The sequence below is a fragment of the Patagioenas fasciata genome, chromosome 7, assembly GCF_037038585.1.
Source record: "Patagioenas fasciata isolate bPatFas1 chromosome 7, bPatFas1.hap1, whole genome shotgun sequence".
NCBI classification, from domain to species: Eukaryota; Metazoa; Chordata; class Aves; order Columbiformes; family Columbidae; genus Patagioenas; species Patagioenas fasciata.
The window spans coordinates 47,153,132-47,224,086 of record NC_092526.1 but is presented as its reverse complement, the minus strand read 5'-3'; positions in this window follow the sequence as shown (position 1 = coordinate 47,224,086).

The following is a 70,955-nucleotide window of genomic DNA, read 5'->3' as shown; positions in this document are numbered from 1 at the left end:
TTGGTTGGTCAACACCAGGGGATCAACCAATCGAGCCGGGCCTGCCCAATCAGAAATTCTATGGACTGTAGAAGGAGATAAAATCCCTGTAGTACACATGGAAAATATGTTAGGATAGGCAGTCTGGGTTCCTCCTGCATCGGGCACAGGCAAAGCCCATTCGTGGGATTGTTTTTGCCCAGGGACCTGGCAGCACCTGGTGGGTGATGCTTAAGGATGGAGAAGTTCGGTGTGTACCTCAAGGGGATTTGATTTTAGGTGAAAATACTCAATACTGAACTGCATGATGTGAATTGCCGCACTAACAATGTTTAATAAGTGTCTTTCAGATCAAGACAATGGTGATGAAACCAGCGCTGGCTTCTTCGAGTGGCGCCCGACACCTTCTTGGAAGTTGGTGTCCTTAACCACAAACAGGGGTCATGAGATGCACTTGGACCATTTTCCCTGCCCTGGGAGACTGTGGTGACAAAATGAACTTAATGAACTTTTCAAAGGATGGTCCACTGATTAATTACTCCCGTGTATATATGTACATATGTGTATATATATATATATATATAGTAGTAGTGATTAATTAGATTGTATTGATAGATTGTATTGATAAGGTTTAAGTATTCAGTGAATGTCATATTATAAGGGGTGGAATGTCCTGGTTTTGTTAAAAACAAGTTTCTCTTTTAGTGAATTTGCCTGTCAGCTCAAGCTTCATATTAGCTGCATTTTCCTGGAGAACCCAACACATGTTTTGGTTAAACCCAGCAAGGGAATGCAAACTTATTGATAAGCACGGATGGACATCTCGCGAGAGGGGCAACGAGAAACTGGTGATCGAGAGACTGACCAACGGTGTATAACATTCCATTCACGTGAATACTTCATATAAAAGTGGGAGATCACGAGGATCTCAGCCCTTTGCACTTTTTCCCTTTTTTCCTCATGGCTGACATTAGGAGAGGACCTTGCTGGTCGTCCCTGCGAACTGAGGCCAGTGACAGACTGAATCCAGCTCCGGTTGGCTACAGAGCCTAATCCAGGACTTTGGGTGCTGGCTCTGCAGTTGCTGAGACTTACAAGATTGGTTTTGTATATTTTGTATTATTTCCTCTATTCTTATTAGTAGCATTAGTAAAACATCTTTAACTTTTCCAACTCTCTTCTCTCTGTCCTTCTTTCCCTCCCGATCGCCTGTCCTGAGTGGGAAGGGGGGAGAGGGAGGGGCAAAAGGGGGAAGTGGGGGGGAGAGAAGGTTAACAATACATCTGCCAGGGTTTGATTGTCACCCCGCAATCTTAACCCTCGACAGATAATTGGCGCCCAACGTGGGGCAAGAGAAGGGGGTAAATTTGGAGATTTTTGGCTTTTCTACTGCTCTGACGTACCTTTCAATTTTCTTGGCACGGTGCCAACTCATAGAGTTGTGATACTCGCGTGTGGGTTTGCTTTGGATATTATTTAGTGGTATTAAGGCAAAGTGAATTACATTGATTTAAAGATGTTATGGCAAAAGTTGTATCACAGTATCACAGTATGTTTGGGATTGGAAGGGACCTCAAAAGATCATCCAGTCCAATCTCCCTGCTGGAGCAGGAACGCCTAGGTGAGGTCGCACAGGAATGTGTCCAGGCGGGTTTGAATGTCTCCAGGGAAGGAGACTCCACAACCCCCCTGGGCAGCCTGTTCCAGTGCTCTGTTACCCTCACTGAGAAGAAGTTCTTTCTCAAATTTAAGTGGAACCTCTTGTGTTCCAGCTTGATCCCCTTGCCCCTTGCCCTATCATTGTTTGCCACTGAGAAGAGCCTGACTCCATCCTCGTGGCACTCACCCTCTATATATTTATAAACATTAATAAGGTCACCCCTCAGTCTCCTCTTCTCCAAACTAAAGAGCCCCAGCTCCCTCAGCCTTTCTTCATAAGGGAGATGCTCCACTCCCTTAATCATCTTTGTTGCCCTACGCTGGACCCTCTCCAGCAGTTCCCTGTCTTTCTGGAACTGAGGGGCCCAGAACTGGACACAATATTCCAGATGGGGTCTCACCAGGGCGGAGTAGAGGGGAAGGAGGACCTCTCTCGATCTACTGACCACCCCCCTTGTAATACACCCAAGGATGCCATTGGCCTTCCTGGCCACAAGGGCCCAGTGCTGGCTCACGGTCATCCTGTTGTCCATCAGGACCCCCAGGTCCCTTTCCCCTACACTGCTCTCTAATAGGTCATGCCCCAACCTATACTGGAACTTGGGATTGTTCCTGCACAGATGCAGGACTCTACACTTTCCCGTGTTAAATTCCATCAGGTTATCCCCCGCCCAACTCTCCAGCCTGTCCAGGTCCCGCTGGATGGCGGCACAGCCTTCTGGTGTGTCAGCCACTCCTCCCAGCTTAGTGTCATCAGCAAACTTGCTGATAGTACACTCAATTCCCTCCTCTAAATCGTTAATGGATATATTGAATAACATTGGCCCCAGTACTGACCCCTGAGGCACTCCACTAGATACTGGCCTCCAACTGGACTCCGCACCATTGACCACCACTCTCTGGCTTCTCTCTTTAAGCCAATTTGCAACCCACCTCACTACTCTATTGTCGAGACCACACCTCCTCAATTTAGCTGTGAGGATGCTGTGAGGGACTGTGTCAAAGGCTTTACTGAAGTCAAGGTAGACCACATCCACCGCTCTGCCATCATCCATCCACCTTGTTACATTCTCATAAAAGGCTATGAGATTGGTCAAGCATGACTTACCCTTGGTAAAGCCATGCTGACTGCCCCTAATAACCCTCTTATCCCTGGTGTGGCTTGAGATGACACCAAGGATAAGCTGTTCCATTACTTTCCCAGGGATGGAGGTGAGGCTGACCGGTCTATAATTACCCGGGTCCTCCTTCTTGCCCTTTTTAAAGACTGGAGTGACATTTGCTTTCCTCCAATCCTTGGGCACCTCTCCCGTTTCTCAAGACTTGGCAAAAATGATGGATAGCGGTCTAGCAATGACTTCAGCCAGCTCCCTCAGCACCCGCGGATGCATCCCATCTGGACCCATGGATTTATGGATGTCCAGACTACTTAATTGTTCCCTAACCCAGTCCTCATCGACTAAAGCAAACTCCGCCATTAACCTGGCTTCATCTGGAGCCTCAGGGGTACAGGGTTCCCCAGGACAGCCTCCAGCGGAGTAGACAGAGACAAAGGCGGCATTCAGCAATTCTGCCTTCTCTGTGTCTTCTGCCACCAGGGCACCCACCTCATTCATCAGTGGGCCTACATTGCCTCTGGTATTAGTTTTATCTGCTATGTATTTGAAAAAGTTCTTCTTGCTGTCCTTGACCCCTCTCGCCAGCTGTAATTCTAAGGAGGCCTTGGCTATCCTAGCTGCCTTCCTGCATCCTCTATCAGCAGCCTTATATTCCTCCCAAGTGGCCAGTCCCTGCTTCCATGACCTGTAAACTCTCCTCTTCTGCTTGAGCATACCCAACAGATCCCTATTCAACCACGCAGGCCTCCTGGCTCCCTTCCTCGACTTCCTGCGTGTGGGGATGCTCTGATCCTGAGCATGGAAGAAGCAATCTCTGAATGCAATCCAGCTCTCTTGGGCCCCTTTTCCTTCAAGCAGTCTTGCCCATGGGATTTCCCCCAGCAATTGCTTGAAAAGGCCGAAATTAGCCCTGCCAAAGTCCAGGGTTGCAATTCTACTTGCTATTCTGTTCCTGCCACACGAGATGCTGAACTCCACCATCTCGTGGTCACTGCAACCCAGGCAGCCCTCGACCTTTACTGCTTCGACCAGACCCTCTTTGTTAGTGAGGATGAGATCCAGCAGTGCACCTCTCCTGGTCGGCTCCTCCACCATCTGCATGAGGAAGTTATCATCAAGGCACTGGAGGAACCTCCTGGACTGTGGCTGGCTGGCTGAATAGTCCTTCCAGCAAACATCAGGGAAGTTAAAATCCCCCACAACAACCAGGGCCTGTGACTGTGAGGCCACTCTCAGCTGCGCATAGAAGGCCTCATCAACTTCCTCAGCCTGATCTGGTGGCCTGTAATAGACACCTACAACAGTATCACCCCTGCCAGCCTGTCCCTTGATCCTGACCCATACACTCTCAACTCGTTCCTCATCCGCTCCTGGGCACAATTTAGTACATTACAGTTGCTCTCTCACATAGAGAACAACTCCACCACCACGCCTGGCTGGCCTGTCTTTCCTGAAAAGGACGTAGCCATCCATGACCACATTCCAGTCATGTGAACTGTCCCACCACGTTTCTGTAATTGCCACCAGATCATAATCTCCCGACCGAACATAGGATTCTAACTCCTCCTGCTTATTCCCCATGCTGCGCGCATTGGCGTACAGGCATTTCAGGGAGGGAGCAGAGCACACCAATTTCTCCCTAGGGGCACAGGAGGCCACCCGGTCCTCATCTGTTTTAGAATGCTGCCCCACTGGGGCAAGCCCAACTACAACCCCATCCCCCTACGAGCCTAGTTTAAAGCTCTCCAAATGAGCCCAGCTAATTCCTGCCCCAGCATCCTTTTGCCTCTGCGAGATAAGCCTTTCCTGCGTAACACTGTCCGGACCGGAGTCTTATAAAACCACCCACCTGATGATGTCATTTCAAGACCAACAGCAGCAATTTGCAGAATTCAGCTTCTTTGGGGAACTGAGAAATTGCTGAGCTGACACCAAGTCCTGCTGTGTCCCTGTCACCCGCAGAGTGCCCTCATCCTCACCACGGTAGCGGGCATTGTGACAAAGGTTCTATGTCAGCTGGGTGTGGCAGCCAAGCGCCCCCTAGGGGAGGGGGAGCCTGTCAGCCCCGGGCCTGTCACTGCCTGCTGTCTCCCCCCTCAGCAGCGAGGCCTCTGAAAAGTTTCCAAAACATCCCTACACTAGGGTCCAGCGTGGCCAAAAGTCTCCAAGAGACAAGTCGGAAAGAAGGATATGGAAGAAAGGGAGAAAGCGAAGGGAGCAAGCCAAAGGGAGAGAAGAGGAAAATCTAGTGCTGGGCTGCAGGACTGAAATGGAGGAATGGAAAGACAAAAGCCAGGAAGCAGGAGAGTTTGAGAAAAGGAGAGAGGAAAGAGGAGACATGCAGCCAGACGAGGGGTTAGTGAGAGAGGCTGGCACAGAGAACAGGATGAGAAGGAAATAAGGCAAGGCAAAATACGCCAAAGGACGTTTCCTTGCTTTATATTTTCTACCACATTCATCTGGAGACGAGGAGGAAAGCCATCAGACCTGATGCATTAGGCCCAATCAAAAACCCCGGCTACTTGAGACACTTAAACTAAGCCTAAAATGCAAAGATCTCTGCATAAGGATGGTTTTTATACTCCCACAATCTGCTGGCAGTACAAAAGAATAAGTGGCAGATCTCCTTAGGCTGAGTTACGGTGCTTTGCTCCTAAGACCATGCATACCATGGGAATATTTCAGCATTTCTGCTCTGGTTTTCAGTGTATTACACCAAAACACCCACCTGATGACATCATTTCAAGACCAACAGCAGCAATTTGCAGAATTCAGCTTCTTTGGGGAACTGAGAACTTGCTGAGCTGACACCAAGTCCTGCTGTGTCCCTGTCACCCGCAGAGTGCCCGCATCCTCACCACGGTAGCGGGCATTGTGACAAAGGTTCTATGTCAGCTGGGTGTGGCAGCCGAGCACCCCCTAGGGGAGGGGGAGCCTGTCAGCCCCGGGCCTGTCACTGCCTGCTGTCTCCCACCTCAGCAGCGAGGCCTCGGAAAAGTTTCCAAAACATCCGCAGACTTGGGTCCAGCATGGCCAAAAGTCTCCAAGAGACAAGTCGGAAAGAAGGATATGGAACAAAGGGAGAAAGCGAAGGGAGCAAGCCAAAGGGAGGGAAGAGGAAAATCTAGTGCCGGGCTGCAGGACTGAAATGGAGGAATGGAAAGACAAAAGCCAGGAAGCAGGAGAGTTTGAGAAAAGGAGAGAAGAAAGAAGAGACATGCAGCCAGACGAGGGCTTAGTGAGAGAGGCTGGCACAGAGAACAGGATGAGAAGTAAATAAGGCAAGGCAAGGCTGGGCCAAAGGACGTTTCCTTGCTTTATATTTTCTACCACATTCATCTGGAGACGAGGAGGAAAGCCATCAGACCTGATGGAATAGGCCCCATCAAAAACCCCGGCTACTTGAGACACTTAGACTAAGCCTAAAATGCAAAGATCTCTCCATAAGGATGGTTTTTATACTCTACTTCCACAATCTGCTGGCAGTACAAAAGAATAAGCAGCAGATCTACGTAGGCTGAGTCACAGTGCTTTGCTCCTAAGACCATCCATACCATGGGAATACTTCAGCATTTCTGCTCTGGTTTTCAGTGTATTACACCAAAACACCCACCTGATGACATCATTTCAAGAGCAACAGCAGCCATTTGCAGAATTCAGCTTCTTTGGGGAACTGAGAAATTGCTGAGCTGACACCAAGTCCTGCTGTGTCCCTGTCACCCGCAGAGTGCCCTCATCCTCACCACGGTAGCGGGCATTGTGACAAAGGTTCTATGTCAGCTGGGTGTGGCAGCCGAGCGCCCCCTAGGGGAGGGGGAGCCTGTCAGCCCCGGGCCTGTCACTGCCTGCTGTCTCCCACCTCAGCAGCGAGGCCTCTGAAAAGTTTTCAAAACATCCCCAGACATAGGTCCAGCGTGGCCAAAAGTCTCCAAGAGACAAGTCGGAAAGAAGGATATGGAACAAAGGGAGAAAGCGAAGGGAGCAAGCCAAAGGGAGGGAAGAGGAAAATCTAGTGCCGGGCTGCAGGACTGAAATGGAGGAATGGAAAGACAAAAGCCAGGAAGCAGGAGAGTTTGAGAAAAGGAGAGAGGAAAGAAGAGACATGCAGCCAGACGAGGGGTTAGTGAGAGAGGCTGGCACAGAGAACAGGATGAGTAGGAAATAAGGCAAGGCAAGGCTGGGCCAAAGGACGTTTCCTTGATTTATATTTTCTACCAAAGTCATCTGGAGATGAGGAGGAAAACCATGAGACCTGATGGATTAGGCCCAATCAAAAACCCCGGCTACTTGAGACACTTAGACTAAGCCTAAAATGGAAAGATCTCTCCATAAGGATGGTTTTTATACTCTACTTCCACAATCTGCTGGCAGTACAAAAGAATAAGCGGCAGATCTACTTAGGCTGAGTCACGGTGCTTTGCTCCTAAGACCATGCATACCATGGGAATATTTCAGCATTTCTGCCCTGGTTTTCAGTGTATTACACCAAAACACCCACCTGATGACGTCATTTCAATAACAACAGCAGCCATTTGCAGAATTCAGCTTCTTTGGGGAACTGAGAAATTGCTGAGCTGACACCAAGTCCTGCTGTGTCCCTGTCACCCGCAGAGTGCCCTCATCCTCACCACGGTAGCGGGCATTGTGACAAAGGTTCTATGTCAGCTGGGTGTGGCAGCCAAGCGCCCCCTAGGGGAGGGGGAGCCTGTCAGCCCCGGGCCTGTCACTGCCTGCTGTCCCCCCTGTCACCAGCGAGGCCTCGGAAAAGTTTCCAAAACATCCCCAGACTTGGGTCCAGCGTGGCCAAAAGTCTCCAAGAGACAAGTCGGAAAGAAGGATATGGAAGAAAGGGAGAAAGCGAAGGGAGCAAGCCAAAGGGAGGGAAGAGGAAAATCTAGTGCTGGGCTGCAGGACTGAAATGGAGGAATGGAAAGACAAAAGCCAGGAAGCAGGAGAGTTTGAGAAAAGGAGAGAGGAAAGAGGAGACATGCAGCCAGACGAGGGGTTAGTGAGAGAGGCTGGGACAGAGAACAGGATGAGAAGGAAATAAGGCAAGGCAAAATACGCCAAAGGACGTTTCCTTGCTTTATATTTTCTACCACATTCATCTGGAGACGAGGAGGAAAGCCATCAGACCTGATGCATTAGGCCCAATCAGAAACCCCGGCTACTTGAGACACTTAAACTAAGCCTAAAATGCAAAGATCTCTGCATAAGGATGGTTTTTATACTCCCACAATCTGCTGGCAGTACAAAAGAATAAGTGGCAGATCTCCTTAGGCTGAGTTAGGGTGCTTTGCTCCTAAGACCATGCATACCATGGGAATATTTCAGCATTTCTGCTCTGGTTTTCAGTGTATTACACCAAAACACCCACCTGATGACATCATTTCAAGACCAACAGCAGCAATTTGCAGAATTCAGCTTCTTTGGGGAACTGAGAACTTGCTGAGCTGAAACCAAGTCCTGCTGTGTCCCTGTCACCCGCAGAGTGCCCGCATCCTCACCACGGTAGCGGGCATTGTGACAAAGGTTCTATGTCAGCTGGGTGTGGCAGCCGAGCGACCCCTAGGGGAGGGGGAGCCTGTCAGCCCCGGGCCTGTCACTGCCTGCTGTCTCCCACCTCAGCAGCGAGGCCTCGGAAAAGTTTCCAAAACATCCGCAGACTTGGGTCCAGCATGGCCAAAAGTCTCCAAGAGACAAGTCGGAAAGAAGGATATGGAACAAAGGGAGAAAGCGAAGGGAGCAAGCCAAAGGGAGGGAAGAGGAAAATCTAGTGCCGGGCTGCAGGACTGAAATGGAGGAATGGAAAGACAAAAGCCAGGAAGCAGGAGAGTTTGAGAAAAGGAGAGAAGAAAGAAGAGACATGCAGCCAGACGAGGGCTTAGTGAGAGAGGCTGGCACAGAGAACAGGATGAGAAGGAAATAAGGCAAGGCAAGGCTGGGCCAAAGGACGTTTCCTTGCTTTATATTTTCTACCACATTCATCTGGAGACGAGGAGGAAAGCCATCAGACCTGATGGACTAGGCCCAATCAAAAACCCCGGCTACTTGAGACACTTAGACTAAGCCTAAAATGCAAAGATCTCTCCATAAGGATGGTTTTTATACTCTACTTCCACAATCTGCTGGCAGTACAAAAGAATAAGCAGCAGATCTACGTAGGCTGAGTCACAGTGCTTTGCTCCTAAGACCATCCATACCATGGGAATACTTCAGCATTTCTGCTCTGGTTTTCAGTGTATTACACCAAAACACCCACCTGATGACATCATTTCAAGAGCAACAGCAGCCATTTGCAGAATTCAGCTTCTTTGGGGAACTGAGAAATTGCTGAGCTGACACCAAGTCCTGCTGTGTCCCTGTGACCCGCAGACTGCCCGCATCCTCACCACGGTAGCGGGCATTGTGACAAAGGTTCTATGTCAGCTGGGTGTGGCAGCCGAGCGCCCCCTAGGGGAGGGGGAGCCTGTCAGCCCCGGGCCTGTCACTGCCTGCTGTCTCCCACCTCAGCAGCAAGGCCTCTGGAAAGTTTCCAAAACATTCCAAGACTTGGGTCCAGCGTGGCCAAAAGTCTCCAAGAGACAAGTCGGAAAGAAGGATATGGAAGAAAGGGAGAAAGCGAAGGGAGCAAGCCAAAGGGAGGGAAGAGGAAAATCTAGTGCCGGGCTGCAGGACTGAAATGGAGGAATGGAAAGACAAAAGCCAGGAAGCAGGAGAGTTTGAGAAAAGGAGAGAGGAAAGAAGAGACATGCAGCCAGACGAGGGCTTAGTGAGAGAGGCTGGGACAGAGAACAGGATGAGAAGGAAATAAGGCAAGGCAAGGCTGGGCCAAAGGACGTTTCCTTGCTTTATATTTTCTACCACATTCATCTGGAGACGAGGAGGAAAGCCATCAGACCTGATGGATTAGGGCCAATCAAAAACCCCGTCTACTTGAGAGACTAAGCCTAAAATGCAAAGATCTCTCTATAAGGATGGTTTTTATACACTACTTCCACAATCTGCTGGCAGTACAAAAGAATAAGCGGCAGATCTACTTAGGCTGAGTCACGTTGGTTTTGTGCAGAGACCATGCATACCATGGGAATATTTCAGCATTTCTGCCCTGCTTTTTAGTGTATTACACCAAAACACCCACCTGATGACATCATTTCAAGAGCAACAGCAGCAATTTGCAGAATTCAGCTTCTTTGGGGAACTGAGAAATTGCTGAGCTGACACCAAGTCCTGCTGTGTCCCTGTGACCCGCAGACTGCCCGCATCCTCACCACGGTAGCGAGCATTGTGACAAAGGTTCTATGTCAGCTGGGTGTGGCAGCCAAGCGCCCCCTAGGGGAGGGGGAGCCTGTCAGCCCCGGGCCTGTCACTGCCTGCTGTCCCCCCTGTCACCAGCGAGGCCTCGGAAAAGTTTCCAAAACATCCCCAGACTTGGGTCCAGCGTGGCCAAAAGTCTCCAAGAGACAAGTCGGAAAGAAGGATATGGAACAAAGGGAGAAAGCGAAGGGAGCAAGCCAAAGGGAGGGAAGAGGAAAATCTAGTGCTGGGCTGCAGGACTGAAATGGAGGAATGGAAAGACAAAAGCCAGGAAGCAGGAGAGTTTGAGAAAAGGAGAGAGGAAAGAAGAGACACGCAGCCAGACGAGGGGTTAGTGAGAGAGGCTGGCACAGAGAACAGGATGAGAAGGAAATAAGGCAATGCAAGGCTGGGCCAAAGGACGTTTCCTTGCTTTATATTTTCTACCACATTCATCTGGAGACGAGGAGGAAAGCAATGAGACCTGATGGACTAGGCCCAATCAAAAACCCCGGCTACTTGAGAGACTAAGCCTAAAATGCAAAGATCTCTCTATAAGGATGGTTTTTATACACTACTTCCACAATCTGCTGGCAGTACAAAAGAATAAGCGGCAGATCTACTTAGGCTGAGTCACATTGGTTTTGTGCAGAGACCATGCATTCTATGGGAATATTTCAGCATTTCTGCCCTGCTTTTTAGTGTATTACACCAAAACACCCACCTGATGACATCATTTCAAGAGCAACAGCAGCAATTTGCAGAATTCAGCTTCTTTGGGGAACTGAGAAATTGCTGAGCTGACACCAAGTCCTGCTGGGTCCCTGTCACGTGCAGAGTGCCCGCATCCTCACCACGGTAGCGAGCATTGTGACAAAGGTTCTATGTCAGCTGGGTGTGGCAGCCAAGCGCCCCCTAGGGGAGGGGGAGCCTGTCAGTCCCGGGCCTGTCACTGCCTGCTGTCCCACCTGTCACCAGCGAGGCCTCGGAAAAGTTTCCAAAACATCCCCAGACTTGGGTCCAGCGTGGCCAAAAGTCTCCAAGAGACAAGTCGGAAAGAAGGATATGGAACAAAGGGAGAAAGCGAAGGGAGCAAGCCAAAGGGAGGGAAGAGGAAAATCTAGTGCTGGGCTGCAGGACTGAAATGGAGGAATGGAAAGACAAAAGCCAGGAAGCAGGAGAGTTTGAGAAAAGGAGAGAGGAAAGAGGAGACATGCAGCCAGACGAGGGCTTAGTGAGAGAGGCTGGGACAGAGAACAGGATGAGAAGGAAATAAGGCAAGGCAAGGCTGGGCCAAAGGACGTTTCCTTGCTTTATATTTTCTACCACGTTCATCTGGAGACGAGGAGGAAAGCCATCAGACCTGATGCATTAGGCCCAATCAAAAACCCCGGCTACTTGAGACACTTAAACTAAGCCTAAAATGCAAAGATCTCTGCATAAGGATGGTTTTTATACTCTACTTCCACAATCTGCTGGCAGTACAAAAGAATAAGTGGCAGATCTCCTTAGGCTGAGTTAGGGTGCTTTGCTCCTAAGACCATGCATACCATGGGAATATTTCAGCATTTCTGCTCTGGTTTTCAGTGTATTACACCAAAACACCCACCTGATGACATCATTTCAAGAGCAACAGCAGCAATTTGCAGAATTCAGCTTCTTTGGGGAACTGAGCAATTGCTGAGCTGACACCAAGTCCTGCTGTGTCCCTGTCACCCGCAGAGTGCCCGCATCCTCACCACGGTAGCGGGCATTGTGACAAAGGTTCTATGTCAGCTGGGTGTGGCAGCCGAGCGCCCCGTAGGGGAGGGAGAGCCTGTCAGCCCCGGGCCTGTCACTGCCTGCTGTCTCCCACCTCAGCAGCGAGGCCTCGGAAAAGTTTCCAAAACATCCGCAGACTTGGGTCCAGCGTGGCCAAAAGTCTCCAAGAGACAAGTCGGAAAGAAGGATATGGAAGAAAGGGAGAAAGCGAAGGGAGCAAGCCAAAGGGAGGGAAGAGGAAAATCTAGTGCCGGGCTGCAGGACTGAAATGGAGGAATGGAAAGACAAAAGCCAGGAAGCAGGAGAGTTTGAGAAAAGGAGAGAGGAAAGAAGAGACATGCAGCCAGACGAGGGCTTAGTGAGAGAGGCTGGCACAGAGAACAGGATGAGAAGGAAATAAGGCAAGACAAAATACGCCAAAGGACGTTTCCTTGCTTTATATTTTCTACCACATTCATCTGGAGACGAGGAGGAAAGCCATCAGACCTGATGGATGAGGCCCAATCAAAAACCCCGGCTACTTGAGACACTTAGACTAAGCCTAAAAAGCAAAGATCTCTCCATAAGGATGGTTTTTATACTCTACTTCCACAATCTGCTGCCAGTACAAAAGAATAAGCAGCAGATCTCCTTAGGCTGAGTCACAGTGCTTTGCTCCTAAGACCATGCATACCATGGGAATATTTCAGCTTTTCTGCTCTGGTTTTCTGTGTATTACACCAAAACACCCACCTGATGACGTCATTTCAAGAACAACAGCAGCAATTTGCAGAATTCAGCTTCTCTGGGGAACTGAGAAATTGCTGAGCTGACACCAAGTCCTGCTGTGTCCCTGTCACCCGCAGAGTGCCCGCATCCTCACCACGGTAGCGGGCATTGTGACAAAGGTTCTATGTCAGCTGGGTGTGGCAGCCGAGCGACCCCTAGGGGAGGGGGAGCCTGTCAGCCCCGGGCCTGTCACTGCCTGCTGTCCCCCCTGTCACCAGCGAGGCCTCGGAAAAGTTTCCAAAACATGCCCAGACTTGGGTCCAGCGTGGCCAAAAGTCTCCAAGAGACAAGTCGGAAAGAAGGATATGGAACAGAGGGAGAAAGCGAAGAGAGCAAGTCAAAGGGATGGAAGAGGAAAATCTAGTGCCGGGTTGCAGGTCTGAAATGGAGGAATGGAAAGCCAAAGCCAGGAAGCAGGAAAGTTTGAGAAAAGGAGAGAGGAAAGAAGAGACATGCAGCCAGACGAGGGGTTAGTGAGAGAGGCTGGGACAGAGAACAGGATGAGAAGGAAATAAGGCAAGGCAAAATACGCCAAAGGACGTTTCCTTGCTTTATATTTTCTACCACATTAATCTGGAGACGAGGAGGAAAGCCATCAGACCTGATGGATTAGGCCCAATCAAAAACCCCGGCTACTTGAGACACTTAGACTAAGCCTAAAATACAAAGATCTCTCCATAAGGATGGGTTTTATACTCTATTTCCACAATCTGCTGCCAGTACAAAAGAATAAGCGGCAGATCTCCTTAGGCTGAGTCACAGTGCTTTGCTCCTAAGACCATGCATACCATGGGAATATTTCAGCATTTCTGCTCTGGTTTTCAGTGTATTACACCAAAACACCCACCTGATGACGTCATTTCAAGAACAACACCAGCAATTTGCAGAATTCAGCTTCTTTGGGGAACTGAGAACTTGCTGAGCTGACACCAAGTCCTGCTGTGTCCCTGTCACCCGCAGAGTGCCCTCATCCTCACCACGGTAGCGGGCATTGTGACAAAGGTTCTATGTCAGCTGGGTGTGGCAGCCGAGCGCCCCCTAGGGGAGGGGGAGCCTGTCAGCCCCGGGCCTGTCACTGCCTGCTGTCTCCCCCCTCAGCAGCGAGGCCTCTGAAAAGTTTCCAAAACATCCCTACACTAGGGTCCAGCGTGGCCAAATGTCTCCAAGAGACAAGTCGGAAAGAAGGATATGGAACAAAGGGAGAAAGCGAAGGGAGCAAGCCAAAGGGAGGGAAGAGGAAAATCTAGTGCTGGGCTGCAGGACTGAAATGGAGGAATGGAAAGACAAAAGCCAGGAAGCAGGAGAGTTTGAGAAAAGGAGAGAGGAAAGAGGAGACATGCAGCCAGACGAGGGGTTAGTGAGAGAGGCTGGGACAGAGAACAGGATGAGAAGGAAATAAGGCAAGGCAAAATACGCCAAAGGACGTTTCCTTGCTTTATATTTTCTACCACATTCATCTGGAGACGAGGAGGAAAGCCATCAGACCTGATGGACTAGGCCCAATCAAAAACCCCGGCTACTTGAGACACTTAAACTAAGCCTAAAATGCAAAGATCTCTGCATAAGGATGGTTTTTATACTCCCACAATCTGCTGGCAGTACAAAAGAATAAGTGGCAGATCTCCTTAGGCTGAGTTACGGTGCTTTGCTCCTAAGACCATGCATACCATGGGAATATTTCAGCATTTCTGCTCTGGTTTTCAGTGTATTACACCAAAACACCCACCTGATGACATCATTTCAAGAGCAACAGCAGCAATTTGCAGAATTCAGCTTCTTTGGGGAACTGAGCAATTGCTGAGCTGACACCAAGTCCTGCTGTGTCCCTGTCACCCGCAGAGTGCCCGCATCCTCACCACGGTAGCGGGCATTGTGACAAAGGTTCTATGTCAGCTGGGTGTGGCAGCCGAGCGCCCCCTAGGGGAGGGGGAGCCTGTCAGCCCCGGGCCTGTCACTGCCTGCTGTCTCCCACCTCAGCAGCGAGGCCTCGGAAAAGTTTCCAAAACATCCGCAGACTTGGGTCCAGCGTGGCCAAAAGTCTCCAAGAGACAAGTCGGAAAGAAGGATATGGAAGAAAGGGAGAAAGCGAAGGGAGCAAGCCAAAGGGAGGGAAGAGGAAAATCTAGTGCCGGGCTGCAGGACTGAAATGGAGGAATGGAAAGACAAAAGCCAGGAAGCAGGAGAGTTTGAGAAAAGGAGAGAGGAAAGAAGAGACATGCAGCCAGACGAGGGCTTAGTGAGAGAGGCTGGCACAGAGAACAGGATGAGAAGGAAATAAGGCAAGACAAAATACGCCAAAGGACGTTTCCTTGCTTTATATTTTCTACCACATTCATCTGGAGACGAGGAGGAAAGCAATCAGACCTGATGGACTAGGCCCAATCAAAAACCCCGGCTACTTGAGAGACTAAGCCTAAAATGCAAAGATCTCTCTATAAGGATGGTTTTTATACACTACTTCCACAATCTGCTGGCAGTACAAAAGAATAAGCGGCAGATCTACTTAGGCTGAGTCACATTGGTTTTGTGCAGAGACCATGCATTCTATGGGAATATTTCAGCATTTCTGCCCTGCTTTTTAGTGTATTACACCAAAACACCCACCTGATGACATCATTTCAAGAGCAACAGCAGCAATTTGCAGAATTCAGCTTCTTTGGGGAACTGAGAAATTGCTGAGCTGACACCAAGTCCTGCTGTGTCCCTGTGACCCGCAGACTGCCCGCATCCTCACCACGGTAGCGAGCATTGTGACAAAGGTTCTATGTCAGCTGGGTGAGGCAGCCAAGCGCCCCCTAGGGGAGGGGGAGCCTGTCAGTCCCGGGCCTGTCACTGCCTGCTGTCCCACCTGTCACCAGCGAGGCCTCGGAAAAGTTTCCAAAACATCCCCAGACTTGGGTCCAGCGTGGCCAAAAGTCTCCAAGAGACAAGTCGGAAAGAAGGATATGGAACAAAGGGAGAAAGCGAAGGGAGCAAGCCAAAGGGAGGGAAGAGGAAAATCTAGTGCTGGGCTGCAGGACTGAAATGGAGGAATGGAAAGACAAAAGCCAGGAAGCAGGAGAGTTTGAGAAAAGGAGAGAGGAAAGAGGAGACATGCAGCCAGACGAGGGCTTAGTGAGAGAGGCTGGGACAGAGAACAGGATGAGAAGGAAATAAGGCAAGGCAAGGCTGGGCCAAAGGACGTTTCCTTGCTTTATATTTTCTACCACGTTCATCTGGAGACGAGGAGGAAAGCAATCAGACCTGATGGACTAGGCCCAATCAAAAACCCCGGCTACTTGAGACACTTAGACTAAGCCTAAAATGCAAAGATCTCTCCATAAGGATGGGTTTTATACTCTACTCCCACAATCTGCTGCCAGTACAAAAGAATAAGCGGCAGATCTACTTAGGCTGAGTCACGGTGCTTTGCTCCTAAGACCATCCATACCATGGGAATATTTCAGCATTTCTGCTCTGGTTTTCAGTGTATTACACCAAAACACCCACCTGATGACGTCATTTCAATAACAACAGCAGCCATTTGCAGAATTCAGCTTCTTTGGTGAACTGAGAAATTGCTGAGCTGACACCAAGTCCTGCTGTGTCCCTGTCACCCGCAGAGTGCCCTCATCCTCACCACGGTAGCGGGCATTGTGACAAAGGTTCTATGTCAGCTGGGTGTGGCAGCCGAGCGCCCCCTAGGGGAGGGGGAGCCTTTCAGCCCCGGGCCTGTCACTGCCTGCTGTCTCCCCCCTCAGCAGCGAGGCCTCTGAAAAGTTTCCAAAACATCCCTACACTAGGGTCCAGCGTGGCCAAATGTCTCCAAGAGACAAGTCGGAAAGAAGGATATGGAACAAAGGGAGAAAGCGAAGGGAGCAAGCCAAAGGGAGGGAAGAGGAAAATCTAGTGCTGGGCTGCAGGACTGAAATGGAGGAATGGAAAGACAAAAGCCAGGAAGCAGGAGAGTTTGAGAAAAGGAGAGAGGAAAGAGGAGACATGCAGCCAGACGAGGGGTTAGTGAGAGAGGCTGGGACAGAGAACAGGATGAGAAGGAAATAAGGCAAGGCAAAATACGCCAAAGGACGTTTCCTTGCTTTATATTTTCTACCACATTCATCTGGAGACGAGGAGGAAAGCCATCAGACCTGATGGATTAGGCCCAATCAAAAACCCCAGCTACTTGAGACACTTAAACTAAGCCTAAAATGCAAAGATCTCTGCATAAGGATGGTTTTTATACTCCCACAATCTGCTGGCAGTACAAAAGAATAAGTGGCAGATCTCCTTAGGCTGAGTTAGGGTGCTTTGCTCCTAAGACCATGCATACCATGGGAATATTTCAGCATTTCTGCTCTGGTTTTCAGTGTATTACACCAAAACACCCACCTGATGACATCATTTCAAGAGCAACAGCAGCAATTTGCAGAATTCAGCTTCTTTGGGGAACTGAGCAATTGCTGAGCTGACACCAAGTCCTGCTGTGTCCCTGTCACCCGCAGAGTGCCCGCATCCTCACCACGGTAGCGGGCATTGTGACAAAGGTTCTATGTCAGCTGGGTGTGGCAGCCGAGCACCCCCTAGGGGAGGGGGAGCCTGTCAGCCCCGGGCCTGTCACTGCCTGCTGTCTCCCACCTCAGCAGCGAGGCCTCGGAAAAGTTTCCAAAACATCCGCAGACTTGGGTCCAGCGTGGCCAAAAGTCTCCAAGAGACAAGTCGGAAAGAAGGATATGGAACAAAGGGAGAAAGCGAAGGGAGCAAGCCAAAGGGAGGGAAGAGGAAAATCTAGTGCTGGGCTGCAGGACTGAAATGGAGGAATGGAAAGACAAAAGCCAGGAAGCAGGAGAGTTTGAGAAAAGGAGAGAGGAAAGAAGAGACATGCAGCCAGACGAGGGCTTAGTGAGAGAGGCTGGCACAGAGAACAGGATGAGAAGGAAATAAGGCAAGACAAAATACGCCAAAGGACGTTTCCTTGCTTTATATTTTCTACCACATTCATCTGGAGACGAGGAGGAAAGCCATCAGACCTGATGGATGAGGCCCAATCAAAAACCCCGGCTACTTGAGACACTTAGACTAAGCCTAAAATGCAAGATCTCTCCATAAGGATGGTTTTTAAACCCTACTTCCACAATCTGCTGGCAGTAGAAAAGAATAAGCGGCAGATCTACTTAGGCAGAGTCACGGTGCTTTGCTCCTAAGACCATGCATACCATGGGAATATTTCAGCATTTCTGCTCTGGTTTTCAGTGTATTTCACCAAAACACCCACCTGATGACGTCATTGCAAGAACAACAGCAGCAATTTGCAGAATTCAGCTTCTTTGGGGAACTGAGAACTTGCTGAGCTGACACCAAGTCCTGCTGTGTCCCTGTCACCCGCAGAGTGCCCGCATCCTCACCACGGTAGCGGGCATTGTGACAAAGGTTCTATGTCAGCTGGGTGTGGCAGCCGAGCGCCCCCTAGGGGAGGGGGAGCCTGTCAGCCCCGGGCCTGTCACTGCCTGCTGTCTCCCCCCTCAGCAGCGAGGCCTCTGAAAAGTTTCCAAAACATCCCTACACTAGGGTCCAGCGTGGCCAAATGTCTCCAAGAGACAAGTCGGAAAGAAGGATATGGAACAAAGGGAGAAAGCGAAGGGAGCAAGCCAAAGGGAGGGAAGAGGAAAATCTAGTGCTGGGCTGCAGGACTGAAATGGAGGAATGGAAAGACAAAAGCCAGGAAGCAGGAGAGTTTGAGAAAAGGAGAGAGGAAAGAGGAGACATGCAGCCAGACGAGGGGTTAGTGAGAGAGGCTGGGACAGAGAACAGGATGAGAAGGAAATAAGGCAATGCAAAATACGCCAAAGGACGTTTCCTTGCTTTATATTTTCTACCACATTCATCTGGAGACGAGGAGGAAAGCCATCAGACCTGATGGATTAGGCCCAATCAAAAACCCCGGCTACTTGAGACACTTAAACTAAGCCTAAAATGCAAAGATCTCTGCATAAGGATGGTTTTTATACTCCCACAATCTGCTGGCAGTACAAAAGAATAAGTGGCAGATCTCCTTAGGCTGAGTTAGGGTGCTTTGCTCCTAAGACCATGCATACCATGGGAATATTTCAGCATTTCTGCTCTGGTTTTCAGTGTATTACACCAAAACACCCACCTGATGACATCATTTCAAGAGCAACAGCAGCAATTTGCAGAATTCAGCTTCTTTGGGGAACTGAGCAATTGCTGAGCTGACACCAAGTCCTGCTATGTCCCTGTCACCCGCAGAGTGCCCGCATCCTCACCACGGTAGCGGGCATTGTGACAAAGGTTCTATGTCAGCTGGGTGTGGCAGCCGAGCGCCCCCTAGGGGAGGGGGAGCCTGTCAGCCCCGGGCCTGTCACTGCCTGCTGTCTCCCACCTCAGCAGCGAGGCCTCGGAAAAGTTTCCAAAACATCCGCAGACTTGGGTCCAGCGTGGCCAAAAGTCTCCAAGAGACAAGTCGGAAAGAAGGATATGGAACAAAGGGAGAAAGCGAAGGGAGCAAGCCAAAGGGAGGTAAGAGGAAAATCTAGTGCCGGGCTGCAGGACTGAAATGGAGGAATGGAAAGACAAAAGCCAGGAAGCAGGAGAGTTTGAGAAAAGGAGAGAGGAAAGAAGAGACATGCAGCCAGACGAGGGCTTAGTGAGAGAGGCTGGCACAGAGAACAGGATGAGAAGGAAATAAGGCAAGACAAAATACGCCAAAGGACGTTTCCTTGCTTTATATTTTCTACCACATTCATCTGGAGACGAGGAGGAAAGCCATCAGACCTGATGGATGAGGCCCAATCAAAAACCCCGGCTACTTGAGACACTTAGACTAAGCCTAAAATGCAAGATCTCTCCATAAGGATGGTTTTTAAACCCTACTTCCACAATCTGCTGGCAGTAGAAAAGAATAAGCGGCAGATCTACTTAGGCTGAGTCACGTTGGTTTTGTGCAGAGACCATGCATACCATGGGAATATTTCAGCATTTCTGCCCTGCTTTTTAGTGTATTACACCAAAACACCCACCTGATGACATCATTTCAAGAGCAACAGCAGCAATTTGCAGAATTCAGCTTCTTTGGGGAACTCAGAAATTGCTGAGCTGACACCAAGTCCTGCTGTGTCCCTGTGACCCGCAGACTGCCCGCATACTCACCACGGTAGCGGGCATTGTGACAAAGGTTCTATGTCAGCTGGGTGTGGCAGCCAAGCGCCCCCTAGGGGAGGGGGAGCCTGTCAGCCCCGGGCCTGTTACTGCCTGCTGTCCCCCCTGTCACCAGCGAGGCCTCGGAAAAGTTTCCAAAACATCCCCAGACTTGGCTCCAAAGTGGCCAAAAGTCTCCAAGAGACAAGTCGGAAAGAAGGATATGGAACAAAGGGAGAAAGCGAAGGGAGCAAGCCAAAGGGAGGGAAGAGGAAAATCTAGTGCTGGGCTGCAGGACTGAAATGGAGGAATGGAAAGACAAAAGCCAGGAAGCAGGAGAGTTTGAGAAAAGGAGAGAGGAAAGAAGAGACATGCAGCCAGACAAGGGCTTAGTGAGAGAGGCTGGCACAGAGAACAGGATGAGAAGGAAATAAGGCAAGACAAAATACGCCAAAGGACGTTTCCTTGCTTTATATTTTCTACCACATTCATCTGGAGACGAGGAGGAAAGCCATCAGACCTGATGGATGAGGCCCAATCAAAAACCCCGGCTACTTGAGACACTTAGACTAAGCCTAAAATGCAAGATCTCTCCATAAGGATGGTTTTTAAACCCTACTTCCACAATCTGCTGGCAGTAGAAAAGAATAAGCGGCAGATCTACTTAGGCTGAGTCACGTTGGTTTTGTGCAGAGACCATGCATACCATGGGAATATTTCAGCATTTCTGCCCTGCTTTTTAGTGTATTACACCAAAACACCCACCTGATGACATCATTTCAAGAGCAACAGCAGCAATTTGCAGAATTCAGCTTCTTTGGGGAACTCAGAAATTGCTGAGCTGACACCAAGTCCTGCTGTGTCCCTGTGACCCGCAGACTGCCCGCATACTCACCACGGTAGCGGGCATTGTGACAAAGGTTCTATGTCAGCTGGGTGTGGCAGCCAAGCGCCCCCTAGGGGAGGGGGAGCCTGTCAGCCCCGGGCCTGTTACTGCCTGCTGTCCCCCCTGTCACCAGCGAGGCCTCTGAAAAGTTTCCAAAACATCCCCAGACTTGGCTCCAAAGTGGCCAAAAGTCTCCAAGAGACAAGTCGGAAAGAAGGATATGGAACAAAGGGAGAAAGCGAAGGGAGCAAGCCAAAGGGAGGGAAGAGGAAAATCTAGTGCTGGGCTGCAGGACTGAAATGGAGGAATGGAAAGACAAAAGCCAGGAAGCAGGAGAGTTTGAGAAAAGGAGAGAGGAAAGAAGAGACATGCAGCCAGACGGGGGCTTAGTGAGAGAGGCTGGCACAGAGAACAGGATGAGAAGGAAATAAGGCAAGACAAAATACGCCAAAGGACGTTTCCTTGCTTTATATTTTCTACCACATTCATCTGGAGACGAGGAGGAAAGCCATCAGACCTGATGGATGAGGCCCAATCAAAAACCCCGGCTACTTGAGACACTTAGACTAAGCCTAAAATGCAAGATCTCTCCATAAGGATGGTTTTTAAACCCTACTTCCACAATCTGCTGGCAGTAGAAAAGAATAAGCGGCAGATCTACTTAGGCTGAGTCACGTTGGTTTTGTGCAGAGACCATGCATACCATGGGAATATTTCAGCATTTCTGCCCTGCTTTTTAGTGTATTACACCAAAACACCCACCTGATGACATCATTTCAAGAGCAACAGCAGCAATTTGCAGAATTCAGCTTCTTTGGGGAACTCAGAAATTGCTGAGCTGACACCAAGTCCTGCTGTGTCCCTGTGACCCGCAGACTGCCCGCATACTCACCACGGTAGCGGGCATTGTGACAAAGGTTCTATGTCAGCTGGGTGTGGCAGCCAAGCGCCCCCTAGGGGAGGGGGAGCCTGTCAGCCCCGGGCCTGTTATTGCCTGCTGTCCCCCCTGTCACCAGCGAGGCCTCTGAAAAGTTTCCAAAACATCCCCAGACTTGGCTCCAAAGTGGCCAAAAGTCTCCAAGAGACAAGTCGGAAAGAAGGATATGGAACAAAGGGAGAAAGCGAAGGGAGCAAGCCAAAGGGAGGGAAGAGGAAAATCTAGTGCTGGGCTGCAGGACTGAAATGGAGGAAGAGAAAGACAAAAGCCAGGAAGCAGGAGAGTTTGAGAAAAGGAGAGAGGAAAGAAGAGACATGCAGCCAGACGAGGGCTTAGTGAGAGAGGCTGGCACAGAGAACAGGATGAGAAGGAAATAAGGCAAGACAAAATACGCCAAAGGACGTTTCCTTGCTTTATATTTTCTACCACATTAATCTGGAGACGAGGAGGAAAGCCATCAGACCTGATGGATGAGGCCCAATCAAAAACCCCGGCTACTTGAGACAGTTAGACTAAGCCTAAAATGCAAGATCTCTCCATAAGGATGGTTTTTAAAACCTACTTCCACAATCTGCTGGCAGTACAAAAGAATAAGCGGCAGATCTACTTAGGCTGAGTCACGGTGCTTTGCTCCTAAGACCATGCATACCATGGGAATATTTCAGCATTTCTGCTCTGGTTTTCAGTGTATTTCACCAAAACACCCACCTGATGACGTCATTGCAAGAACAACAGCAGCAATTTGCAGAATTCAGCTTCCTTGGGGAACTCAGAAATTGCTGAGCTGACAACAAGTCCTGCTGTGTCCCTGTCACCCGCAGAGCGCCCGCATCCTCACCACGGTAGCGGGCATTGTGACAAAGGTTCTATGTCAGCTGGGTGTGGCAGCCGAGCGCCCCCTAGGGGAGGGGGAGCCTGTCAGCCCCGGGCCTGTCACTGCCTGCTGTCCCCCCTGTCAGCAGCGAGGCCTCTGAAAGCTTTCCAAAACATCCCCAGACTTGGGTCCAGCGTGGCCAAAAGTCTCCAAGAGACAAGTCGGAAAGAAGGATATGGAACAAAGGGAGAAAGCGAAGGGAGCAAGCCAAAGGGAGGGAAGAGGAAAATCTAGTGCCGGGCTGCAGGACTGAAATGGAGGAATGGAAAGACAAAAGCCAGGAAGCAGGAGAGTTTGAGAAAAGGAGAGAGGAAAGAAGAGACATGCAGCCAGACGAGGGGTCAGTGAGAGAGGGTGGGACAGAGAACAGGATGAGAAGGAAATAAGGCAAGGCAAAATACGCCAAAGGACGTTTCCTTGCTTTATATTTTCTACCACATTCATCTGGAGACGAGGAGGAAAGCCATCAGACCTGATGGATTAGGCCCAATCAAAAACCCCGGCTACTTGAGACACTTAGATAAGCCTAAAATGCAAAGATCTCTCCATAAGGATGGTTTTTATACTCTACTTCCACAATCTGCTGGCAGTAGAAAAGAATAAGCGGCAGATCTACTTAGGCTGAGTCACGGTGCTTTGCTCCTAAGACCGTGCAGACCATGGGAATACTTCAGCATTTCTGCTCTGGTTTTCAGTGTATTACACCAAAACACCCACCTGATGACGTCATTTCAAGAGCAACAGCAGCAATTTGCAGAATTCAGCTTCTTTGGGGAACTCAGAAATTGCTGAGCTGACACCAAGTTCTGCTGTGTCCCTGTCACCCGCAGAGTGCCCGCATCCTCACCACGGTAGCGGGCATTGTGACAAAGGTTCTATGTCAGCTGGGTGTGGCAGCCGAGCGCCCCCTAGGGGAGGGGGAGCCTGTCAGCCCCGGGCCTGTCACTGCCTGCTGTCCCCCCTGTCACCAGCGAGGCCTCTGAAAAGTTTCCAAAACATCCCCAGACTCGGGTCCAGCGTGGCCAAAAGTCTCCAAGAGACAAGTCGGAAAGAAGGATATGGAAGAAAGGGAGAAAGCGAAGGGAGCAAGCCAAAGGGAGGGAAGAGGAAAATCTAGTGCCGGGCTGCAGGACTGAAATGGAGGAATGGAAAGACAAAAGCCAGGAAGCAGGAGAGTTTGAGAAAAGGAGAAAGGAAAGAAGAGACATGCAGCCAGACGAGGGGTTAGTGAGAGAGGCTGGGACAGAGAACAGGATGAGAAGGAAATACGGCAAGGCAAAATACGCCAAAGGACGTTTCCTTGCTTTATATTTTCTACCACATTCATCTGGAGATGAGGAGGAAAGCCATCAGACCTGATGGATTAGGCCCAATCAAAAACCCCGGCTACTTGAGACACTTAGACTAAGCCTAAAATGCAAAGTTCTCTCCATAAGGATGGTTTTTATACTCTACTTCCACAATCTGCTGGCAGCACAAAAGAATAAGCGGCAGATCTACTTAGGCTGAGTCATGGTGCTTTGCTCCTAAGACCATGCATACCATGGGAATATTTCAGCATTTCTGCTCTGGTTTTCAGTGTATTACACCAAAACACCCACCTGATGACGTCATTTCAAGAGCAACAGCAGCAATTTGCAGAATTCAGCTTCTTTGGGGAACTGAGAAATTGCTGAGCTGACACCAAGTCCTGCTGTGTCCCTGTCACCCGCAGAGTGCCCGCATCCTCACCACGGTAGTGGGCATTGTGACAAAGGTTCTATGTCAGCTGGGTGTGGCAGTCGAGCGCCCCCTAGGGGAGGGGGAGCCTGTCAGCCCCGGGCCTGTCACTGCCTGCTGTCCCCCCTGTCACCAGCGAGGCCTCGGAAAAGTTTCCAAAACATGCCCAGACTTAGGTCCAGCGTGGCCAAAAGTCTCCAAGAGACAAATCGGAAAGAAGGATATGGAACAGAGGGAGAAAGCGAAGAGAGCAAGTCAAAGGGATGGAAGAGGAAAATCTAGTGCCGGGTTGCAGGTCTGAAATGGAGGAATGGAAAGACCAAAGCCAGGAAGCAGGAAAGTTTGAGAAAAGGAGAGAGGAAAGAAGAGACATGCAGCCAGACGAGGGCTTAGTGAGAGAGGCTGGGACAGAGAACAGGATGAGAAGGAAATAAGGCAAGGCAAAATACGCCAAAGGACGTTTCCTTGCTTTATATTTTCTACCACATTCATCTGGAGACGAGGAGGAAAGCCATCAGACCTGATGGATTAGGCCCAATCAAAAACCCCGGCTACTTGAGACACTTAGACTAAGCCTAAAATGCAAAGATCTCTCCATAAGGGTGGGTTTTCTACTCTACTTCCACAATCTGCTGCCAGTACACAGGAATAAGCGGCAGATCTACTTAGGCTGAGTCACGGTGCTTTGCTCCTAAGACCGTGCAGACCATGGGAATACTTCAGCATTTCTGCTCTGGTTTTCAGTGTATTACACCAAAACACCCACCTGATGACGTCATTTCAAGAGCAACAGCAGCAATTTGCAGAATTCAGCTTCTTTGGGGAACTCAGAAATTGCTGAGCTGACACCAAGTTCTGCTGTGTCCCTGTCACCCGCAGAGTGCCCGCATCCTCACCACGGTAGCGGGCATTGTGACAAAGGTTCTATGTCAGCTGGGTGTGGCAGCCGAGCGCCCCCTAGGGGAGGGGGAGCCTGTCAGCCCCGGGCCTGTCACTGCCTGCTGTCCCCCCTGTCACCAGCGAGGCCTCTGAAAAGTTTCCAAAACATCCCCAGACTCGGGTCCAGCGTGGCCAAAAGTCTCCAAGAGACAAGTCGGAAAGAAGGATATGGAAGAAAGGGAGAAAGCGAAGGGAGCAAGCCAAAGGGAGGGAAGAGGAAAATCTAGTGCTGGGCTGCAGGACTGAAATGGAGGAATGGAAAGACAAAAGCCAGGAAGCAGGAGAGTTTGAGAAAAGGAGAGAGGAAAGAAGAGACATGCAGCCAGACGAGGGCTTAGTGAGAGAGGCTGGGACAGAGAACAGGATGAGAAGGAAATACGGCAAGGCAAAATACGCCAAAGGACGTTTCCTTGCTTTATATTTTCTACCACATTCATCTGGAGACGAGGAAGAAAGCCATCAGATCTGATGGATTAGGCCCAATCAAAAACCCCGGCTACATGAGATACTTATACTAAGCCTAAAATGCAAAGATCTCTCCATAAGGATGGGTTTTATACTCTACTTCCACAATCTGCTGGCAGTACAAAAGAATAAGCGGCAGATCTACTTAGGCTGAGTCACGGTGCTTTGCTCCTAAGACCATGCATACCACGGGAATATTTCAGCATTTCTGCTCTGGTTTTCAGTGTATTACACCAAAACACCCACCTGATGACGTCATTTCAAGAGCAACAGCAGCAATTTGCAGAATTCAGCTTCTCTGGGGAACTGAGAAATTGCTGAGCTGACACCAAGTCCTGCTGTGTCCCTCTCACCCGCAGAGTGCCCGCATCCTCACCACGGTAGCGGGCATTGTGACAAAGGTTCTATGTCAGCTGGGTGTGGCAGCCGAGCGCCCCCTAGGGGAGAGGGAGCCTGTCAGCCCCAGGCCGGTCACTGCCTGCTGTCCCCCCTGTCACCAGCGAGGGTTCGGAAAAGTTTCCAAAACATCCCCAGACTTGGGTCCAGCGTGGCCAAACGTCTCCAAAAGACAAGTCGGAAAGAAGGATATGGAACAAAGGGAGAAAGCGAAGGGAGCAAGCCAAAGGGAGGGAAGAGGAAAATCTAGTGCTGGGCTGCAGGACTGAAATGGAGGAATGGAAAGACAAAAGCCAGGAAGCAGGAGAGTTTGAGAAAAGGAGAGAGGAAAGAAGGGACATGCAGCCAGACGAGGGGTTAGTGAGGGAGGCTGGCACAGAGAACAGGATGAGAAGGAAATAAGGCAAGGAAAGGCTGGGCTAAAGGACGTTTCCTTGCTTTATATTTTCTACCACATTCATCTGGAGACGAGGAGGAAAGCCATCAGACCTGATGGATTAGGCCCAATCAAAAACCCCGGCTACTTGAGACACTTAGATAAGCCTAAAATGCAAAGATCTCTCCATAAGGATGGTTTTTATACTCTACTTCCACAATCTGCTGGCAGTAGAAAAGAATAAGCGGCAGATCTACTTAGGCTGAGTCACGGTGCTTTGCTCCTAAGACCATGCATACCATGGGAATATTTCAGCATTTCTGCTCTGGTTTTCAGTGTATTACACCAAAACACCCACCTGATGACGTCATTTCAAGAACAACAGCAGCAATTTGCAGAATTCAGCTTCTTTGGGGAACTGAGAAATTGCTGAGCTGACACCAAGTCCTGCTGTGTCCCTGTCACCCGCAGAGTGCCCGCATCCTCACCACGGTAGTGGGCATTGTGACAAAGGTTCTATGTCAGCTGGGTGTGGCAGTCGAGCGCCCCCTAGGGGAGGGGGAGCCTGTCAGCCCCGGGCCTGTCACTGCCTGCTGTCCCCCCTGTCACCAGCGAGGCCTCGGAAAAGTTTCCAAAACATGCCCAGACTTAGGTCCAGCGTGGCCAAAAGTCTCCAAGAGACAAATCGGAAAGAAGGATATGGAACAGAGGGAGAAAGCGAAGAGAGCAAGTCAAAGGGATGGAAGAGGAAAATCTAGTGCCGGGTTGCAGGTCTGAAATGGAGGAATGGAAAGACCAAAGCCAGGAAGCAGGAAAGTTTGAGAAAAGGAGAGAGGAAAGAAGAGACATGCAGCCAGACGAGGGCTTAGTGAGAGAGGCTGGGACAGAGAACAGGATGAGAAGGAAATAAGGCAAGGCAAAATACGCCAAAGGACGTTTCCTTGCTTTATATTTTCTACCACATTCATCTGGAGACGAGGAGGAAAGCCATCAGACCTGATGGATTAGGCCCAATCAAAAACCCCGGCTACTTGAGACACTTAGACTAAGCCTAAAATGCAAAGATCTCTCCATAAGGGTGGGTTTTCTACTCTACTTCCACAATCTGCTGCCAGTACACAGGAATAAGCGGCAGATCTACTTAGGCTGAGTCACGGTGCTTTGCTCCTAAGACCGTGCAGACCATGGGAATACTTCAGCATTTCTGCTCTGGTTTTCAGTGTATTACACCAAAACACCCACCTGATGACGTCATTTCAAGAGCAACAGCAGCAATTTGCAGAATTCAGCTTCTTTGGGGAACTCAGAAATTGCTGAGCTGACACCAAGTTCTGCTGTGTCCCTGTCACCCGCAGAGTGCCCGCATCCTCACCACGGTAGCGGGCATTGTGACAAAGGTTCTATGTCAGCTGGGTGTGGCAGCCGAGCGCCCCCTAGGGGAGGGGGAGCCTGTCAGCCCCGGGCCTGTCACTGCCTGCTGTCCCCCCTGTCACCAGCGAGGCCTCTGAAAAGTTTCCAAAACATCCCCAGACTCGGGTCCAGCGTGGCCAAAAGTCTCCAAGAGACAAGTCGGAAAGAAGGATATGGAAGAAAGGGAGAAAGCGAAGGGAGCAAGCCAAAGGGAGGGAAGAGGAAAATCTAGTGCTGGGCTGCAGGACTGAAATGGAGGAATGGAAAGACAAAAGCCAGGAAGCAGGAGAGTTTGAGAAAAGGAGAGAGGAAAGAAGAGACATGCAGCCAGACGAGGGCTTAGTGAGAGAGGCTGGGACAGAGAACAGGATGAGAAGGAAATACGGCAAGGCAAAATACGCCAAAGGACGTTTCCTTGCTTTATATTTTCTACCACATTCATCTGGAGACGAGGAAGAAAGCCATCAGATCTGATGGATTAGGCCCAATCAAAAACCCCGGCTACATGAGATACTTATACTAAGCCTAAAATGCAAAGATCTCTCCATAAGGATGGGTTTTATACTCTACTTCCACAATCTGCTGGCAGTACAAAAGAATAAGCGGCAGATCTACTTAGGCTGAGTCACGGTGCTTTGCTCCTAAGACCATGCATACCACGGGAATATTTCAGCATTTCTGCTCTGGTTTTCAGTGTATTACACCAAAACACCCACCTGATGACGTCATTTCAAGAGCAACAGCAGCAATTTGCAGAATTCAGCTTCTCTGGGGAACTGAGAAATTGCTGAGCTGACACCAAGTCCTGCTGTGTCCCTCTCACCCGCAGAGTGCCCGCATCCTCACCACGGTAGCGGGCATTGTGACAAAGGTTCTATGTCAGCTGGGTGTGGCAGCCGAGCGCCCCCTAGGGGAGAGGGAGCCTGTCAGCCCCAGGCCGGTCACTGCCTGCTGTCCCCCCTGTCACCAGCGAGGGTTCGGAAAAGTTTCCAAAACATCCCCAGACTTGGGTCCAGCGTGGCCAAACGTCTCCAAAAGACAAGTCGGAAAGAAGGATATGGAACAAAGGGAGAAAGCGAAGGGAGCAAGCCAAAGGGAGGGAAGAGGAAAATCTAGTGCTGGGCTGCAGGACTGAAATGGAGGAATGGAAAGACAAAAGCCAGGAAGCAGGAGAGTTTGAGAAAAGGAGAGAGGAAAGAAGGGACATGCAGCCAGACGAGGGGTTAGTGAGGGAGGCTGGCACAGAGAACAGGATGAGAAGGAAATAAGGCAAGGAAAGGCTGGGCTAAAGGACGTTTCCTTGCTTTATATTTTCTACCACATTCATCTGGAGACGAGGAGGAAAGCCATCAGACCTGATGGATTAGGCCCAATCAAAAACCCCGGCTACTTGAGACACTTAGATAAGCCTAAAATGCAAAGATCTCTCCATAAGGATGGTTTTTATACTCTACTTCCACAATCTGCTGGCAGTAGAAAAGAATAAGCGGCAGATCTACTTAGGCTGAGTCACGGTGCTTTGCTCCTAAGACCATGCATACCATGGGAATATTTCAGCATTTCTGCTCTGGTTTTCAGTGTATTACACCAAAACACCCACCTGATGACGTCATTTCAAGAACAACAGCAGCAATTTGCAGAATTCAGCTTCTTTGGGGAACTGAGAAATTGCTGAGCTGACACCAAGTCCTGCTGTGTCCCTGTCACCTGCAGAGTGCCCACATCCTCACCACTGTAGCGGGCATTGTGACAAAGGTTCTATGTCAGCTGGGTGTGGCAGCCGAGCGCCCCCTAGGGGAGGGAGAGCCTGTCAGCCCCAGGCCTGTCACTGCCTGCTGTCTCCCCCCTCAGCAGCGAGGCCTCTGAAAAGTTTCCAAAACATCCCCAGACTTGGGTCCAGCGTGGCCAAAAGTCTCCAAGAGACAAGTCGGAAAGAAGGATATGGAACAAAGGGAGAAAGCGAAGGGAGCAAGCCAAAGGGAGGGAAGAGGAAAATCTAGTGCTGGGCAGCAGGACTGAAATGGAGGAATGGAAAGACAAAAGCCAGGAAGCAGGAGAGTTTGAGAAAAGGAGAGAGGAAAGAAGAGACATGCAGCCAGACGAGGGCTTAGTGAGAGAGGCTGGCACAGAGAACAGGATGAGAAGGAAATAAGGCAAGGCAAAATACACCAAAGGACGTTTCCTTGCTTTATATTTTCTACCACATTCATCTGGAGACGAGGAGGAAAGCCATCAGACCTGATGGATTAGGCCCAATCAAAAACCCCGGCTACTTGAGACACTTAGACTAAGCCTAAAATGCAAAGATCTCTCCATAAGGATGGGTTTTATACTCTACTTCCACAATCTGCTGGCAGTACAAAAGAATAAGCGGCAGATCTCCTTAGGCTGAGTCACGGTGCTTTGCTCCTAAGACCATGCATACCATGGGAATATTTCAGCATTTCTGCTCTGGTTTTCAGTGTATTACACCAAAACACCCACCTGATGACGTCATTTCAAGAGCAACAGCAGCAATTTGCAGAATTCAGCTTCTTTGGGGAACTCAGAAATTGCTGAGCTGACACCAAGTCCTGCTGTGTCCCTGTCATCCGCAGAGTGCCCGCATCCTCACCACGGTAGCGGGCATTGTGACAAAGGTTCTATGTCAGATGGGTGTGGCAGCCGAGCGCCCCCTAGGGGAGGGGGAGCCTGTCAGCCCCAGGCCTGTCACTGCCTGCTGTCCCCCCTGTTCACCAGTGAGGCCTACAAAAAGTTTCCAAAACATCCCCAGACTTGGGTCGAGCGTGGCCAAAAGTCTCCAAGAGACAAGTCGGAAAGAAGGATATGGAACAAAGGGAGAAAGCGAAGGGAGCAAGCCAAAGGGAAGGAAGAGGAAAAGCTAGTGCCGGGCTGCAGGACTGAAATGGAGGAATGGAAAGACAAAAGCCAGGAAGCAGGAGAGTTTGAGAAAAGGAGAGAGGAAAGAAGAGACATGCAGCCAGACGAGGGCTTAGTGAGAGAGGGTTGGACAGAGAACAGGATGAGAAGGAAATAAGGCAAGGCAAAATACGCCAAAGGACGTTTCCTTGCTTTATATTTTCTACCACATTCATCTGGAGACGAGGAGGAAAGCCATCAGACCTGATGGATTAGGCCCAAACAAAGACCCCGGCTACTTGAGACACTTAGACTAAGCCTAAAATGCAAAGATCTCTCCATAAGGATGTTTTTTATACTCTACTTCCACAATCTGCTGGCAGTACAAAAGAATAAGCGGCAGATCTACTTAGGCTGAGTCACGGTGCTTTGCTCCTAAGACCGTGCATACCATGGGAATTTTTCAGCATTTCTGCTCTGGTTTTCAGTGTATTACACCAAAACACCCACCTGATGACATCATTTCAAGAGCAACAGGAGGAATTTGCAGAATTCAGCTTCTTTGGGGAACTGAGAAATTGCTGAGCTGACACCAAATCCTGCTGTGTCCCTGTCACCCGCAGAGTGCCCGCATCCTCACCACGGTAGCGGGCATTGTGACAAAGGTTCTATGTCAGCTGTTGCTCTTGCATCCGTCAAGAGAGCTACAACGAAGCATGCCGAACGGAGAAAATAGCAGCAGCTCATCTGTTCACACCTTGTTTCTGCCGTGTGCTCGAATGCCAAGACGTTCGTGCTGCTGTGAGATGAAAGACGTCCTTCTGAAGATGTGGTTGCTCACACCGGTCCACTTGTTAGTGTATCCATTCAGTGCTGGGCTGCGGGGCATTCAGAAGTGGCTCTGTTGAGACGTCTGCATAGAGGCAGCTGTCAGAACACGCACACTCGATTGTTCACCAAAACATATGCAGACGCGTCCTTAGGCTGTAGATTTCGATGCACAGAGTTCCCTGTGTTCGCAAGAGACAAGGGAATCAAATCTGTACGCACAGAAGCAATACGGGACCGTTTCCCTCGGAGTGAACACGAAAGAGCCGTCTATACACTCGCAGACACGGGAACGTGCCTCAATGCGGTCACAGAGGCAGCAGCTTTTGCACAGATGCTCTGGTGATTCTGGCACTTTCCAGGCACACTCCTGAAAGCCGCGCACACTGCTGTTCACTCGCTAAACGACCTCTTTGGAAACACGTCTCCGGTCCATGTACCGCTCAGATTTCTTCTCGTGTAACTGTGAACTGTGTCAGCGCGGGGATTCCGTCTCTGTTGAGCAGATGTCAATCCTGCCTCGCTTTTGCTTTGTTGCCTCTACCAAGATGATTTCCCATTTCTCTCTTCACTGGAGCAGGCAGACACAGCCAACACACAGCAAGTGTCAAGAGACACACTCCGTCCGCTGAGCTCAATGCTTGTGCAGGTGCACGTGTGCGACAAAGTCAACACACGTGCTTGTGGAGAGAAAGAAAGGGACTCACAGGCGTGTGGAGTGACGGATAGAAAGAGCGGGCGCTAAGGAACACAGAGTTTCAGGCAGACTGTCTCCACACAAACAGGCACCTGTCTGCAGGTATCCTAGATCTTGATTCTTGAACTTGAGGAAACATGCGTCTGAGCAAAACTCCCAAACGCTTCCAGGAAAGACACAGGCTCTCCCACAAGCACACAAGTGTTTGCCCTCAGCTATAGATCAGGGACAAGCTTGTGAAGAGATGCCCTGCTATTCTTTCGCCTTATGGCATCATGTGTTTCGTTTCTCTTGGACATCGATTGCTAAGCGTCTTTCCTCGGGCGACTGTGAAGCATTTGCCACCGGAGGAGAAGTAGCACGGAGCAGCATTTAGTACTGTCTACGTCACGGCCCCTTATAAGACAGCGGCACTGGTGCACACACACACAGGAGACGGCAGCACTGGCGCGCACACACACACACACAGGAGACGGCAGCACTACTTAAAACCTTCAAGACGCTGGGAAGAAGTGCCAGTCCCTTAGACTGGAGGGGTACAGAGCACAGCTGCCGATGCAGCCCAGAACTACACCATAAAACACAACTGCGCAGAAACATCCAAAATGCAAAAACCATCCACGCTTTCAGCTGCTGATACAAGAAAACCAGGACCCGATTGGTGCTACGCCAACTGGCACCGGCGTTCCGGATCCCGGGATGGTGCCCGGGATGCCTGTCGGGTCCCTCAAGCGCGACGAGACCCCGGGACCGTCTGACAGGCACAATGCAAGCCTCCCCACCTGCAATACAACACTGACACTAGGCTGGAGCTGCCCTGCCCGGGACACGCTGGCATCGCACTGTGAAGTTCCCTGGACCCTTCGCCTGCCCAAAAGGGACTGTTCCTGGATCACCCTTGCCCCAAAGAGAACTTTACCCCCCTCCCTGCAGTTCCCAACCCCTTCCCAGCCCCCAAGCCTCCACTTCTCTTTCAGAGGGCCAAGAGACTGAATCCATCTTCAACAGAGGAAAACACCACATGTGCTGATAGAGATCGTCCTGCATCACCAAGTTCCTCCTTGTCCTGGTTTTGTTAAAAAACAAGTTTCTCTTTTAGTGATTTTTTGCCTGTCAGCTAAAGCCTTCATATTAGCTGCATTTTCCTGGAGAACCCAACACATGTTTTGGTTAAACCTAGCAATGGAATGCAAACTTATTGATAAGCACGGACGGACATCTCGCGAGAGGGGCAACGAGAAACTGATGACTGAGAGACTGACCAACCGTGTATAACATTCCATTCACGTGAATACTTCATATAAAAGTGGGAGATCACGAGGATCTCGGCCCCTTTTTTCCCTTTTTGCCCTTTTTCCCTTTTTCCTCATGGCTGCCATTAGGAGAGGACCTTGCTGGTCGTCCCTGCGAACTGAGGCCTAGTGAGAGACTGAATCCAGCTCCGGTTGGCTACAGAGTCTAATCCAGGACTTTGGGTGCTGGCTCTGCAGTTGCTGAGACTTACAAGATTGGTTTTGTATATTTTGTATTATTTTCTCTATTCTTATTAGTAGCATTAGTAAAAGATCTTTAACTTTTCCAACTCTCTTCTCTCTGTCCTTCTTTCCCTCCCGATCGCCTGTCCTGAGTGGGAAGGGGGGAGAGGGAGGGGCAAAAGGGGGAAGTGGGGGGGAGAGGAGGTTAACAATACATCTGCCAGGGTTTGATTGTCACCCCGCAATATTAATCCTTGACAGATAATTGGCACCCAACGTGGGGCAAGAGAAAGGGGTAAATTTGGAGATTTTTGGCTTTTCTACTGCTCTGACGTACCTTTCAATTTTCTTGGCACGGTGCCAACTCAGAGTTGTGATACTCGCGCGTGGGTTTGCTTTGGATATTATTTAGTGGTATTAAGGCAAAGTGAATTACATCGATTTAAAGATGTTATGGCAAAAGTTGTATCAGTTATTTTCTACATTGTGCTCACTGATCCCATATCTGTGTTGGTGTTTCTTTCTGAATCGAAGTATTCATTATATAACAACAAGAAACTGGACAGCGGTCATGATGATACTGTGTGGTATGGCACTGGTTTATTTCACTATACTGCAGCCGCTAATGAATTTCTACTCGCTTCTGCTTTACCTTGAAAAACCTCCAGGAGAGATAAAAGAGCAGAATGGCTCTATATTTGCTAATTGGTCAAGCGAATCTTTAGAAAGGCTGACTAACAATACTTTTGTGTTTTCGCTAGGACAGTTTGCAACTGTTTTAGAGAACTTTGAATATCCTTGGAGCTTTGTAGAACTGTGATGGTGTTATCTGGTTTGCTGAATGTGTGTCAGTTTGTGTTACTGTTAAGAGAAATGAGGTTCAATAGGAGGTTTGCGTCTCTTTTTAGTCCTGAGATTTGCAGTGCGTCTTCGGAAGCTTTAGCAAAAAGCACTCCTAGCCGCTCGAGAAAAGGCAAAACAGCCAAAGCTGCTGCTGCAGCCACTGCCCCCCAACCGCGGCTTCAGAGGCTGAAGCTACAGCTCCTCCGCAGAGCTCCTCTGCCAAGGTCGCTGCAGATAACGTTACTTCTCCAGCCTCAAAGGCTAACAAGGCAGCCCCCCCGCCTTCACACACTGGGCACTGTTGCTGCTGTAACCACAGCAATCACTGTGACAGTCATTCAGACTCTGAAAGTGAATCAAATGATGGTGAACCCATATCAGCATCAGTTGCTGGTTGTAAGAAAGTCACTAGAAAGACTACCTGTGCAGCAGGTGATGGCACAGGGCCAACATCAACCCAAGACGCATCATCATCAGGACAGGGTGGAGATGAAGTGACCACCACTCGGTCCTTTTCTCCAGGTGAGCTGAGAGATCTGCGAAAAGACTTCAGTCGTCGTGAAGGCGAGAATATTTTAACCTGGCTGCTGCGATGCTGGGACAATGAGGCAGAAACAATTGAATTGGAAGGTGGTGAAGCCAGGCAACTGGGATTTCTGTCAAAAGATTCCACCATTGATAGGGCAATTTCAAGAGAGTCTAATGCCTCTACTCTCTGGACCCGACTCCTGGCAGCTATGAAAGTCAGATTTCCCTACAAGGAAGATTGTATATCCAAGTTAGGGAAATGGAATACTATGGAGAGAGGTATCCAATTCCTGAGAGAATTAGCTGTGCGAGAGATCATCTATCTAGGACCAAACAGCCAAGAGGGGACAGACCCAGATAGAATCAATTGTACAAAATCTATGTGGTGCAGATTTGTACAAAGTGCACCACCTGCATATGCTAAGTCATTGGCAGGAATGGTCTGGTCAGCTAGAGGTATACAAGAAATTAATGAAGTGATTGAGCAGCTCCGGTACTTTGAGGACAGCCTTGCTGGTTCTCTACGGGCTTGTATATCCGCTGTGGAGAAACTGTGTGAAAAATCTGATGACCGGTTTGAAAAGCTGTTGCAAGAAATCAAAGAGCTCAGAGAAGACTCGTACCGTTCACGACCTGCACAAACCTATGTTTCAGCTGTTAGGAGAAGGCGTTTCCAAACTCGAGAGAGAGGGCAGAGGCAGCCCACAAAAAGAGGTTCACTGTGGTTCTTCCTACATGAGCAGGGAGAAAACATCAATAAGTGGCATGGAAGGCCTACCTCAGAACTTCAAGAACGAGTACGTGAGATAAAAGGAAAAACTCCTAGGAAGGTGGCTGCTCCAGTTTACAAAAGGAGCAGAAGAGATTCTGATGCTCTTGAAGGAACCTCTAATTCACACCCAGAGACTGTGCAAAAGAGGAATTAGAGGTCCCCTGCCTCCAACCAGGTGGAGGAAAGGGATAACAGAGTTTATTGGACTGTAGAAATACTATGGCCTGGTACAACACAACCCCAGGAGTACAAAACTTTAGTGGACACTGGTGCTCAGTGCACAATAATTCCTTCTAATTATAAAGGAACGCAATCCATCAATATTGTTGGAGTGACTGGGGGATCCCAGGAACTGACTGTTGCAGAGGCTGAAATGAGCCTAACTGGAAAAAACTGGCAAAAGCATCCCATTGTGACTGGTCCAGATGCTCCGTGCATCCTTGGCATAGACCACCTCAGGAGAGGGTATTTTAAGGACCCAAAAGGGTATAGGTGGGCATTTGGTATAGCAGCTGTGGACACTGAGAAAATTGAACAGCTGTCTGATTTGCCTGGTCTTTCAGATGACCCTTCTGTTGTAGGACTGCTGATGGTTGACGATCAGCAGGTGCCAATTGCTACCACAACGGTGCATCGCTGGCAATATCACACCAATCGAGACTCTTGGATTCCTATCCAGAAGCTGATTCGTCAATTGGAAAGCCAGGGTGTGATCAGTAAGACTCGCTCACCTTTTAACAGCCCAATCTGGCCAGTGCGTAAGTCTAATGACGAGTGGAGACTAACTGTAGACTATCGTTGCCTGAATTAAGTTACACCACCACTGAGTGCTGCTGTGCCTGACATGCTAGAACTGCAATTTGAACTGGAGTCAAAGGCAGCCAAGTGGTACGCTACAATTGACATTGCTAATGCATTTTTCTCTATTCCTGTAGCAGCAGAGTGCAGGCCGCAGTTTGCTTTCACCTGGAGGGGCATCCAGTATACATGGAATCGCTTGCCCCAGGGGTGGAAACACAGTCCTACCATCTGCCATGGACTGATCCAGACCACGCTGGAGCAAGGTGAAGCTCCAGAACACTTGCAATATATTGATGACATCATCGTATGGGGCGACACAGCGAAAGAAGTCTTCGAGAAAGGTGAGAGAATAATTCATATTCTTTTGGATGCTGGTTTTGCCATAAAACGGAGCAAGGTCAAGGGACCTGCACGAGAGATCCAGTTTTTAGGAATAAAATGGCAAGATGGCCGTCGTCAGATCCCAATGGATGTGATCAACAAAATTGCAGCAATGTCTCCACCTACTAATAAAAAGGAGACACAGACTTTCTTGGGCATTGTAGGTTTTTAGAGAATGCACATTCCTGACTACAGCCACATTGTGAGCCTCTCTATCGAGTGACTCGTAAAAAGAACCAATTTGAGTGGGGCCCTGAACAACGACAAGCCTTTGAACAAATTAAGCATGAGATAACTCATGCGGTGGCCCTTGGACCAGTCCAAACTGGACTAGATGTTAAAAATGTGCTCTACACCGCAGCCGGAGATAATGGACTTACCTGGAGCCTCTGGCAAAAAACACCAGGAGAAACCCGAGGTCAACCCTTAGGTTTTTGGAGTCGAGGATACAAAGGATCTGAGGCCAACTATACTCCAACTGAAAAGGAAATACTAGCAGCATATGAAGGAGTTCGAGCTGCTTCAGAAGTGATCGGCACCGAAAACGCTCCGCAACGACAGCGACGCCAAAACCAGAGATGGCATCAATCGAAACACCCTGCAGGGAGGCAGTGATGAGGCAAGGAGCCTCTTCTGCAACCCCAGGAAAAAGGACCCCAACGTCACGGCCCCTTATGAGATGGCGGCACTGGCGCGCACACGCCCACAGAGCAGACGGCGGCACTGGCGCGCACACACCCACAGAGGAGACGGCGGCACTGGCGCGCACACACCCACAGAGGAGACGGCGGCACTGGCGCTCACACACCCACAGAGCAGACGGCGGCACAACCTAAGAACTTCTTCCCAGCATCTTGAAGTGTCAGTCCCTAGGACTGGAGGGGTAGAGAGCAGAGCTGCTGATGCAGCCCAGAATGACACCATAAATCACAACTGACTAGGAACATCCAAAATGCAAGCACCATCCACGCTTTTGGCTGATGATACAATAATCCAGCACCCAATTGGCATTACGCCAATTAACACCGGCATTCCGGATCCCGGGATGGCACCTGAGAGGCCCGTTGGGCCCCCGGCGGACAGCGAGACCCCGGGATCATCTGACAGGTGCAAGGCAGGCTTCCCGAGCTACACGACAATGCAGACGCAGGCTGGAGCTGCCCTGCCCGGCACATGCTGGCATCGCACTGTAAAGTTCCCTGGGCCCTTTACCCACCCAAAGGGGACTTGTCCTGGACAGCCCTTTCCCTTATCAGAACTTTACCCCCATCCCTGCGATTCCCGGCCCCTTCCCAGCCCCCGTGCCTCCACTTATCTTTCAGAAGGCCGAGGGACCAAATCCACCTTCGACAGAGAAAACGCCACGTGCACTAACGGAGATGTTCCTGCATTGCCGGGGTCCTCTTCAACATCTACGGTAACACAGGAAAAGACACGCTCACTAAGCCGTGCCAGCATACAGTATAGCGGGGTAAACGCCGACTCCTCCCGCAACACCCACCTCCTCCTAAGTTCCTCGGCGTTCCGTTCGGCACGTCGTGTCACGGGTGCGGTCACAAACCCTCATCGCTCGTAACACCTAAGACAGCGAGAAACAAAAGAACTGTAGGGCTTGGAGCGAGTCCCCAGCCCCACGCTCCTCCTCGCCCATACCCCGGCTCACCAGAAACGTTCCTCCAAGTCCAAAGGGCACAAAAGGAGCCTGCAAAACAAGAAGGAAACGCTGAAGTGAGTCACCGAGCGACACCGGGCTCCTCGACACCCACCGCCGCCTCACCTTCTCGGCTGCTGACCGGCGTGCGGCTTCGCCCCTCCGAGCTGGTCCACGGCACCTACAAAAACAAAAGCACCTGCTCGGACGCTGCTCAAAAACAGCCCGCCCGTAGACGGGCCCGTCTCCCCCTCCTTTACCTTGGCCGCTCTCCCACCTGCCTGCCCACCCTTGCTTTTGACTGCAACGCCGTTGACCACAGGGGTTCAGCTGCCGCCTGTAAAACACAACCCAATGACGCTGACACCTGCACTGGCAACACGGGACCTGAAACGAGCGGCTGCTTCGGCCCGATGCTCATTGTTCACCTTGCCCGAGGAGATGCAGTGCTAATACCCAGGTTTCCTCTTTGCTTCTATGAAAGAGACAAATGACCAAACTTACATAGAGCCACACGACACATCTTCCCGCTGGCATCACACACCGACCCACCTGCTTATGGCGCGCTGCTCGCCTCTTCTGTTGCTCTTTCGAACCAAGTCATCCCTCTACCTCTGAAAATAAGGTATTCAACAAGTCACCCAGACGCTCATCAACAGCTTGACCATTCCACAGGTTTGCTTTCTATTCAGGAATCCCACCCGACACTCTAATTGAGTCCCTAAAACACTGGGGAACGGACTGCCAGCTCCCCTGCCCACAGCTACTGCATCCCAGATGATCGCCCAACCTTTGCCTACACAATTGAATCTGTCAACAGATTAACCCTGGACTCCTAGAGTTTGCTCTACCCGCCCCTGACTCCACACCACCGGGCAGAGCAGCTCCGAGCCGAACATGCACGTGCGCAGACAAACGCGCCACAGAACGCTATGGACAACACAACCGCAACAGCACCAAAAACGCTCTGCAATGACAGTGACCCAAAACCAGAGACGGCATCAATCCAAATGCCCTGCAGGGAGGCAGTGATGAGGCAAGGAGCCTCTTCTGCAGCCCCAGAAAAAAGAAAAAGGAACCGAACATCACACCCTTACGAGACGGCGGCACTGCCACACACACACGCAGAAGAGACGGCGGCACGACCTAAGAACTTCTTCCCAGCATCTTGAAGTGCCAGTCCCTTAGACTGGAGAAGTAGAGCGCAGAGCTGCTGATGCAGCCCAGATTGACACCGTAAGTCACAGCTGACCAGAAACGTCCAAAATGCAAGCACCGTCCACGCTTTTGGCTGATGATACAAGAATCCAGCACCCGATTGGCTCTACGCCAATTAACACCGACATTTCGGATCCCAGGATAGCACCTGAGAGGCCCGTTGGGCCCCCGGAGCACAGCGAGACCCCGGGATCGTCTGACAGGCACGAGGCGAGCTTCCCGAACTACACGACAACAGGCGCCGGCGGGAGCTGCCATGCCCGGCAGATGCTGGCATCGCACCGTAACGTTCCCTGACCCCTTATCTGCCCGAAGGGGACCGCTCCTAGACTGCGCTTTTCTGTCTGAGAACTTTAAACCCACCCTGCGATTCCCAGCCCCTTCCCAGCCCTCGTGCCTCCACTTATCTTTCAGAGGGCCGAGGGACCGAATCCACCTTCGACAGAGGAAAATGCCACCTGTGCTAACGGGGATCTTCCCGCAGTTGTCGCTTTCTCCATCGTCGCCTACAGTAAGGAAAGCGAGAACACGCACGCTATCGAGACCCCAAATAATATTTATCCATAGTAGCCTACGGTTCGTTGCTCACCTTGGCTGAGTTCTGGGAGGTACATTTGAATGATCCACCGGGGGCCGCCGCACGCTGCAAAGGTTCTGGAGACAAGATGCTCTTCCAGGAGAAGAGATGACATTAACAACTATTAATACAGCAATACAAACCAAAAAACAACACTCCCTGTCCATTGTAGTCAGGAATCTTGGGAAAATGCAAAGTACCTGGAAATGAATGAACAAAGGAAACATAACGACAAACAACTTTTCTACTACAGCTGTTGTTAAACCTTCGCTGTTCCTGAAGCTCTTACATCAAACAGGCACCTCTGCTTGTCCAAAGACATCTGCCTATTTGGATTAAACATCTCAAAAGCTGCTGAAGGAGCAGCAGAGAACCACCACCGAAGAGGCTCTGGAGCAGAATGAGCTCTCTGCCCGGGGACCGGGGCTCAAATACCCAGGGCTCCGCCCACCCCTTCCCACAAACCCCTGGGAAAGGGGCAGGGTCATTCACCCCAGACCCCCTCACCACCCTTATCAAATTACCTGGAATCTCCCTGAAAATGACAGCACCTGCACTTTATTGCTGCTATTGCAGCTACAATGAGACCGAGTATGGATTTCAACTTAGTTTTTCTAGGGAGCAGATAGAAAGTGAAATACAACTGCCAGCACTCCATCTCCATTGAAGTCAGGAATTTTGGGAAAATGCAAAGCACCTGGAACCGAATCAATGAACGAAACATAATGACAAACAACCATTCTACTACAGCTGCTACTGAACCTTTGCTGCTCCTGAAGCTCGTACCTCGAACAGACACCTCCACTTCTCCAAAGACATCTGCCCATGTAGATTAAACGGCTCAAAAGCTGCCGAGGGGAGGGGTCGATCATCCCAGGCCCCGCCCACCACCCTTATAAAATCACCTGGACCCTAACTAGAAATGACAGCACCTGTGAGAGATTTAAGGGATTTTCTTAAGGTTGTTGTGCAGATGGGTTTCTGTTAGATAGATATTTATTTCTGAACTAGACAAAGCGACTCCAAGGCTGGCGCGAAGGCTGAAAAACAACACCTGTTATGAGAGTGAGGTAATTCTATAATAACAAGACCCGAATGTGGACGATATCCGATCAGCCGACGCGTGTTAGGAACGTGGACGCTTATCGGGAAATAACTGCGTATATAAGGAGGCTTGTCTCTGTAATAAATGGCTTCGCTTGAATTCGTGTTGAGTTGTGTGGAGTCCGTGAGTTTGCACCCCCGCAAGCGGTGACCCCGACGTGATCCCTAAGGAGAATTTACAGAAGGCGCGCGACCGCTGCAGGGAGTGAGCCCGAGCTGGAACGGCTCGGCTGGACCGTGACCGGGACGCGGGCTGCGGGCTGCGTGACTCCCGATTGATGACTACGGAGTGACAGAGGAGGGATAAAGGATCCGATATCGTCGCAACGGACGCCCAAAGAGGTGAGCAGCTGGGGGCGAGAGGAGATGGGGCAGAATATTTTTAAAGAAGAAGAAGAAATACTGCGGCTCGTCTTGCATGTTCTCTCTAAGAGAGTGGTGAAGTATGAGGAGAGTAACCTCAAAAGATTGTTAATTTGGTGCAGAGGCAGTGGGTTTCCTGCTGACCTGTTAGGAGTTTTTCAAATAAAGACCTGGGAAAAAGTGGGAACTGTGTTGTGGAAGGCGATTAGTCGCAGTGAAAAATATATTCTCAGCCTTGTAACCACCTGTAAACTGGTAATTACTACAGAGAAGCAATTAAAACCTGGAAAGACTGTTATAAGCATTAGTGACTCAAAACTTAAACTTGAACTTTGGGATGATATGTAAAAACCTAACCCTAACCCTAAACCCTAACCCGGTGTGAAGTGGCCGGGGCGGAGGTGTGAAGTGAAGTGGCCAGGCAGGCCAGGAGTTCAGGAGGGGACCGGGAGTTCAGGGAGGGACTGAAGAATTCAGGAGGGGACCTAGGAGTTCAGGGGGTAACCCAAGAGTTCAGGAGAGGACGCAGGAGTTCAGGAGCGGACCCAGGAGTGCCCCAAAGGACCCAGGAGTTCAGTAGGGGACCCAGGAGTACCCCAAAGGACCCAGGAGTTCAGGGGGGAACCCAGAAGTTTTGAGGGGACCCAAGAGTGCCCCAAAAAATTCAGAGTTCAGGACGGGACCCACCCAGGAGTTCAGGAGGGGAACCAGCAGTGCCCCAAAGGACCCAGGAGTTCAGGGGGGAACACAGGAGTTCGGAGGGGACCCAGGAGTTCAGGAGGGGACCCAGGCGTTCTGAGGGGACACAGGAGTGCCCCAAAGTACCCAAGAGTTCGGGGGGGACCCACCCAGGAGTTCAGGAGGGGACCCAGAAGTGCCCCAAAGGACCCAGCAGTTCAGGGGGGAACCCAAGAGTACTGAGGAGACCCAGAAGTTCTGAGGGGACCCAAGAGTTCCCCAAAGGACCCAAGAACTTAGGAGGGAACCCAGGAGTGCCCCAAAGGATCCAGAGTTCAGGAGGAGACCCAAGAGTTCAGGAGGGGACCCAGGAGTGCCCCAAAGGATCCAGAGTTCAGGAGGGGACCCAAGAGTTCAGGAGGGGGACCAGGAGTGCCCCAAAGGACCCAGGAGTTCAGTGGGGAACCCAGGAGTTCTGAGGGGACCCAAGAGTGCCCCAAAGGACCCAGGAGTTCAGGAGGGGACGTACCCAGGAGTTCAGGAGGGGACCCTGGAGTTCTGAGGTGACCCAGGAGTTCAGGAGGGACCCATTCAATAGTTCAGGATGGAGACCAGGAGTGCCCCAAAGGACCCAGGAGCTCAGGAGGGGACCCAGGAGTACCCCAAAGGACCCAGGAGTTCAGTGGGGAACCCAGGAGTTCTGAGGGGATCCAAGAGTGACCCAAAGGACCCAGGAGTTCAGGAGGGGACCCACCGAGGAGTTCAGGAGGGGACCCACCCAGGAGTTCAGGAGGGGACCCATGAGTTCTGAAGGGGACTCAGGAGTGCCCCAAAGGATCCAGAGTTCAGGAGGGGACCCAAGAGTTCAGGAGGGGGACCAGGAGTGCCCCAAAGGACCCAGGAGTTCAGTGGGGAACCCAGGAGTTCTGAGGGGACCCAAGAGTGCCCCAAGGGACCCAAGAGCTTAGAGGGGGACCCAGGAGTGCCCCAAAGGACCCAAGAGTTCAGGAGGGGACCCAGGAGTACCCAAAATGACCCAGGAGTTCAGTGGGGGACCCAGGAGTTCTGAGGGGATCCAAGAGTGACCCAAAGGACCCAAGAGATCAGGAGGGCACCCAGGAGTTCAGGAGGGGACCCACCCAGGAGTTCAGGAGGGGACCCACCCAGGAGTTCAGGAGGGGACCCACCCAGGAGTTCAGGAGGGGACCCATTCAGGAGTTCAGGAGGGACCCATTCAATAGTTCAGGAGGGAGACTAAGAGTGCCCCAAAGGACCCAGGAGTTTAGGGTGGGACCCAAAAGTTCAGGAGGGACCCACCCAGGACTTCAGGAGGGGACCCATGAGTTCTGAAGGGGACCCATTCAGGAGTTCAGGAGGGGGACCAGGAGTGCCCCAAAGGATCCAGAGTTCAGGAGGGGACCCAGGAATGCCCCAAAGGACCCAGGAGTTCAGGGGGGAACCCAGGTGTTCTGAGGGGACCCAGGAGTTCCCCAAAGGACCCAAGAGCTTAGGAGGGGACCCAGGAGTGCCCCAAAGGATGCAGAGTTCAGGAGGGGACCCAGGAGTGCCCCAAAGGATCCAGAGTTCAGGAGGGGAACCAGGAGTGCCCGAAAGGATCCAGAGTTCAGGAGGGAACTCAAGAGTTCAGGAGGGACCCACCCAAGACTTCAGGAGGGGACCCAGGAGTTCTGAGGGGACCCATTAAGGAATTCAGGAGGGACCCATTCAGGAGTTCAGGAGGGGGACCAGGAGTGCCCCAAAAGACCCAGGAGTTCAGGGTGGGACCCAAAAGTTCAGGAGGGACCCACCCAGGACTTCAGGAAGGGACACAGGAGTTCTGAGGGGACCCATTCAGTAGTTCAGGAGGGGGACCAGGAGTGCCCCAAAGGACCCAGGAGTTCAGGAGCGGACCCAGGAGTTCAGGAGCGGACCCAGGAGTTCAGGAGCGGACCCAGGAGTGCCCCAAAGGACCCAGGAGTTCAGTGGGGAACCCAGGAGTTCTGAGGAGACCCAAGAGTGCCCCAAAGGACCCAAGAGATCAGCAGGGCACCCAAGAGATCAGGAGGGACCCACCCAGAAGTTCAGGAGGGACCCACCCAGGAGTTCAGGAGGGACCCACCCAGGAGTTCAGGAGGGGACCCAGCAGTGCCCCAAAGGACCCAGGAGTTCAGGAGGGGACCCAAGAGTGCCCCAAAGGATCCAGAGTTCAGGAGGGGACCCGCCCAGGAGTTCAGGAGGGGACCCGCCCAGGAGTTCAGGAGGGGACCCGCCCAGGAGTTCAGGAGGGGACCAGGAGTTCAGGGAGGGACTGAAAAATTCAGAAGGGGACCCAGGAGTTCAGGGGGTAATCCAGGAGTTCAGGAGCGGACCGAGGAGTTCAGGAGAGGACCCAGGAGTGCCCCAAAGGACCCAGGAGTTCAGTGGGGAACCCAGGAGTTCTGAGGAGACCCAAGAGTGCCACAAAGGACCCAAGAGATCAAGAGGGCACCCAAGAGATCAGGAGGGCACCCAAGAGATCAGGAGGAACCCACCCAGGAGTTCAGGAGGGACCCACCCAGGAGTTCAGGAGGGGACCCAGCAGTGCCCCAAAGGACCCAGGAGTTCAGGGGGGAACCCAGGAGTGCCCCAAAGGATCCAGAGTTCAGGACGGGACCCAGGAGTGCCCCAAAGGATCCAGGGTTCAGGAGGGGACCCAAGAGTTCAGGAGGGACCCACCCAGGACTTCATGGCGGGACCCACCCAGGACTTCAGGAGGGGACCCAGGAGTTTTGAGGGGACCCATTCAGGAGTTCAGGAGGGACCCATTCAATAGTTCAGGAGGAGGACCAGGAGTGCCCCAAAGGACCCAGGAGTTCAGGGTGGGACCCAGAAGTTCAGGAGGGACCCACCCAGGAATTCAGGAGGGACCCACCCAGGACTTCAGGAAGGGACCCATGAGTTCTGAGGGGACCCATTCAGGAGTTCAGGAGGGACCCATTCAATAGTTCAGGAGGGGGACCAGGAGTGCCTCAAAGGACCCAGGAGTTCAGGAGGGGACCCAGGAGTGCCCCAAAGGATCCAGAGTTCAGGAGGGAACACAGGAATGCCCCAAAGGACCCAGGAGTTCAGGGGGGAACCCAGGCGTCCTGAGGGGACCCAGGAGTTCGGGAGGGGACCCACCCAGGAGTTCGGGAGGGGACCCACCCAGGAGTTCCGTAGGGGACCCAGCAGTGCCCCAAAGGACCCAGGAGTTCAGGGGGGAACCCAAGAGTACTGAGGAGACCCAGGAGTGCCCCAAAGGACCCAGGAGTTCAGGGGTGAACCCAGGAGTTCTGAGGGGATGCAAGAGTTCCCCAAAGGACCCAAGAGCTTAGGAGGGGACCCAGGAGTGCCCCAAAGGATCCAGAGTTTAGGAGGGGACCCAGGAGTGCCCCAAAGGACCCAGGAGGTCAGAGGGGGACCCAGGAGTTCTTAGGGGACCCAAGAGTGCCCCAAAGGACCCAGGAGGTCAGGAGGGGACCCACCCAGGAGTTCAGGAGGGGACCTAGCAGTGCCCCAAAGGACCCAAGAGTTCAGGGGGGAACCCAGGAGTGCCCCAAAGGATCCAGAGTTCAGGAGTGGACACAGGAGTGCCCCAAAGGATCCAGAGTTCAGGAGGGGACGCAAGAGTTCAGGAGGGACCCACCCAGGACTTTAGGAGGGACCCATGCAGGAGTTCAGGAGGGACCCATTCATGAGTTCAGGAGGGGGACCAGGAGTGCCCCAAAGGACCCAGGAGTTCAGGGTGGGACCCAAAAGTTCAGCAGGGCCCCACCCAGGAGTTCATGGCGGGACCCACCCAGGACTTGAGGAGGGGACCCAGGAGTTCTGTGGGGACCCAATCAGGAGTTCCGGAGGGGGACCAGGAGTGCCCCAAAAGACCCAGGAGTTCAGGAGGGGACCCAAGAGTGCCCCAAAGGACCCAGGAGTTCAGGAGGGGACCCAAGAGTGCCCCAAAGGATCCAGAGTTCAGGAGGGGACCCGCCCAGGAGTTCAGGAGGGGACCCGCCCAGGAGTTCAGGAGGGGACCCGCCCAGGAGTTCAGGAGGGGACCCGCCCAGGAGTTCAGGAGGGGACTGAAAAATTCAGAAGGGGACCCAGGAGTTCAGGGGGTAATCCAGGAGTTCAGGAGCGGACCCAGGAGTTCAGGAGAGGACCCAGGAGTGCCCCAAAGGACCCAGGAGTTCAGTGGGGAACCCAGGAGTTCTGAGGAGACCCAAGAGTGCCACAAAGGACCCAAGAGTTCAGGAGGGCACCCAAGAGTTCAGGAGGGACCCACCCAGGAGTTCAGGAGGGACCCACCCAGGAGTTCAGGAGGGACCCACCCAGGAGTTCAGGAGGGACCCACCCAGGAGTTCAGGAGGGACCCACCCAGGAGTTCAGGAGGGGACCCAGCAGTGCCCCAAAGGACCCAGGAGTTCAGGGGGGAACCCAGGAGTGCCCCAAAGGATCCAGAGTTCAGGAGGGGACCCAGGAGTGCCCCAAAGGATCCAGGGTTCAGGAGGGGACCCAAGAGTTCAGGAGGGACCCACCCAGGACTTCATGGCGAGACCCACCCAGGACGTCAGGAGGGGACCCAGGAGTTCTGAGGGGACCCATTCAGGAGTTCAGGAGGGACCCATTCAATAGTTCAGGAGGGGGACCAGGAGTGCCCCAAAGGATCCAGAGTTCAGGAGGGGACCCACCCAGGGGTTCAGGAGGGGACCCACCCAGGAGTTCAGGAGGGGACCCAGGAGTTCAGGAGGGACCCACCCAACACTTCATGGCGGGACCCAACCAGGAGTTCAGGAGGGATCCATTCAGGAGTTTAGAAGGGACCCATTCAATAGTTCAGGAGGGGGACCAGCAGTGCCCCAAAGGATCCAGAGTTCAGGAGGGGACCCAGGAATGCCCAAAGGACCCAGGAGTTCAGGGGGGAACCCAGGCGTTCTGAGGGGACCCAGGAGTGCCCCAAAGTACCCAAGGTTCAGGAGGGGACCCACCCAGGAGTTCGGGAGGGGACCCACCCAGGAGTTCGGGAGGGGACCCAGCATTGCCCGAAAGGACCCAGGAGTTCAGGGGGGAACCCAAGAGTACTGAGGAGACCCAGGAGTGCCCCAAAGGATCCAGAGTTCAGGAGGGGACCCAGGAGTGCCCCAAAGGATCCAGAGTTCAGGAGGGGACCCAGGAGTACCCGAAAGGATCCAGAGTTCAGGAGGGGACTCAAGAGTTCAGGAGTGACCCACCCAGGACTTGAGGAGGGGACCCAGGAGTTCTGAGGGGACCCATTCAGGAGTTCAGGAGGGGGACCAGGAGTGCCCCAAAGGACCCAGGACTTCAGGAGGGGACCCAAGAGTGCCCCAAAGGATCCAGAGTTCAGGAGGGGACCCGCCCAGGAGTTCAGGAGGGGACCCGCCCAGGAGTTCAGGAGGGGACCCGCCCAGGAGTTCAGGAGGGGACCCGCCCAGGAGTTCAGGAGGGGACCCGCCCAGGAGTTCAGGACGGACCCACCCAGGAGTTCAGGAGGGGACCCAGCAGTGCCCCAAAGGACCCAGGAGTTCAGGGGGGAACCCAGGAGTGCCCCAAAAGATCCAGAGTTCAGGAGGGGACCCAGGAGTGCCCCAAAGGATCCAGGGTTCAGGAGGGGACCCAAGAGTTCAGGAGGGACCCACCCAGGACTTCATGGCGGGACCCGCCCAGGACATCAGGAGGAGACCCAGGAGTTCTGAGGGGACCCATTCAGGAGTTCAAGAGGGGGACCAGGAGTGCCCCAAAGGACCCAGGAGTTCAGGGTGGGACCCAAAAGTTCAGGAGGGCCCCACCCAGGAGTTCATGAGGGACCCACCCAGGACTTCAGGAGGGGACCCAGGAGGTCTGAGGGGACCCATTCAGGAGTTCAAGAGGGGGACCAGGAGTGCCCCAAAGGACCCAGGAGTTCAGGAGGGGACGCAGGAGCGCCCCAAAGGATCCAGAGTTCAGGAGGGAACCCAGGAATGCCCCAAAGGACCCAGGAGTTCAGGGGGTAACCCAGGCGTTCTGAGGGGACCCAGGAGTTCCCCAAAGTACCCAAGAGTTCGGGAGGGGACCCACCCCGGAGTTCGGGAGGGGACCCACCCAGGAGTTCGGGAGGGGACCCAGCAGTGCCCCAAAGGACCCAGGAGTTCAGGGGGGAACCCAAGAGTACTGAGGAGACCCAGGAGTGCCCCAAAGGACCCAGGAGTTCAGGGGTGAACCCAGGAGTTCTGAGGGGACCCAAGAGTTCCCCGAAGGACCCAAGAGCTTAGGAGGGGACCCAGGAGTGCCCCAAAGGATCCAGAGTTCAGGAGAGGACCCAGGAGTGCCCCAAAGGACCCAGGAGTTAAGTGGGGGACCAGGAGTTCTTAGGGGACCCAAGAATGCCCCAAACGACCCAGGAGTTCAGGAGGAGACCCACCCAGGAGTTCAGGAGGGGACCCACCCAGGAGTTCAGGAGGGGACCCACCAGTGCCCCAAAGGACCCAGGAGTTCAGGGGGGAACCCAGGAGTGCCCCAAAGGATCCAGAGTTCAGGAGGGGACCCAGGAGTACCCCAAAAGATGCAGAGTTCAGGAGGAGACCCAAGAGTTCAGGAGGGACCCACCCAGGACTTCATGGCGGGACCCACCCAGGACTTCAGGAGGAGACCCAGGAGTTCTGAGGGGACCCATTCAGGAGTTCAGGAGGGGACCGGGAGTTCAGGGAGGGACTGAAGAATTCAGGAGGGGACCTAGGAGTTCAGGGGGTAACCCAAGAGTTCAGGAGCGGACCCAGGAGTTCAGGAGAGGACCCAGGAGTGCCCCAAAGGAACCAGGAGTTCAGTGGGGAACCCAGGAGTTCTGAGGAGACCCAAGAGTGCCCCAAAGGACCCAAGAGATCAGGAGGGCACCCAAGAGATCAGGAGGGCACCCAAGAGATCAGGAGAGACCCACCCAGGAGTTCAGGAGGGACCCACCCAGGAGTTCAGGAGGGGACCCAGCAGTGCCCCAAAGGACCCAGGAGTTCAGGAGAGGACCCAAGAGTGCCCCAAAGGATCCAGAGTTCAGGAGGGGACCCGCCCAGGAGTTCAGGAGGGGACCCGCCCAGGAGTTCAGGAGGGGACCCGCCCAGGAGTTCAGGAGGGGACCCATGAGTTCTGAGGGGACCCATTCAGGAGTTCAGGAGGGGGACCAGGAGTGCCTCAAAGGACCCAGGAGTTCAGGAGGGGACACATGAGTTCTGAGGGGACCCATTCAGGAGTTCAGGAGGGGGACCAGGAGTGCCTCAAAGGACCCAGGAGTTCAGGAGGGGACCCAGGAGTGCCCCAAAGGATCCAGAGTTCAGGAGTGGACCCAGGAGTGCCACAAAGGATCCAAAGTTCAGGAGGGGACGCAAGAGTTCAGGAGGGACCCACCCAGGACTTCAGGAGGGACCCATGCAGGAGTTCAGGAGGGACCCATTCATGAGTTCAGGAGGGGGACCAGGAGTGCCCCAAAGGACCCAGGAGTTCAGGGTGGGACCCAAAAGTTCAGCAGGGCCCCACCCAGGAGTTCATGGCGGGACCCACCCAGGACTTGAGGAGGGGACCCAGGAGTTCTGTGGGGACCCATTCAGGAGTTCCAGAGGGGGACCAGGACTGCCCCAGAAGACCCAGGAGTTCAGGACGGGACCCAAGAGTGCCCCAAAGGACCCAGGAGTTCAGGAGGGGACCCAAGAGTGCCCCAAAGGATCCAGAGTTGAGGAGGGGACCCGTCCAGGAGTTCAGGAGGGGACCCGCCCAGGAGTTCAGGAGGGGACCCGGAGTTCAGGGAGGGACTGAAAAATTCAGAAGGGGACCCAGGAGTTCAGGAGCGGACCCAGGTGTTCAGGAGAGGACCCAGGAGTGCCCCAAAGGACCCAGGAGTTCAGTGGGGAACCCAGCAGTTCTGAGGAGACCCAAGAGTGCCACAAAGGACCCAAGAGATCAGGAGGGCACCCAAGAGATCAGGAGGGCACCCAAGAGATCAGGAGGGACCCACCCAGGAGTTCAGGAGGGGACCCAGCAGTGCCCCAAAGGACCCAGGAGTTCAGGGGGGAACCCAGGAGTGCCCCAAAGGATCCAGAGTTCAGGAGGGGACCCAGGAGTGCCCCAAAGGATCCAGGGTTCAGGAGGGGACCCAAGAGTTCAGGAGGGACCTACTCAGGACTTCATGGCGGGACCCACCCACGTCTTCAGGAGGGGACGCAGGAGTTCTGAGGGGACCCATTCAGGAGTTCAGGAGGGACCCATTCAATAGTTCAGGAGGAGGACCAGGAGTGCCCCAAAGGACCCAGGAGTTCAGGGTGGAACCCAGAAGTTCAGGAGGGACCCACCCAGGACTTCAGGAAGGGACCCATGAGTTCTGAGGGGACCCATTCAGGAGTTCAGGAGGGGGACCAGGAGTGCCCCAAAGGACCCAGGCGTTCAGTGGGGAACGCAGGAGTTCTGAGGGGACCCACCCAGGAGTCAGGAGGGGACCCACCCAGGAGTTCAGGAGGGGACCCAGCAGTGCCGCAAAGGACCCAGGAGTTCAGGGGGGAACCCAGGAGTGCCCCAAAGGATCCAGAGTTCAGGAGGGGACCCAGGAGTACCCCAAAGGATGCAGAGTTCAGGAGGAGTCCCAAGAGTTCAGGAGGGACCCACCCAGGACTTCATGGTGGGACCCACCCAGGACTTCATGGCGGGACCCACCCAGGACTTCAGGAGGGGACCCAGGAGTTCTGAGGGGACCCATTCAGGAGTTCAGGAGGGGACCGGGAGTTCAGGGAGGGACTGAAGAATTCAGGAGGGGACCTAGGAGTTCAGGGGGTAACCCAAGAGTTCAGGAGCGGACCCAGGAGTTCAGGAGAGGACCCAGGAGTGCCCCAAAGGAACCAGGAGTTCAGTGGGGAACCCAGGAGTTCTGAGGAGACCCAAGAGTGCCCCAAAGGACCCAAGAGATCAGGAGGGCACCCAAGAGATCAGGAGGGCACCCAAGAGATCAGGAGGGACCCACCCAGGAGTTCAGGAGGGGACCCAGCAGTGCCCCAAAGGACCCAGGAGTTCAGGAGGGGACCCAAGAGTGCCCCAAAGGATCCAGAGTTCAGGAGGGGACCCGCCCAGGAGTTCAGGAGGGGACCCGCCCAGGAGTTCAGGAGGGGACCCGCCCAGGAGTTCAGGAGGGACCCACCCAGGAGTTCAGGAGGGGACCCAGCAGTGCCCCAAAGGACCCAGGAGTTCAGGGGGGAACCCAGGAGTGCCCCAAAGGATCCAGAGTTCAGGAGGGGACCCAGGAGTGCCCCAAAGGATCCAGGGTTCAGGAGGGGACCCAAGAGTTCAGGAGGGACCCACCCAGGACTTCATGGCGGGACCCGCCCAGGACATCAGGAGGAGACCCAGGAGTTCTGAGGGGACCCATTCAGGAGTTCAAGAGGGGGACCAGGAGTGCCCCAAAGGACCCAGGAGTTCAGGGTGGGACCCAAAAGTTCAGGAGGGCCCCACCCAGGAGTTCATGAGGGACCCACCCAGGACTTCAGGAGGGGACCCAGGAGGTCTGAGGGGACCCATTCAGGAGTTCAAGAGGGGGACCAGGAGTGCCCCAAAGGACCCAGGAGTTCAGGAGGGGACGCAGGAGCGCCCCAAAGGATCCAGAGTTCAGGAGGGAACCCAGGAATGCCCCAAAGGACCCAGGAGTTCAGGAGGTAACCCAGGCGTTCTGAGGGGACCCAGGAGTTCCCCAAAGTACCCAAGAGTTCGGGAGGGGACCCACCCCGGAGTTCGGGAGGGGACCCACCCAGGAGTTCGGGAGGGGACCCAGCAGTGCCCCAAAGGACCCAGGAGTTCAGGGGGGAACCCAAGAGTACTGAGGAGACCCAGGAGTGCCCCAAAGGACCCAGGAGTTCAGGGGTGAACCCAGGAGTTCTGAGGGGACCCAAGAGTTCCCCAAAGGACCCAAGAGCTTAGGAGGGGACCCAGGAGTGCCCCAAAGGATCCAGAGTTCAGGACGGGACCCAAGAGTGCCCCAAAGGACCCAGGAGTTCAGGAGGGGACCCAAGAGTGCCCCAAAGGATCCAGAGTTCAGGAGGGGACCCGTCCAGGAGTTCAGGAGGGGACCCAGGAGTGCCCCAAAGGATCCAGAGTTCAGGAGGGGACCCAGGAGTGCCCCAAAGGACCCAGGAGGTCAGAGGGGGACCCAGGAGTTCTTAGGGGACCCAAGAGTGCCCCAAAGGACCCAGGAGGTCAGGAGGGGACCCACCCAGGAGTTCAGGAGGGGACCTAGCAGTGCCCCAAAGGACCCAAGAGTTCAGGGGGGAACCCAGGAGTGCCCCAAAGGATCCAGAGTTCAGGAGTGGACCCAGGAGTGCCCCAAACGATCCAGAGTTCAGGAGGGGACGCAAGAGTTCAGGAGGGACCCACCCAGGACTTCAGGAGGGACCCATGCAGGAGTTCAGGAGGGACCCATTCATGAGTTCAGGAGGGGGACCAGGAGTGCCCCAAAGGACCCAGGAGTTCAGGGTGGGACCCAAAAGTTCAGCAGGGCCCCACCCAGGAGTTCATGGCGGGACCCACCCAGGACTTGAGGAGGGGACCCAGGAGTTCTGTGGGGACCCATTCAGGAGTTCCGGAGGGGGACCAGGAGTGCCCCAGAAGACCCAGGAGTTCAGGAGGGGACCCAAGAGTGCCCCAAAGGACCCAGGAGTTCAGGAGGGGACCCAAGAGTGCCCCAAAGGATCCAGAGTTCAGGAGGGGACCCGCCCAGGAGTTCAGGAGGGGACCCGCCCAGGAGTTCAGGAGGGGACCCGCCCAGGAGTTCAGGAGGGGACCCGCCCAGGAGTTCAGGAGGGGACCCGCCCAGGAGTTCAGGAGGGGACCCGCCCAGGAGTTCAGGGAGGGACTGAAAAATTCAGAAGGGGACCCAGGAGTTCAGGGGGTAACCCAGGAGTTCAGGAGCGGACCCAGGTGTTCAGGAGAGGACCCAGGAGTGCCCCAAAGGACCCAGGAGTTCAGTGGGGAACCCAGGAGTTCTGAGGAGACCCAAGAGTGCCACAAAGGACCCAAGAGATCAGGAGGGCACCCAAGAGATCAGGAGGGCACCCAAGAGATCAGGAGGGACCCACCCAGGAGTTCAGGAGAGGACCCAGCAGTGCCCCAAAGGACCCAGGAGTTCAGGGGGGAACCCAGGAGTGCCCCAAAGGATCCAGAGTTCAGGAGGGGACCCAGGAGTGCCCCAAAGGATCCAGGGTTCCGGAGGGGACCCAAGAGTTCAGGAGGGACCCACTCAGGACTTCATGGCGGGACCCACCCACGTCTTCAGGAGGGGACGCAGGAGTTCTGAGGGGACCCATTCAGGAGTTCAGGAGGGACCCATTCAATAGTTCAGGAGGAGGACCAGGAGTGCCCCAAAGGACCCAGGAGTTCAGGGTGGAACCCAGAAGTTCAGGAGGGACCCACCCAGGACTTCAGGAAGGGACCCATGAGTTCTGAGGGGACCCATTCAGGAGTTCAGGAGGGGGACCAGGAGTGCCCCAAAGGACCCAGGCGTTCAGTGGGGAACGCAGGAGTTCTGAGGGGACCCACCCAGGAGTTCAGGAGGGGACCCACCCAGGAGTTCAGGAGGGGACCCAGCAGTGCCGCAAAGGACCCAGGAGTTCAGGGGGGAACCCAGGAGTGCCCCAAAGGATCCAGAGTTCAGGAGGGGACCCAGGAGTACCCCAAAGGATGCAGAGTTCAGGAGGAGACCCAAGAGTTCAGGAGGGAACCACCCAGGACTTCATGGTGGGACCCACCCAGGACTTCATGGCGGGACCCACACAGGACTTCAGGAGGGGACCCAGGAGTTCTGAGGGGACCCATTCAGGAGTTCAGGAGGGGACCGGGAGTTCAGGGAGGGACTGAAGAATTCAGGAGGGGACCTAGGAGTTCAGGGGGTAACCCAAGAGTTCAGGAGCGGACCCAGGAGTTCAGGAGAGGACCCAGGAGTGCCCCAAAGGAACCAGGAGTTCAGTGGGGAACCCAGGAGTTCTGAGGAGACCCAAGAGTGCCCCAAAGGACCCAAGAGATCAGGAGGGCACCCAAGAGATCAGGAGGGCACCCAAGAGATCAGGAGGGACCCACCCAGGAGTTCAGGAGGGACCCACCCAGGAGTTCAGGAGGGACCCACCCAGGAGTTCAGGAGGGGACCCAGCAGTGCCCCAAAGGACCCAGGAGTTCAGGGGGGAACCCAGGAGTGCCCCAAAGGATCCAGAGTTCAGGAGGGGACCCAGGAGTGCCCCAAAGGATCCAGGGTTCAGGAGGAGAACCAACAGTTCAGGAGGGACCCACCCAGGACTTCATGGCGGGACCCACCCAGGACTTCAGGAGGGGACCCAGGAGTTCTGAGGGGACCCATTCAGGAGTTCAGGAGGGACCCATTCAATAGTTCAGGAGGAGGACCAGGAGTGCCCCAAAGGACCCAGGAGTTCAGGGTGGGACCCAGGAGTTCAGGAGGGACCCACCCAGGACTTCAGGAAGGGACCCATGAGTTCTGAGGGGACCCATTCAGGAGTTCAGGAGGGGGACCAGGAGTGCCTCAAAGGACCCAGGAGTTCAGGAGGGGACACATGAGTTCTGAGGGGACCCATTCAGGAGTTCTGGAGGGGGACCAGGAGTGCCTCAAAGGACCAAGGAGTTCAGGAGGGGACCCAGGAGTGCCCCAAAGAATCCAGAGTTCAGGAGGGAACACAGGAAAGCCCCAAAGGACCCAGGAGTTCAGGGGGGAACCCAGGCGTCCTGAGGGGACCCAGGAGTGCCCCAAAGTACCCAGGAGTTCGGGAGGGGACCCACCCAGGAGTTCGGGAGGGGACCCACCCAGGAGTTCGGGAGGGGACCCAGCAGTGCCCCAAAGGACCCAGGAGTTCAGGGGGGAACCCAAGAGTACTGAGGAGACCCAGGAGTGCCCCAAAGGACCCAGGAGTTCAGGAGTGAACCCAGGAGTTCTGAGGGGATGCAAGAGTTCCCCAAAGAACCCAAGAGCTTAGGAGGGGACCCAGGAGTGCCCCAAAGGATCCAGAGTTCAGGAGGGGACCCAGGAGTGCCCCAAAGGACCCAGGAGGTCAGAGGGGGACCCAGGAGTTCTTAGGGGACCCAAGAGTGCCCCAAAGGACCCAGGAGGTCAGGAGGGGACCCACCCAGCAGTTCAGGAGGGGACCTAGCAGTGCCCCAAAGGACCCAAGAGTTCAGGGGGGAACACAGGAGTGCCCCAAAGGATCCAGAGTTCAGGAGTGGACCCAGGAGTGCCCCAAACGATCCAGAGTTCAGGAGGGGACGCAAGAGTTCAGGAGGGACCCATGCAGGAGTTCAGGAGGGACCCATTCATGAGTTCAGGAGGGGGACCAGGAGTGCCCCAAAGGACCCAGGAGTTCAGGGTGGGACCCAAAAGTTCAGCAGGGCCCCACCCAGGAGTTCATGGCGGGACCCACCCAGGACTTGAGGAGGGGACCCAGGAGTTCTGTGGGGACCCATTCAGGAGTTCCGGAGGGGGACCAGGAGTGCCCCAGAAGACCCAGGAGTTCAGGAGGGGACCCAAGAGTGCCCCAAAGGACCCAGGAGTTCAGGAGGGGACCCAAGAGTGCCCCAAAGGATCCAGAGTTCAGGAGGGGACCCGCCCAGGAGTTCAGGAGGGGACCCGCCCAGGAGTTCAGGAGGGGACCCGCCCAGGAGTTCAGGAGGGGACCCGCCCAGGAGTTCAGGAGGGGACCCGCCCAGGAGTTCAGGAGGGGACCCGGAGTTCAGGGAGGGACTGAAAAATTCAGAAGGGGACCCAGGAGTTCAGGGGGTAACCCAGGAGTTCAGGAGCGGACCCAGGTGTTCAGGAGAGGACCCAGGAGTGCCCCAAAGGACCCAGGAGTTCAGTGGGGAAAACAGGAGTTCTGAGGAGAACCAAGAGTGCCACAAAGGACCCAAGAGATCAGGAGGGCACCCAAGAGATCAGGCGGGCACCCAAGAGATCAGGAGGGACCCACCCAGGAGTTCAGGAGGGGACCCAGCAGTGCCCCAAAGGACCCAGGAGTTCAGGGGGGAACCCAGGAGTGCCCCAAAGGATCCAGAGTTCAGGAGGGGACCCAGGAGTGCCCCAAAGGATCCAGGGTTCAGGAGGGGACCCAAGAGTTCAGGAGGGACCCACCCAGGACTTCATGGCGGGACCCACCCAGGTCTTCAGGAGGGGACCCAGGAGTTCTGAGGGGACCCATTCAGGAGTTCAGGAGGGACCCATTCAATAGTTCAGGAGGAGGACCAGGAGTGCCCCAAAGGACCCAGGAGTTCAGGGTGGGACCCAGAAGTTCAGGAGGGACCCACCCAGGACTTCAGGAAGGGACCCATGAGTTCTGAGGGGACCCATTCAGGAGTTCAGGAGGGGACCCAGCAGTGCCCCAAAGGACCCAGGAGTTCGGGAGGGGACCCACCCAGGAGTTCAGGAGGGGACCCAGCAGTGCCCCAAAGGACCCAGGAGTTCAGGGGGGAACCCAGGAGTTCGGAGGGGACCCAGGCGTTCTGAGGGGACCCATTCAGGAGTTCAAGAGGGGGACCAGGAGTGCCCCAAAGGACCCAGGAGTTCAGGAGGGGACGCAGGAGTGCCCCAAAGGATCCAGAGTTCAGGAGGGAACCCAGGAATGCCCCAAAGGACCCAGGAGTTCAGGGGGGAACCCAGGCGTTCTGAGGGGACCCAGGAGTGCCCCAAAGTACCCAAGAGTTCGGGAGGGGACCCAACCGGAGTTCGGGAGGGGACCCACCCAGGAGTTCGGGAGGGGACCCAGCAGTGCCCCAAAGGACCCAGGAGTTCAGGGGGGAACCCAAGAGTACTGAGGAGACCCAGGAGTGCCCCAAAGGACCCAGGAGTTCAGGGGTGAACCCAGGAGTTCTGAGGGGACCCAAGAGTTCCCCAAAGGACCCAAGAGCTTAGGAGGGGACCCAGGAGTGCCCCAAAGGATCCAGAGTTCAGGAGAGGACCCAGGAGTGCCCCAAAGGACCCAGGAATTAAGTGGGGGACCAGGAGTTCTTAGGGGACCCAAGAGTGCCCCAAACGACCCAGGAGTTCAGGAGGGGACCCACCCAGGAGTTCAGGAGGGGACCCATCAGTGCCCCAAAGGACCCAGGAGTTCAGGGGGGAACCCAGGAGTGCCCCAAAGGATCCAGAGTTCAGGAGTCGACCCAGGAGTGCCCCAAAGGATCCAGAGTTCAGGAGGGGACGCAAGAGTTCAGGAGGGACCCACCCAGGACTTCAGGAGGGACCCATGCAGGAGTTCAGGAGGGACCCATTCAGGAGTTCAGGAGGGGGACCAGGAGTGCCCCAAAGGACCCAGGAGTTCGGGAGCGGACCCGCCCAGGAGTTCGGGAGGGGACCCAGGAGTTCAGGAGGGGACCCAGGAGTGCCCCAAAGGACCCAGGCGTTCAGTGGGGAACGCAGGAGTTCTGAGGGGACCCACCCAGTAGTTCAGGAGGGGACCCACCCAGGAGTTCAGGAGGGGACCCAGCAGTGCCCCAAAGGACCCAGGAGTTCAGGGGGGAACCCAGGAGTGCCCCAAAGGATCCAGAGTTCAGGAGGGGACCCAGGAGTACCCCAAAGGATGCAGAGTTCAGGAGGAGACCCAAGAGTTCAGGAGGGACCCACCCAGGACTTCATGGCGGGACCCACCCAGGACTTCATGGCGGGACCCACCCAAGACTTCAGGAGGAGACCCAGGAGTTCTGAGGGGACCCATTCAGGAGTTCAGGAGGGGACCGGGAGTTCAGGGAGGGACTGAAGAATTCAGGAGGGGACCTAGGAGTTCAGGAGGTAACCCAAGAGTTCAGGAGCGGACCCAGGAGTTCAGGAGAGGACCCAGGAGTGCCCCAAAGGACCCAGGAGTTCAAAAGGGGACCCAGGAGTGCACCAAAGGATCCAGAGTTCAGGAGGGGACCCAGGAGTGCCCCAAAGGATCCAGAGTTCAGGAGGGGACCCAAGAGTTCAGGAGGGACCCACCCAGGACTTCATGGCGGGACCCACCCAGGACTTCAGGAGGGGACCCAGGAGTTCAGGAAGGACCCATTCAATAGTTCAGGAGAAGGACCAGGAGTGCCCCAAAGGACCCAGGAGTTCAGGAGGGACCCACCCAGGAGTTCAGGAGGGACCCACCCAGGAGTTCATGGCGGGACGCACCCAGGAGTTCAGGAGGGGACCCAGGAGTTCTGAGGGGACCCATTCAGGATTTCAGGAGGGGGACCAGGAGTGCCCCAAAGGACCCAGGAGTTCAGGAGGGGACCCAGGAGTGCCCCAAAGGATCCAGAGTTCAGGAGGGTACCCAGGAATGCCCCAAAGGACCCAGGAGTTCAGGGGGGAACCCAGGCGTTCTGAGGGGACCCAGGAGTGCCCCAAAGTACCCAAGAGTTCAGGAGGGGACCCAGGAGTTCGGGAGGGACCCACCCAGGAGTTCGGGAGGGACCCACCCAGGAGTTCAGGAGGGACCCACCCAGGAGTTCAGGAGCGGACCCAGCAGTGCCCCAAATGACCCAGGAGTTTAGGGGGGAACACAGGAGTTCGGAGGGGACCCAGGCGTTCTGAGGGGACCCAGGAGTGCCCCAAAGTACCCAAGTGTTCAGGAGGGGACCCGCCCAGGAGTTCAGGAGGGACGTGCCCAGGAGTTCAGGGAGGGACTGAAGAATTCAGGAGGGGACCTAGGAGTTCAGGGGGTAACCCAAGAGTTCAAAAGCGGACCCAGCAGTTAGGAGAGAACCCAGGAATGCCCCAGAGGACCCAGGAGTTCAGGAGGGGACCCAGGAGTGCCCCAAAGGACCCAGGAGTTCAGGAGGGGACCCAGCAGTGCCCCAAAGGACCCAGGATTTTAGGGGGGAACCCAGGAGTGCCCCAAAGTACCCAGGAGTTCAGGGGGAACCCAGGCGTTCTGAGGGGACCCAGGAGTGCCCCAAAGTACCCAAGAGTTCAGGAGGGGACCCAGGAGTTCAGGAGAGACCCACCCAGGAGTTCGGGAGGGACCCACCCAGGAGTTCGGGAGGGGACGCAGCAGTGCCCCAAAGGACCCAGGAGTTCTGAGGGGACCCAAGAGTTCACCAAAGACCCAAGAGTTCAGGAGTGGACCCAGGAGTGCCCCAAAGGATCCAGACTTCAGGAGGGGACCCTCCCAGGAGTTCAGGAGGGGACCCAGCAGTGCCCCAAAGGACCCAGGAGTTCAGGGGGTAACACAGGAGTTCGGAGGGGACCCAGGAGTTCAGGAGGGGACCCAGGCGTTCTGAGGGTACCCAGCAGTGCCCCAAAGTACCCAGGAGTTCGGGAGGGGACCCACCCAGGAGTTCGAGACGGGACCCACCCAGGAGTTCGGGACGGGACCCAGCAGTGCCCCAAAAAACCCAGGAGTTCAGGGGTGAACCCAGGAGTTCTGAGGGGACCCAAGATTTCCCCAAAGGACCCAAGAGCTTAGGAGGGGACCCAGGAGTGCCCGAAAGGATCCGGAGTTCAGGAGGGGACCCAGGAGTTCAGGAGGGGACCCAGGAATGCCCCAAAGGACCCAGGAGTTCAGTGGGGGACTGAAAAGTTTAGTAGGGGGAGCAGGAGTTCCCCAAAGGACCCAGGAGTTCTGAGGGGACCCAAGAGATCAGAAGGGCACCAAAGAGATCAGGAGGGCACCCAAGAGATCAGGAGGGCACCCAAGAGATCAGGAGGGCACCCAAGAGATCAGGAGGGACCCACCCAGGAGTTCAGGAGGGACCCACCCAGGAGTTCGGGAGGGGACCCACCCAGGAGTTCGGGAGGGGACCCACCCAGGAGTTCGGGAGGGGACCCACCCAGGAGTTCGGGAGGGGACCCACCCAGGAGTTCGGGAGGGACCCGCCCAGGAGTTCGGGAGGGGACCCGCCCAGGAGTTCGGGAGGGGACCCACCCAGGAGTTCGGGAGGGACCCGCCCAGGAGTTCGGGAGGGGACCCGCCCAGGAGTTCAGGAGGGACCCGCCCAGGAGTTCAGGAGGGACCCGCCCAGGAGTTCAGGAGGGGACCGGGAGTTCAGGGAGGGACTGAAGAATTCAGGAGGGGACCTAGGAGTTCAGGGGGTAACCCAAGAGTTCAGGAGCGGACCCAGGAGTTCAGGAGAGGACCCAGGAGTGCCCCAAAGGACCCAGGAGTTCAGGAGGGGACCCAGGAGTGCCCCAAAGGATCCAGAGTTCAGGAGGGTACCCAGGAATGCCCCAAAGGACCCAGGAGTTCAGGGGGGAACCCAGGCATTCTGAGGGGACCCAGGAGTACCCCAAAGTACCCAAGAGTTCAGGAGGGGACCCAGGAGTTCGGGAGGGACCCACCCAGGAGTTCGGGAGGGACCCACCCAGGAGTTCGGGAGGGGACCCAGCAGTGTTCCAAAGGACCCAGGAGTTCAGGGTGGAACCCAAAAGTACTGAGGATACCCAGCAGTGCCCCAAAGGACCCAGGAGTTCTGAGGGGACCCAAGAGTTCACCAAAGGACCCAAGAGTTCAGGAGGGGACCCAGGAGTGCCCCAAAGGATCCAAAGTTCAGGAGAACCCACCCAGGAGTTCAGGAGGGGACCCAGGAGTGCCCCAAAGGACCCAGGAGTTCGGGAGGGGACCCACCCAGGAGTTCGGGAGGGGACCCACCCAGGAGTTCGGGAGGGGACCCACCCAGGAGTTCGGGAGGGGACCCACCCAGGAGTTCGGGAGGGGACCCAGCAGTGTTCCAAAGGACCCAGGAGTTCAGGGGGGAACCCAAGAGTACTGAGGAGACCCAGGAGTGCCCCAAAAAATCCAGAGTTCAGGAGGGGACCCAGGAGTGCCCCAAAGGATCCAGAGTTCAGGAGGGGACCCAGGAGTACCCGAAAGGATCCAGAGTTCAGGAGGGGACTCAAGAGTTCAGGAGTGACCCACCCAGGACTTGAGGAGGGGACCCAGGAGTTCTGAGGGGACCCATTCAAGAGTTCAGGAGGGACCCATTCAGGAGTTCAGGAGGGGGACCAGGAGTGCCCCAAAGGACCCAGGAGTTCAGGGTGGGACCCAAAAGTTCAGGAGGGACCCACCAAAGAGCTCATGGCGGGACCCACCCAGGACTTGAGGAGGGGACCCAGGAGTTCTGAGGGGACCCATTCAGGAGTTCCGGAGGGGGACCAGGAGTGCCCCAAAGGACCCAGGAGTTCAGGAGGGGACCCAAGAGTGCCCCAAAGGATCCAGAGTTCAGGAGGGGGACCAGGAGTGCCCCAAAGGACCCAGGAGTTCAGGAGGGGACCCAAGAGTGCCCCAAAGGACCCAGGAGTTCAGGAGGGGACCCAAGAGTGCCCCAAAGAACCCAGGAGTTCAGGAGGGGAGCCACCCAGGAGTTCAGGAGGGGACCCGCCCAGGAGTTCAGGAGGGGACCCGCCCAGGAGTTCAGGAGGGGACCCGCCCAGGAGTTCAGGAGGGGACCCGCCCAGGAGTTCAGGAGGGGACCCGCCCAGGAGTTCAGGAGGGGACCCGCCCAGGAGTTCAGGAGGGGACCCGCCCAGGAGTTCAGGAGGGGACCCGCCCAGGAGTTCAGTGAGGGACTGAAGAATTCAGGAGGGGACCTAGGAGTTCAGGGGGTAACCCAGGAGTTCAGGAGCGGACCCAGGAGTGCTCCAAAGGACCCAGGAGTTAAGTGGGGATCCCAGGAGTTCTGAGGAGACCCAAGAGTGCCCCAAAGACCCAAGAGATCACAAGGGCACCCAAGAGATCAGGAGGGACCCACCCAGGAGTTCAGGAGGGACCCACCCAGGAGCTCAGGAGGGGACCCAGCAGTGCCCCAAAGGACCCAGGAGTTCAGGGTGGGACCCAAAAGTTCAGGAGGGACCCACCCAGGAGTTCAGGAGGGACCCACCCAGCACTTTAGGAGGGGACCCATTCAGGAGTTCAGGAGGGGGACCAGGAGTGCCCCAAAGGATCCAGGAGTTCAGGAGGGGACCCAGGAGTGCCCCAAAGGATCCAGAGTTCAGGAGGGGACCCAAGAGTACTGAGGAGACCCAGGAGTTCCCCAAAGGACCCAGGAGTTCAGGGGTGAACCCAGGAGTTCTGAGGGGACCCAAGAGTTCCCCAACGGACCCAAGAGCTTAGGAGGGGACCCAGGAGTGCCCCAAAGGATCCAGAGTTCAGGAGGGGACCCAGGAGTGCCCCAAAGGACCCAGGAGGTCAGGAGGGGACCCACCCAGGAGTTCAAGAGGGGACCCACCCAGGAGTTCAGGAGGGGACCCAGCAGTGCCCCAAAGGACCCAAGAGTTCAGGGGGGTACCCAGGAGTGCCCCAAAGGATCCAGAGTTCAGGAGTGGACCCAGGAGTGCCCCAAAGACCCAAGAGTTCAGGGGGGTACCCAGGAGTGCCCCAAAGGATCCAGAGTTCAGGAGTGGACCCAGGAGTGCCCCAAACGATCCAGAGTTCAGGAGGGGACACAAGAGTTCAGGAGGGACCCACCCAGGACTTCAGGAGGGACCCATGCAGGAGTTCAGGAGGGACCCATTCATGAGTTCAGGAGGGGGACCAGGAGTGCCCCAAAGGACCCAGGAGTTCAGGGTGGGACCCAAAAGTTCAGCAGGGCCCCACCCAGGAGTTCATGGCGGGACCCACCCAGGACTTGAGGAGGGGACCCAGGAGTTCTGTGGGGACCCATTCAGGAGTTCTGGAGGGGGACCAGGAGTGCCCCAAAAGACCCAGGAGTTCAGGAGGGGACCCAAGAGTGCCCCAAAGGACCCAGGAGTTCAGGAGGGGACCCAAGAGTGCCCCAAAGGATCCAGAGTTCAGGAAGGGACCCGCCCAGGAGTTCAGGAGGGGACCCGCCCAGGAGTTCAGGAGGGGACCCGCCCAGGAGTTCAGGAGGGGACCCGCCCAGGAGTTCAGGGAGGGACTGAAAAATTCAGAAGGGGACCCAGGAGTTCAGGGGGTAATCCAGGAGTTCAGGAGCGGACCCAGGAGTTCAGGAGAGGACCCAGGAGTGCCCCAAAGGACCCAGGAGTTCAGTGGGGAACCCAGGAGTTCTGAGGAGACCCAAGAGTGCCACAAAGGACCCAAGAGATCAGGAGGGCACCCAAGAGATCAGGAGGGACCCACCCAGGAGTTCAGGAGGGACCCACCCAGGAGTTCAGGAGGGGACCCAGCAGTGCCCCAAAGGACCCAGGAGTTCAGGGGGGAACCCAGGAGTGCCCCAAAGGATCCAGAGTTCAGGAGGGGACCCAGGAGTGCCCCAAAGGATCCAGGGTTCAGGAGGGGACCCAAGAGTTCAGGAGGGACCCACCCAGGACTTCATGGCGGGACCCATCCAGGACTTCAGGAGGGGACCCAGGAGTTCTGAGGGGACCCATTCAGGAGTTCAGGAGGGACCCATTCAATAGTTCAGGAGGAGGACCAGGAGTGCCCCAAAGGACCCAGGAGTTCAGGGTGGGACACAGAAGTTCAGGAGGGACCCACCCAGGACTTCAGGAAGGGACCCACCCAGGACTTGAGGAAGGGACCCATGAGTTCTGAGGGGACCCATTCAGGAGTTCAGGAGGGGGACCAGGAGTGCCTCAAAGGACCCAGGAGTTCAGGAGGGGACCCAGGAGTGCCCCAAAGGATCCAGAGTTCAGGAGGGAACACAGGAGTGCCCCAAAGTACCCAGGAGTTCGGGAGGGGACCCACCCAGGAGTTCGGGAGGGGACCCACCCAGGAGTTCGGGAGGGGACCCACCCAGGAGTTCCGGAGGGGACCCAGCAGTGCCCCAAAGGACCCAGGAGTTCAGGGGGGAACCCAAGAGTACTGAGGAGACCCAGGAGTGCCCCAAAGGACCCAGGAGTTCAGGGGTGAACCCAGGAGTTCTGAGGGGACGCAAGAGTTCCCCAAAGGACCCAAGAGCTTAGGAGGGGACCCAGGAGTGCCCCAAAGGATCCAGAGTTCAGGAGGGGACCCAGGAGTGCCCCAAAGGACCCAGGAGGTCAGAGGGGGACCCAGGAGTTCTTAGGGGACCCAAGAGTGCCCCAAAGGACCCAGGAGATCAGGAGGGGACCCGCCCAGGAGTTCAGGAGGGGACCTAGCAGTGCCCCAAAGGACCCAAGAGTTCAGGGGGGAACCCAGGAGTGCCCCAAAGGATCCAGAGTTCAGGAGTGGACACAGGAGTGCCCCAAAGGATCCAGAGTTCAGGAGGGGACGCAAGAGTTCAGGAGGGACCCACCCAGGACTTCAGGAGGAACCCATGCAGGAGTTCAGGAGGAACCCATTCATGAGTTCAGGAGGGGGACCAGGAGTGCCCCAAAGGACCCAGGAGTTCAGGGTGGGACCCAAAAGTTCAGCAGGGCCCCACCCAGGAGTTCATGGCGGGACCCACCCAGGACTTGAGGAGGGGACCCAGGAGTTCTGTGGGGACCCATTCAGGAGTTCCGGAGGGGGACCAGGAGTGCCCCAAAAGACCCAGGAGTTCAGGAGGGGACCCAAGAGTGCCCCAAAGGACCCAGGAGTTCAGGAGGGGACCTAAGAGTGCCCCAAAGGATCCAGAGTTCAGGAGGGGACCCGCCCAGGAGTTCAGGAGGGGACCCGCCCAGGAGTTCAGGAGGGGACCCGCCCAGGAGTTCAGGAGGGGACCCGCCCAGGAGTTCAGGAGGGGACCCGCCCAGGAGTTCAGGAGGGGACCCGCCCAGGAGTTCAGGAGGGGACCCGCCCAGGAGTTCAGGGAGGGACTGAAAAATTCAGAAGGGGACCCAGGAGTTCAGGGGGTAATCCAGGAGTTCAGGGGGTAATCCAGGAGTTCAGGAGCGGACCCAGGAGTTCAGGAGAGGACCCAGGAGTGCCCCAAAGGACCCAGGAGTTCAGTGGGGAACCCAGGAGTTCTGAGGAGACCCAAGAGTGCCACAAAGGACCCAAGAGATCAGGAGGGCACCCAGGAGTTCAGGAGGGACCCACCCAGGAGTTCAGGAGGGACCCACCCAGGAGTTCAGGAGGGACCCACCCAGGAGTTCAGGAGGGACCCACCCAGGAGTTCAGGAGGGGACCCAGCAGTGCCCCAAAGGACCCAGGAGTTCAGGGGGGAACCCAGGAGTGCCCCAAAGGATCCAGAGTTCAGGAGGGGACCCAGGAGTGCCCCAAAGAATCCAGGGTTCAGGAGGGGACCCAAGAGTTCAGGAGGGACCCACCCAGGACTTCATGGCGGGACCCACCCAGGACGTCAGGAGGGGACCCAGGAGTTCTGAGGGGACCCATTCAGGAGTTCAGGAGGGACCCATTCAATAGTTCAGGAGGAGGACCAGGAGTGCCCCAAAGGACCCAGGAGTTCAGGGTGGGACCCAGAAGTTCAGGAGGGACCCACCCAGGAGTTCAGGAGGGACCCACCCAGGACTTCAGGAAGGGACCCATAAGTTCTGAGGGGACCCATTCAGGAGTTCAGGAGGGGGACCAGGAGTGCCTCAAAGGACCCAGGAGTTCAGGAGGGGACCCAGGAGTGCCCCAAAGGATCCAGAGTTCAGGAGGGAACACAGGAATGCCCCAAAGGACCCAGGAGTTCAGGGGGGAACCCAGGCGTCCTGAGGGGACCCAGGAGTGCCCCAAAGGACCCAGGAGTTCAGTGGGGAACCCACGAGTTCTGAGGGAACCCAAGAGTGCCCCAAAGGACCCAGGAGTTCAGGAGGGGACCCACCCAGGAGTTCAGGAGGGGACCCACCCAGGAGTTCAGGAGGGGACCCACCCAGGAGTTCAGGAGGGGACCCAGCAGTACCCCAAAGGACCCAGGAGTTCAGGGGGGAACCCAGGAGTGCCCCAAAGGATCCAGAGTTCAGGAGGGGACCCGCCCAGGAGTTCAGGAGGGGACCCGCCCAGGGGTTCAGGAGGGGACCCGCCCAGGGGTTCAGGAGGGGACCCAGAGTTCAGGGAGGGACTGAAAAATTCAGAAGGGGACCCAGGAGTTCAGGGGGTAACCCAGGAGTTCAGGAGCGGACCCAGGAGTTCAGGAGGAGGACCCAGGAGTGCCCCAAAGGACCCAGGAGTTCAGTGGGGAACCCAGGAGTTCTGAGGAGACCCAAGAGTGCCACAAAGGACCCAAGAGATCAGGAGGGCACCCAAGAGATCAGGAGGGCACCCAAGAGATCAGGAGGGCACCCAAGAGATCAGGAGGGCACCCAAGAGATCAGGAGGGACCCACCCAGGAGTTCAGGAGGGGACCCAGCAGTGCCCCAAAGGACCCAGGAGTTCAGGAGGGGACCGAGGAGTTCTGAGGGGACCCATTCAGGAGTTCAGGAGGGGGACCAGGAGTGCCCCAAAGGACCCAGGAGTTCAGGGTGGGACCCAAAAGTTCAGGAGGGCCCCACCCAGGAGTTCAGGAGGGACCCACCCAGGACTTCAGGAGGGGACCCAGGAGGTCTGAGGGGACCCATTCAGGAGTTCAGGAGGGGGACCAGAAGTGCCCCAAAGGACCCAGGAGTTCAGGAGGGGACCCAAGAGTGCCCCAAAGGATCCAGAGTTCAGGAGGGGACCCGCCCAGGAGATCAGGAGGGGACCCGCCCAGGAGTTCAGGAGGGGACCCGCCCAGGAGTTCAGGAGGGGACCCGCCCAGGAGTTGAAGGAGGGGACCGGGAGTTCAGGGACGGACTGAAGAATTCAGGAGGGGACCTAGGAGTTCAGGGGGTAACCCAAGAGTTCAGGAGCGGACGCAGGAGAGCCCCAAAGGACCCAGGAGTTCAGTGGGGAACCCAGGAGTTCTGAGGAGACCCAAGAGGGCCCCAAAGTACCCAAGAGATCAGGAGGGCACCCAAGAGATCAGGAGGGCACCCAAGAGATCAGGAGGGACCCACCCAGGAGTTCAGGAGGGACCCACCCAGGGGTTCAGGAGGGGACCCACCCAGGAGTTCAGGAGGGGACCCAGCAGTGCCCCAAAGGACCCAGGAGTTCAGGGGGGAACCCAGGAGTGCCCCAAAGGATCCAGAGTTCAGGACGGGACCCAGGAGTGCCCCAAAGGATCCAGGGTTCACGAGGGGACCCAAGAGTTCAGGAGGGACCCACCCAGGACTTCATGGCGGGACCCACCCAGGACTTTCTGAGGGGGTCCAGGAGTTCTGAGGGGAACCATTGAGGAGTTCAGGAGGGGGACGAGGAGTGCCCCAAAAGACCCAGGAGTTCAGGAGGGGACCCAAGAGTGCCCCAAAGGATCCAGAGTTCAGGAGGGGACCCGCCCAGGAGTTCAGGAGGGGACCCGCCCAGGAGTTCAGGAGGGGACCCGCCCAGGAGTTTAGGGGGTAACCCAGGAGTTCAGGAGCGGACCCAGGAGTGCCCCAAAGGAACCAGGAGTTCAGTGGGGAACCCAGGAGTTCTGAGGAGACCCAAGAGTGCCCCAAAGGACCCAAGAGATCAGGAGGGCACCCAAGAGATCAGGAGGGCACCCAAGAGATCAGGACGGACCCACCCAGGAGTTCAGGAGGGACCCACCCAGGAGTTCAGGAGGGGACCCAGCAGTGCCCCAAAGGACCCAGGAGTTCAGGGGGGAACCCAGGAGTGCCCCAAAGGATCCAGAGTTCAGGAGGGGACCCAGGAGTGCCCCAAAGGATCCAGGGTTCAGGAGGGGACCCAAGAGTTCAGGAGGGACCCACCCAGGACTTCATGGCGGGACCCACCCAGGACGTCAGGAGGAGACCCAGGAGTTCTGAGGGGACCCATTCAGGAGTTCAAGAGGGGGACCAGGAGTGCCGCAAAGGACCCAGGAGTTCAGGGTGGGACCCAAAAGTTCAGGAGGGCCCCACCCAGGAGTTCAGGAGGGACCCACCCAGGACTTCAGGAGGGGACCCAGGAGGTCTGAGGGGACCCATTCAGGAGTTCAAGAGGGGGACCAGGAGTGCCCCAAAGGACCCAGGAGTTCAGGAGGGGACGCAGGAGTGCCCCAAAGGATCCAGAGTTTAGGAGGGAACCCAGGAATGCCCCAAAGGACCCAGGAGTTCAGGGGGGAACCCAGGCGTTCTGAGGGGACCCAGGAGTTCCCCAAAGTACCCAAGAGTTCGGGAGGGGACCCACCCCGGAGTTCGGGAGGGGACCCACCCAGGAGTTCGGGAGGGGACCCAGCAGTGCCCCAAAGGACCCAGGAGTTCAGGGGGGAACCCAAGAGTACTGAGGAGACCCAGGAGTGCCCCAAAGGACCCAGGAGTTCAGGGGTGAACCCAGGAGTTCTGAGGGGATGCAAGAGTTCCCCAAAGGACCCAAGAGCTTAGGAGGGGACCCAGGAGTGCCCCAAAGGATCCAGAGTTCAGGAGAGGACCCAGGAGTGCCCCAAAGGACCCAGGAGTTAAGTGGGGGACCAGGAGTTCTTAGGGGACCCAAGAATGCCCCAAACGACCCAAGAGTTCAGGAGGAGACCCACCCAGGAGTTCAGGAGGGGATCCACCCAGGAGTTCAGGAGGGGACCCAGCAGTGCCCCAAAGGACCCAGGAGTTCAGGGGGGAACCCAGGAGTGCCCCAAAGGATCCAGAGTTCAGGAGTGGACCCAGGAGTGCCCCAAAGGATCCAGAGTTCAGGAGGGACCCACCCAGGACTTCAGGAGGGACCCACCCAGGACTTCAGGAGGGACCCACCCAGGACTTCAGGAGGGACCCATGCAGGAGTTCAGGAGGGACCCATTCAGGAGTTCAGGAGGGGGACCAGGAGTCCCCCAAAGGACCCAGGATTTCAGGGTGGGACCCAAAAGTTCAGCAGGGCCCCACCCAGGAGTTCATGGCAGGACCCACCCAGGACTTGAGGAGGGGACCCAGGAGTTCTGTGGGGACCCAATCAGGAGTTCCGGAGGGGGACCAGGAGTGCCCCAAAGGACCCAGGAGTTTGGGAGGGGACCCGCCCAGGAGTTCAGGAGGGGACCCGCCCAGGAGTTCAGGAGGGGACCCGCCCAGGAGTATCGGGAGGGGACCCGCCCAGAAGTTCGGGAGGGGACCCGCCCAGGAGTTCGGGAGGGGACCCGCCCAGGAGTGCCCCAAAGGACCCAGGCGTTCAGTGGGGAACGCAGGAGTTCTGAGGGGACCCACCCAGGAGTTCAGGAGGGGACCCACCCAGGAGTTCAGGAGGGGACCCAGCAGTGCCCCAAAGGACCCATGAGTTCAGGGGGGAACCCAGGAGTGCCCCAAAGGATCCAGAGTTCAGGAGGGGACCCAGGAGTGCCCCAAAGGATGCAGAGTTCAGGAGGAGACCCAAGAGTTCAGGAGGGACCCACCCAGGACTTCATGGCGGGACCCACCCAGGACTTCATGGCGGGACCCACCCAGGACTTCATGGCGGGACCCACCCAGGACTTCAGGAGGAGACCCAGGAGTTCTGAGGGGACCCATTCAGGAGTTCAGGAGGGGACCGGGAGTTCAGGGAGGGACTGAAGAATTCAGGAGGGGACCTAGGAGTTCAGGGGGTAACCCAAGAGTTCAGGAGCGGACCCAGGAGTTCAGGAGAGGACCCAGGAGTGCCCCAAAGGAACCAGGAGTTCAGTGGGGAACCCAGGAGTTCTGAGGAGACTCAAGAGTGCCCCAAAGGACCCAAGAGATCAGGAGGGCACCCAAGAGATCAGGAGGGCACCCAAGAGATCAGGAGAGACCCCCTCAGGAGTTCAGGAGGGACCCACCCAGGAGTTGAGGAGGGGACCCAAGAGTGCCCCAAAGGATCCAGAGTTCAGGAGGGGACCCGCCCAGGAGTTCAGGAGGGGACCCGCCCAGGAGTTCAGGAGGGGACCCGCCCAGGAGTTCAGGAGGGGACCCGCCCAGGAGTTCAGGAGGGGACCCGCCCAGGAGTTCAGGAGGGGATCCGGAATTCAGGGAGTGACTGAAAAATTCAGAAGGGGACCCAGGAGTTCAGGGGGTAATCCAGGAGTTCAGGAGCGGACCCAGGAGTTCAGGAGAGGACCCAGGAGTGCCCCAAAGGACCCAGGACTTCAGTGGGGAACCCAGGAGTTCTGAGGAGACCCAAGAGTGCCACAAAGGACCCAAGAGATCAGGAGGGCACCCAAGAGATCAGGAGGGACCCACCCAGGAGTTCAGGAGGGACCCACCCAGGAGTTCTGGAGGGGACCCAGCAGTGCCCCAAAGGACCCAGGAGTTCAGGGGGGAACCCAGGAGTGCCCCAAAGGATCCAGAGTTCAGGAGGGGACCCAGGAGTGCCCCAAAGGATCCAGGGTTCAGGAGGAGACCCAAGAGTTCAGGAGGGACCCACCCAGGACTTCATGGCGGGACCCACCCAGGACTTCAGGAGGGGACCCAGGAGTTCTGAGGGGACCCATTCAGGAGTTCAGGAGGGACCTATTCAATAGTTCAGGAGGAGGACCAGGAGTGCCCCAAAGGACACAGGAGTTCAGGGTGGGACCCAGAAGTTCAGGAGGGACCCACCCAGGAGTTCAGGAGGGACCCACCCAGGACTTCAGGAAGGGACCCATGAGTTCTGAGGGGACCCATTCAGGAGTTCAGGAGGGGGACCAGGAGTGTCTCAAAGGACCCAGGAGTTCAGGAGGGGACCCAGGAGTGCCCCAAAAGATCC